The sequence below is a fragment of the Rhamphochromis longiceps genome, linkage group LG5, assembly GCF_057381845.1.
Source record: "Rhamphochromis longiceps isolate RC_006_pf linkage group LG5, R_longiceps_female_GT1.1, whole genome shotgun sequence".
In the NCBI taxonomy this organism is placed as follows: Eukaryota; Metazoa; Chordata; class Actinopteri; order Cichliformes; family Cichlidae; genus Rhamphochromis; species Rhamphochromis longiceps.
The window spans coordinates 42,454,240-42,522,844 of record NC_140561.1 but is presented as its reverse complement, the minus strand read 5'-3'; the positions used below and the strand labels follow the sequence as shown (position 1 = coordinate 42,522,844).

General features: G+C 45.1%; 8 protein-coding genes and 1 long non-coding RNA gene across 17 annotated transcripts in view; 4 read left to right on the top strand and 5 right to left on the bottom strand.

Moving 5' to 3' along the window:
* The window catches only part of ctsa (cathepsin A), a 5,593-nt gene extending 3,861 nt beyond the window's left edge, over positions 1-1,732 (bottom strand). The window contains exons 1-4 of the mRNA XM_085407758.1: positions 1,625-1,732; positions 277-443; positions 95-206; positions 1-16 (exon numbers count right to left, since the gene is read on the bottom strand). The exon at positions 1-16 is cut by the window's left edge and continues 35 nt beyond it. Coding sequence (XP_085263884.1) covers positions 1-16; positions 95-206; positions 277-443 — 295 coding nt within the window. The 5' untranslated portion in view covers positions 1,625-1,732. The remainder of the gene's footprint in view (positions 17-94; positions 207-276; positions 444-1,624) is intronic.
* Positions 1,733-25,161: 23,429 nt separating this feature from the next.
* Positions 25,162-31,756, bottom strand: snrpb (small nuclear ribonucleoprotein polypeptides B and B1). Its single transcript, XM_085407757.1, has 7 exons — positions 31,604-31,756; positions 27,986-28,137; positions 26,578-26,689; positions 26,341-26,493; positions 26,124-26,253; positions 25,393-25,524; positions 25,162-25,309 (listed from the first exon to the last, which is right to left on the bottom strand). The coding sequence occupies exons 1-7, from the start codon at positions 31,604-31,606 to the stop codon at positions 25,269-25,271; spliced, it is 723 nt and encodes a 240-aa protein (XP_085263883.1). The 5' UTR covers positions 31,607-31,756; the 3' UTR covers positions 25,162-25,268.
* Positions 31,757-34,224: 2,468 nt separating this feature from the next.
* Positions 34,225-38,358, top strand: LOC146670704 (E3 ubiquitin-protein ligase RNF182). Of its 3 annotated transcripts, none has more exons than XM_085407749.1 (9): positions 34,225-35,076; positions 35,168-35,367; positions 35,997-36,070; positions 36,168-36,291; positions 36,439-36,592; positions 36,701-36,768; positions 36,848-36,974; positions 37,298-37,536; positions 37,626-38,358. In XM_085407749.1, exons 4-9 carry the CDS (start codon positions 36,244-36,246, stop codon positions 37,806-37,808), a joined length of 819 nt encoding a protein of 272 aa, XP_085263875.1. In that variant the 5' UTR covers positions 34,225-35,076; positions 35,168-35,367; positions 35,997-36,070; positions 36,168-36,243; the 3' UTR covers positions 37,809-38,358. The 3 variants fall into 3 exon arrangements, with proteins under 3 accessions (XP_085263875.1, XP_085263874.1, XP_085263876.1); XM_085407748.1 differs by having other exon boundaries at positions 35,165-35,367; XM_085407750.1 differs by lacking the exons at positions 34,225-35,076; positions 35,168-35,367 and adding an exon at positions 35,813-35,913.
* Positions 35,920-36,807, bottom strand: LOC146670705 (uncharacterized). 2 transcript variants are annotated; one of them, XR_014911833.1, is made up of 4 exons: positions 36,679-36,807; positions 36,418-36,602; positions 36,207-36,314; positions 35,920-36,082 (listed from the first exon to the last, which is right to left on the bottom strand). It is a non-coding gene; the product is annotated as an uncharacterized LOC146670705 (long non-coding RNA). The 2 variants fall into 2 exon arrangements; XR_014911834.1 differs by having other exon boundaries at positions 36,418-36,570; positions 36,679-36,795.
* Positions 38,359-38,542: 184 nt separating the features above from the next.
* LOC146670702 (regulator of G protein signaling 9-binding protein) lies at positions 38,543-47,865 on the top strand. The gene is made up of 4 exons (XM_085407756.1): positions 38,543-38,958; positions 39,063-39,266; positions 47,179-47,321; positions 47,473-47,865. Exons 1-4 carry the CDS (start codon positions 38,760-38,762, stop codon positions 47,632-47,634), a joined length of 708 nt encoding a protein of 235 aa, XP_085263882.1. The 5' UTR covers positions 38,543-38,759; the 3' UTR covers positions 47,635-47,865.
* LOC146670703 (uncharacterized) lies at positions 42,332-47,247 on the top strand. Its single transcript, XM_085407747.1, has 2 exons — positions 42,332-44,138; positions 44,253-47,247. Exons 1-2 carry the CDS (start codon positions 43,487-43,489, stop codon positions 45,131-45,133), a joined length of 1,533 nt encoding a protein of 510 aa, XP_085263873.1. The 5' UTR covers positions 42,332-43,486; the 3' UTR covers positions 45,134-47,247.
* Positions 47,866-48,743: 878 nt separating the features above from the next.
* On the bottom strand, positions 48,744-50,962 carry LOC146670701 (ubiquitin-conjugating enzyme E2 C-like). 5 transcript variants are annotated; one of them, XM_085407752.1, is made up of 7 exons: positions 50,823-50,962; positions 50,362-50,486; positions 49,567-49,594; positions 49,373-49,459; positions 49,093-49,297; positions 48,960-49,019; positions 48,744-48,859 (listed from the first exon to the last, which is right to left on the bottom strand). In XM_085407752.1, exons 2-7 carry the CDS (start codon positions 50,466-50,468, stop codon positions 48,822-48,824), a joined length of 525 nt encoding a protein of 174 aa, XP_085263878.1. In that variant the 5' UTR covers positions 50,469-50,486; positions 50,823-50,962; the 3' UTR covers positions 48,744-48,821. The 5 variants fall into 5 exon arrangements, with proteins under 5 accessions (XP_085263878.1, XP_085263881.1, XP_085263880.1 ...); XM_085407755.1 differs by having other exon boundaries at positions 50,362-50,489; positions 50,823-50,889; XM_085407754.1 differs by having other exon boundaries at positions 50,664-50,877.
* Positions 50,963-53,097: 2,135 nt separating this feature from the next.
* Positions 53,098-54,878, top strand: polr2j (RNA polymerase II subunit J). Its single transcript, XM_085408059.1, has 3 exons — positions 53,098-53,288; positions 53,804-53,912; positions 54,694-54,878. The coding sequence occupies exons 1-3, from the start codon at positions 53,146-53,148 to the stop codon at positions 54,793-54,795; spliced, it is 354 nt and encodes a 117-aa protein (XP_085264185.1). The 5' UTR covers positions 53,098-53,145; the 3' UTR covers positions 54,796-54,878.
* A 12,640-nt stretch (positions 54,879-67,518) lies between these two features.
* Positions 67,519-68,605, bottom strand: part of LOC146670699 (deoxynucleotidyltransferase terminal-interacting protein 1-like) — a 6,497-nt gene continuing 5,410 nt past the window's right edge. For both annotated transcript variants that reach the window (XM_085407745.1, XM_085407744.1), the window contains exon 13: positions 67,519-67,780. In XM_085407745.1, coding sequence (XP_085263871.1) covers positions 67,672-67,780 — 109 coding nt within the window. In that variant the 3' untranslated portion in view covers positions 67,519-67,671. The remainder of the gene's footprint in view (positions 67,781-68,605) is intronic.

Here is a 68,605-nt window from a genome sequence, read left to right as displayed (position 1 = left end):
CACCGTCGCTCTGGATCTGAAATGACAAAAGGTCAGAGGTCAGGTGTGGAGTCACAGTATACCTGTAGGGGTCAGGTGGGCAGAGTTCACCTACCAGGAAGGGTCCATGTTCGGTCAGCAGTCCGTCCAGCGAGCTGCAGCCGGGGCCACCATTCAGCCACAGCACCAGCGGGTCCGAGGACGGTTTGTTCTGCGACTCAACGAACCTGAGAACAGAAGAAGTGGTCAGCTGACGGTCAGGTGAGGCGTGTCTTCAGGCGTGTCTCAGGTACTGACCAGTAGTGCAGGTGTTTGCCGTCAGCCACACTCAGGTATCCAGAGTACTGCTTGAAGCTCGGCTGTTTCTGCAGACCTGGCAGGTACGTGATCTCGTCGGCCGCTGGGGCCGCTTCCACGCCGAGCCATGCGGACAGGAAGTAACATGACAACAGCAGCAGCTGCATCTGATAGCAGATAGGAAGTAAAAACATCCAATAAAAATGCTCCTCCTGAGATTTCACCTTTATAATACTGAGGTAACGTCCAGCAGCTGACGTCCACGTGTTCCTTTCACTTTTGTCACACGATCACATGACACACAGCACAAATGATGTCATCTCTCCTGCAGGACGTTACTGATTAGCTCTACTGTCAGTTTTACTGACTTTGAGCAGGTTATCACGGACAGATCACCAGAAACAAAACTGATCAAATGTGATTTCACAGAGCTGTCGGAGCCCTGCCAGAAAATAAAATAAATAACCCTAAAAAATCCAAACAAAACAAAAAGAAAGTAAAACTAAATAAAAAAAAAAAAGCAGGAGGCTGTCCTCAGCATCAGCCTTTCAGAAAGGAAACAAACTAGAAATTAAACCTCAGTGATGATGTTAAAGTTTTAAAAGGGTTTTTCATCACTCAGTTTTATTACATCCAACCCTGATTTTAAGAAAGCGAACTTAAAACGCAAAGTTCAAAGTTCACCCGTTCTCTGAGGTAAACCTGTAAAACACAGCACAGCAGGATCTCACACGCACACGTTAAATTAGGCAGAAATTTAAATGAAGACTGGTGGGTTCCTCTGACGGCCACGAAACACGTGATTTCAGCAGGAAGTGAGGTTTGTGTTCGCGGACTGATCACGAGACTTTCTGATTGGGGATCGATCAGAAGTCACGTGATTACTTTCCCGCTGAATGAACGAAAAGTTACGATTTGGTTGAAAAGTTGATTCTGTTCATCTGGACGTTTTACTTTCGGACGTGACTGAGCATGCGCCAAGAAAATTTACATTTGCAGTTTTTTGAACGGAGTTTGGCAGAAACACGCAGTTCGTGTCAGAATAACTGTTCAGCGACCGGAAACGGGTTTCAGTTTCAACACGAAACGTTTTCGACTCGCAATCAGCTCGATTATCGATCAGAAAGCGATCAGTTTCTCAGAGTACTCGTTAACTGTCATGAAACAGAAGGCAGTGTGTGTGCGCGCCCTGATACTCTCTCTCTCACACACACACACACACACACACACACACACACACATTTTAAACCCGGAAACGGGGACTATCACGCGCAGCATCAACTTTAACGTCTTAAATCAGACAGAATCCAAACGGACCTCTGAATGGAGACCTTCCTCTTTCACTCACCTCTTCTCTACGCGTCCACCTGCTTCACCTGGGCTCCTGCTCTGCAAATAAATTGGACACACCACGGTGAAGGAAAACAGCAGGTCATATGACAGCGGCAGGTCACATGACCCCTCCCTCCCCTCGGTTTTTTTTCAAACTTTATTTGTAGGGTTTTTTAGGATAACCTTTTTTTAAATTAACGATTAAGAACAATACGAATACAGACTCTCGAAGAGGATAAAACAGTAGAAGAACATTCAAAACAACAGAAAGAGCACCAGAGGGGTGTTAAAAGTGCAGAATAACAACAAAAACCTTCCAAGAGTCCGTAAATCCCTGTTACAGTGTTCTAAGTCGGAAGGCGGCCTGGCCCTACCAAACTTTATGTATTATTATTGGGCTGCCAATATTGTGACAATATCCACCTAGATGCAGGCTTTTAGGGAGGGCAGAGGGCCGCCTTGGTCCACTATGGAGCTAGACGGTCATCTCACTATATCCCCTGTTGCAATAATGTGTTCAAGTCTACCAGTCAGTCACAATGTTAATTTTAAAGATCCTGTGGTTAAGAACTCTCTCAATGTCTGGTTTCAGTGTCTGCTCCCCTGTTGCATCAAATCTTTTTTACCAGCTCTGAGCGATGCAGGGTTCAAGGTTTGGTACAGCAGAGGAATTATCTGCTTCTCTGATCTGTTTGTTAAAGGGTCATTTTTATCCTTTGAAACATTATCTAAAGATTTTGGAATCCCAAAGACTCACTTCTTTAGATACTTACAAGCCCGTAGCTTTGCAATTAAACACTTCACTTCATATCCAAGTCTACCTAATGACTGTCCATTTGAGGATTGTCTGCAATTTCGACTTATTGCTAGAGGCCACATCTCTCAAATATATAGCACACTGCAGCATATAAAGGCAGACTCTGTGTCCACAGCCAGGAACGCCTGGGAGCTGGACTTAAACCTCCAGATCCCAGACGACCTATTGGACCTTAGTGTTAGCAGGATCCATGAATCCTCAATCTGTATACGGCATTGTATAATACAGTTTAAAATTCTTCACCGGGCGTACCTAACCAAAGCTAAACTAGCCAAAATATACAATACCTCTGATGATAGATGTCCGAGGTGCAAGCAATCACCCGCCACTATGAGCCATATGTTCTGGACCTGCTCTGATTTGAACTGGTTAAGTCTGGTTCTGGGAATTCGTTTTTAAAGCTCTTTCATATGTGTGTGGGAAAACAATTTATCCCAATCCGATGACAGCAGTCTTTGGTGTACTCCCAAACCAACACGGGATAACTTCTTATCAAATAAATGCAGTGGCTTTCTCATCTCTCCTGGCACGCAGGCTAATTCTTCTTAATTGGAAGGATTCAGGTCCGCCAGTGTTTGTTCAGTGGGTGAGAGAGGTGATGAGGTGCTTGCAGATAGAGCATTTGAGATACAGTTTGAGAGGGTCTCAAAGTAAATACTACAAAAGCTGGTCATCCTTTGTTGAATATGTGGAGAAGTTGTCATTTACTGAAGTATGATGTATTACTGCTTTTATCTGTGTTTGGGGGTTTTTCTCTTTCTTTCTTTAAAGCCACCTACTATCTGTAGCAAGCCGGAAAGAACTGCGCACAATGCAGCCCCCTTTTATTTATGTATTTATTTTATTCTATTTTTGTTTGTTTTGTTTTTTGGTGGGGTTTTGGTGTTTGTTTGTTTTTTTTGCCTTGTTCACATGGTAGTATTTTTTGTTTGTGCCCATAGATTATACATTTTCCTGCATCCAACTTGTTTGCCACTGCGTGGCACAACCGGTTTCACAATGGCAGTGTTTGTAATCGCAATTCGAGTTATATTTTTCTGTACTTTTCTCACATTGGAAAATCATAAATAAAGTTGACCAAAAAAAAAAGTGCAGAATAAGAAAAAGGGAGCACAGGATAAACAAACAAACACTGGAGGCAAAGATGGAAACAGTAACAGATGACAAACACATCGTCTGATTTCAGTTTCTTTAGTCACATGATGTCTAAAGTCACTAATGAACCATGTTTACTATTTCTCCACTTGCTACAATGTATATGGTATTTACCTAATGTTAGTCACAGCAGAGATACGTGGATGTAAATGATCCGTATAGAAGGTAACATCAAATATATTAAACTGTGGGATGTCATTGACTTTCAGTGATAACCAGCTGTGCAGTTCTTTTTTTTTAACTCCATTTTTATTTATTTTTAATGAGCAGTGATGGATCCCACACTTCCTCCACACAACTGTGCCCACATGTACAAGCAGACGCTCGCTCGCACAGGGCCAGTGTCCAGCTACAGCATGTTAAAGAAGGCAAGCATACATACATAGATACATAAGCACTCTTTGGCCTCATATGAGGCTAGGGTTGCCAACTCCCTGAAAAATAAATAAGGGACACCTCGTGACCAGGGCCGGGCAACCCAGTTGCCTTCACCCTTCCCAGTGTGGTAGCTCTTTTTTTGTGTGTGAAATTATTTTTTAACCATTTGACTTGAACTTGATTTAAGCAGATGCATATTCTTTGTGATATGACCATATGGGAAACAAATGATCATTTAGCCATTTATTTTTAGCTCAAAATGACAACATTAACACAGTAAAACAGGTCTCCTTCTTAAACAGAAGCCTGTCATGCTTAACTTTTGAGAATATAAGTAAATCTTTCTTTAAAAGCACTCTGTCCTGCTTAACTTAAAATAATAGAAAACAATAGAAAGAAAAATATTCTTGTAACAGTGCACATATAGTGCATTTAGTACAATTGGCTTCAACTGAGGTATTATTTCAGCTTTTCTAATGCTAATCAGCTGCTCCTGTTTGTAAACCCGCTTGTTCCCATGATTACGCATCATAACTCATCATCATTATTCATCTATGTATTACTTTTATGTATTAGTGATCTATTTGTTGTAATCATCTATCCTTGCAGTTGTTTATTACACAAAATAAATTATATTATCACACTTCTGGCCACATAGCGCTGATATTCACTGCACATGCCCATATTAACCTTAACCAGAGGGTTTAAACAACAAACCAGTGTTTACATACCATATCTGCTTCTGCCGTGGCCTGGTGGACAAGAAATTGGTTAAGGGTTCCCCGAGCTTTCACGCCCCTCGTGTTCTTCATGTGCCCACCATTAGAAGCATGCCTATGGAAAAAGTGCGCCAGCACACAGTGCAATGCGCTTTATAGTGCACTTTTCCAGCCAGGTGTTTTCCTTTTCCCATTCCTCCCTGTACTTTTGCAGCCTTTTTTTTTCTTTCTCTGAGCGAACAAACATTGCTGCTCTAATGCTGGGCTCACACTGTGCGATTTTTGGCCCATTTTGAGCCGATTTTTGAGTCGTGCGACCGATTTGGTGATCGGCCCGATTTTGGCCTTCATCGTGCATCGTGTAGTATACGTGGGGTAACGAGAAGCGATTAACACCTCACGACCAGCTCCCGATCATCAGTGTTGGGGAGTAACGGAATACATGTACCGCCGTTACGTATTTAAAATACAAAATATGAGTAACTGTATTCCGTTACAGTTACCGTTTAAAAAGGTGGTATTCAGAATACAGTTACTTTGTTGAATGGATTACACTGCGGTACTTTCCTGTTTCATTTTGTCGTCGGTCAGGACTGTTTGGGTTTGTTTGACAGCTACGTTCTGTTGTTCCAGGCGGCAGGGTTACGGTTGCCATGGTTACAGGGCAACGCTCTCTCTCTCTCTCTGCGACTGTGTGTTTCCTGGGTGAGAGAGCGCCTTTTCGTTGTTGTTGTTGTTGTTGTGCTAAGCTAACAGGCAGAATGCTACAAGCATAGCTCTAAAGAATGTAGCATCATGGGCAGTGTAGTCCGTGCTGCAGGGAGAATGGACTGCCATACACGTTATGGGTCTGTGAGCGCGAGGAGGGAGAAAAAGGGGAGTGGAAAGGTACGAGTTGTCATCGAGGAAAAACGGAAGCTGGAAGCATCTAAATATAATAATTACTTCAGCCAATAAGAGTGCCTGACGAGCCCAGTTGTAAGTAAGCTATCCGGTTGTTCAGTGATGACGCGACAAATCCTACTTCCGGGTCTAAAGTAGTCTGCGTTTAATATGGCTTTTGTGTTGTTAACATGTTTAATGTTATGTATTTTCTTCTATTTGATCTCAAAAAGCTCCTAAAACAGTCAGTGATCACTGTTGACCTCCCTCGGCTTTTATTACCGCTAATCATTTATTTAAGCTCAGTTTTTAAAACCTTAGGATGTAACTACAGCCCAGCCCATGCAGCAGTATATGAATGACTAACCTCGTATTGTGGATGGATTATCTCAGTTGTTCTCCTGGCTGAAGTTTGGTCCTTTTACAGCATCCTGCCATGCGATTACATTTGTTCCTGACCACCGAGAACACTCACATTAACTTTTATCGAGTGGAAAAAAAGTTAGCTTGTTTATATTGTAACGTTCACAAGAACCAGACGGTTGGGGTCTCAGTTTGTCCGTTTATTCGGCACATAAGCCAGCGGGTTGTTAACTCAGGGGGAAGCACTCTCGAACTACACCTCTCTTCAGCCTGGCACACACACAGAACAACCAGGTCCCCCCACCCCTTCCTGTACACCACCCTCACTACTTCCTGCAGCCCAACCAAACATGAATCTTAAAGGAACAACAACAGTGTGCAGAGAAAACCAACATGTCACTGTCCAGTAACACTTAACCATCGTTACACTGCCCCCCCAGCAATAAGTTCCTCATCCCCGAGGGAACGACACAGTCTCTGAGGCGGGGCGGTAGCCTACGTTCCCTCCTTGACCTCCTGAGCCCCTGAGGAGGACGCGGAGCTTCGGGGCTTTGGGGTGAAGAGTCCGAGGGGGGGGAACGCAGCCCCGGTCAAGGGCCCCTCTGAGCAGGGTCATGGACGCTCTGTACACGTCCCTCTGGAAAGGAGGGGAGGGACTGTCCTCTGTAGGGGGCCATCCGGTCTCTGTGCAGCGCTACTATCCTCCCCCTAGGAGGCAACTGCACCCTGTAAACAACCTCCCCCACTCGCTCTAGGACGCTGCAAGGCCCCACCCAGCTGCTATCCAGTTTAGGACACCGTCCCTTCTTCCTCTTTGGGCTGTAGACCCACACCAGCTCCCCAGCACGGAAGTGCCTCCCTTTAGTGGTGATGTCGTAATTCCTCTTTTGGCGCAGGCCTGCCTTCGCCAGCTGCTCTCGGGCGTAGGAATGTGCAGAATCCAGCCGGTCCTGCAGCTTCCTTGCGTAGTCCCGGCCCGGTGGTGCCTCTGGCGCGTCCGGGGGTTTCCCAAAAGCCAACTCTGCAGGAGTTCTCAGCTCTCTCCCTAACATGAGCAGGGCAGGCGTACATTGGGTGGAGTCCTGCACTGCCGACCTGTAGGCCATGAGGGTAAGGGGAAGATGGTAATCCCAGTCCCGTTGGTGTTCTGAGGTAAGGATGGCTAGCTGCTGGGCCAGCGTCCTGTTAAACCTTTCCACCAGCCCATCGCTTTGGGGGTGAAGTGGGGTGGTGCGGGTTTTCTTAGTCCCAAGGCGTTCACACATGGCAGCAAATACCTTGGACTCAAAGTTACGCCCCTGGTCACTGTGGAGGGTCTCTGCTGTTCCAAAGCGGCTGAACATCCCCTCCACTAATACATCAGCGACCGTCTCAGCCTCCTGATCTGGGATGGCGTATGCTTCCGGCCACTTGGTAAAATAGTCCATGGCCACAAGAACATAGCGGTTTCCTCTGTCTGTGCGAGGAAATGGGCCCATGACGTCCACAGCTACTCGCTCCATTGGGGCTCCTGCTGGTTGCTGCTGAAGCTGAGCCCGGGACTGGTCTTGTGGCCCTTTGTGTGAGGAACATGCATCACAGCTGCGGCAAAAGTCCTCCACATCCCTCCGCTGTTGACCCCAGTAATAGCCCTGGCGGAGGCGGCGAAGAGTCTTGGAGACCCCAAAGTGGCCAGAGCCAGTGCTCCCATGGCAGGCTCCCAGCACAGCTGACCTCAGCGACCTTGGCACCACAACCTGCCACCTCTCCTCCCCCGTGGCAGGATCCTTCCAGGCACGCTCCAACACCCCCTCCTTCAGCCTGAGAGCTGCAAACTTGGCCCACAGCCCCCTGGTACAGATGGAAAACCCAGTGACCTCATCCCAAAGGGGTTGCTCCCCCTTCTCCAGCCACTGCAGGACCGGCAGCAGGTCTGTGTCTTGTTCCTGCCGTGCCCTCCACTCCGCTGCATCCACCACCAGAAGAACCCTGCAGGCGAGCTGTGCTGCTCCGTCTATTGTCGTGAGTTCCCGCTCTATTTCCTCTTGCTTCTCACAGTAACGGCAGCCAGCTGCAGCACATGGGCGGCGAGAGAGGGCGTCTGCGTTAGAATGGTGCGTCCCTGCTCTGTGCTCCACGGTGAAATTGAAGGCTTGGAGCTCCTCCAGCCAGCGAGCCACCTGTCCCTCTGGCTCCCTGAAAGACATCAGCCACTGAAGGGCAGCATGATCAGTTCTGACAACAAATGCTGTGCCGCACAGGTAGTATTTAAAGTGTCTCACCCCCGCCACCACAGCCAACAGCTCTCGTCGTGTGACACAGTAGCGCCGCTCGCTCCTGTTCAGGACCCGGCTGAAGTACGCCACCACCTTCTCCCCTTCCGGTCCAACCTGCGACAACACCGCTCCCAGCCCCACATTACTTGCGTCAGTGTCCAGGACAAAAGGCAGGGCGGGGTCAGGGGGGGCAAGGACTGGGGACTCTGTCAGCGATCTGCGGAGGGTGTCGAACGCCTGCTGACAGTCCTGGGTCCAGATGAAGTCACGGTCCTTCTGCAGCAGGTGGAAGAGTGGTGCGGCTATGGAGGAAAAGCCCTTCACAAACCTCCTGTAATAAGACGCCAGTCCTAGGAAGCTTTTGAGCTGTTTCTGGTCTGCTGGTGTGGGCCACTCGGTAATGGTGTGAATTTTTTCCTCCAAAGTGCTGATGCCCTCACGACCCAGCTTGTGGCCCAGAAACTCCACCTCCCTCCTCATGAAGTGGCACTTGTCGGGATGCAGCTTCAGGCCTGCAGCCGCCACCCTCTCCAACACTTGTCTCAGGGCATCCAGGGCAGCATCAAAGGAGCTCCCGTGCACTAGAAGATCATCCAGGTAAACCAGACACCGTTCCCGTGGGACGCCAGCCAGCACACTGTCCATGAGCCTCTCGAAGGTCGCAGGAGCGTTGCAAAGGCCAAAACTCAGGACTTTGAACTGCCATAGTCCCCTGTTAGTGCAGAAGGCTGTCTTCGGTCTGGATTCCGGGGACAGTGGCACCTGCCAGTAGCCACTCCGCAGGTCCAGGGTGGAAAACCAGGAGGACCCGGCTACTAAGTCGAGGGACTCATCAATCCTGGGAAGGGGGTAAGAGTCTTTCTTCGTCACTTTGTTGAGTGGTCTGTAGTCCACACAGAAACGCATCCTAGGACTTTTTTTCTTAGGCACCATCACCACCGCGGAGGCCCACGGGCTATCAGATGGTTCTATGATGCCCGCCTTCATCATTTCACACAGCTCCCTGTCTGCAGCCTCCTGATGAGCCAGGGGCAGGCGGCGGGGGCGCACTTTAATAGGCTGGGCATCCCCGGTCTCAATGACGTGCTCTACCAAGTGTGTCAAGCCAACATCACTTTCTTTCAGGGCAAAAATGTCACTAAACTCTTTTAGTACCTGCCATAGACTCTCTTGCTGCTGTGGAGTCAGCCCCTCACAGTTCTTTGACCAGATACTCCTCACTGCTGAGAGCCTCTCCTCCTCCTCCTCCTCCGCTCGCTGTTCTGCTGGCGGGTCTGCAGGGGTCTCTGCGGTGGAGGTGGACGCCACGGCAGATGCTGTGCAGACCGGGGGAGGAATAAGCGGCACCTTCTTCCCATCAGGGAGTACGAGGAGGCCTTTGCCTAAGTCCAGTACACCACCAATGGCTCGTAAAAAATCCAGCCCAAGGATGCAGGCGTCCTGCACGTCAGCCACCCAGGCAGCACAAGACACACCGAGGTCCCCCACCTTGAACTGGAACACTCCCTTCCCTCTCATTGGGGCCAGATCACCGGTCACAGTCTTAAGTTGCACGTTAGTCGGTTGTACAGCAGCTCCAGTTGGGACAATATCGGGTCGGACCAGCGTTGCATTGGATCCCGTGTCCAGCAGGGCCGTACAGGACACCCCCACAATCGTCACTGGAACATGGCAAAAGCCGACAACCTGGGTCCAGCCCACAGTGATGGCCGCACCGGGTGGAGGTGGCGGTGGTGTGGGGATGTCGTTCTCCCAGGCCCGTGTACTCCCGCCTACACGGGCCCGTGGGCGTTTCCCTGAACCGCTGCAAGCTTGGGGCACTGCCTGATGAGGTGTCCGACTTGTCCACATCCCCAGCAGCTCTGAGGTCGGCGGTGTGGGCCAGCCCGAGGGGAAGGCGACTGCAGCGAAGCTGTCTGCACCAAACTGCACAGGCCCGCTGGCGTCTCCATCTGTTCCACAGGTGCTGACACAGCCCTCACCACGTGTGCGTCGTCAGCGCCCCCAGAGGATCCTGCAAGCATCTCCCTCTCCAACGCTAGCTCCAGGGCTGCACTGAGTGTGGCCGGCCGAGCAAGCTGAGTTTGCATGCGGAGCTCTTTAGGGCTCAGGGCCTGCAGGAACTGGTCCCGAGCTAACTCCGCCTGCACTGATGGTGGCATGCTGTCATACGCCCTCCGGCAAAGGCACTCGACTTCATGGGCCAAAATGCGGAGGGGCTCACCTGGCAATCTGCGTCTGTTGTGGAACTCCGACCTCAGCAGCACTGGTTGGTTATACTGCCCGAAGCGCCTCTGAAGTGCTCCGACCAGAGCATTATAATCTCCCCTCTGCTCCTCGGTCAGCAGCAGCAGGCATGCAGCTGCATCCTCACACAGGCACAAAGCCAATTGGAGAGCTTTATGTTCCTCAGACCAGCCAGCTGCAACAGCTAACAGCTCGAACTGTGCGATAAACACTTCCCATGGCGTCTTGCCGCTGAACTTAGGCGTTTTTATATTCGCTGCAGCTTGCTGGGCGCCGCCATGTTTGTTTACATCACGTGACGGCGCGCCAAGCGAGGTCGACTCCTTCCCGCCGGAATCGCAGCCGCTGTGCGAACAGTTCCCGAGCCTAGTCAAACCTGGAGAAAATCCAGCCTCGGCAGACAGCCGCAGCGCCGTTTCCCTCACTCCATGGGCGGGCGAGCGCGGACGAACCTCCCTCTCCTCCGTCTCCTTCTTAATCCTGCCCGGCAACATCCTCGTCTCATAACGGCAAGCGTCGCCGGCAACAGGGTCTCGGGCGTTCTGGGGTTCTTTTTTCTTTCTTCACTTCTGACACCAATGTAACGTTCACAAGAACCAGACGGTTGGGGTCTCAGTTTGTCCGTTTATTCGGCACATAAGCCAGCGGGTTGTTAACTCAGGGGGAAGCACTCTCGAACTACACCTCTCTTCATCCTGGCACACACACAGAACAACCAGGTCCCCCCACCCCTTCCTGTACACCACCCTCACTACTTCCTGCAGCCCAACCAAACATGAATCTTAAAGGAACAACAACAGTGTGCAGAGAAAACCAACATGTCACTGTCCAGTAACACTTAACCATCGTTACAATATTATGCTAACATAGCTGTGTCGCTAGCGGTCACGTAGCACATCATTATATACCAGCTAGCCCAACTTCAGTAACCCTACAAACGTCACTGCTGTTTAGTTTTCTGTCTTCATTTATGCTGGAAGTGATAGCAGAGCTGTACGTTTTAATTTGTTTCCAAAACCCCACAGTCAGGACATGCTATATTGTATTTAGATAGAAGCTAGCGAGCTAACTCCCTGCTAACTTCTAACTCCGTTAAATGTCATAAATTCCATTTTCATGGATGCCTGGATGTTAAACTCAATTGTTACACCTGGTAGAGCAGAACGCTGATCATTTTATTAAAGATGAAAGACTTTAGACAGTTTTTCAACTCTCAGTAATGCCATAGTGATCGTTTGATATATGGACCTGCAGCGGAGTTTAGACCCAGACACGGCTAGTGACGTCAGACTGAACAACCGGATTAAGAACTCGACTGTACACCGTGTTCGTGTTTTCCTCCGAAAACAATAAGTTCCGTTGGAGCAGCCTTTCAACGTCTCTCTCTGTCTCTCGCCAGAAAAGTTGACCCACACAACAAAGTAAAGCTATTTTTCGGCTACGAGCCGACAGGGACCCCGCGGTATCAGTCAGAGGTCCCTTTACTACAGTTCGGAGTCGCGGACCTTCAGTAATAGTAATAAATCACACAGCAATAGTACATTCACGTTGTTGTAAAAAGCATGATAATATATTAAGTAATCCAAAGTATTCAGAATTACAGAATACATTTTGGGGCATGTATTCTGTATTCTGTAATGGAATACATTTTAAAAGTAACCTTCCCAACACTGCCGATCATCAATCGCTCGTAAGGGTGTCACCACAGGCGCTCACATTGCTCACGCGCAAACACGTAAACGTCGGTGAAAAAGATGGAGCAGCACGGCTGTGCAGCGTGTGATCTGGACACAAGCGATGGAGGCACAACTTGTAGAACTTTGGAAAGCTCATCCGAGCCTTTTCGATGTGGCATCACAAAATTATCACGACCACAACAACCGTGAAAATAGTTGGATTTACACTGTTGCTCAATCACAGCTGCCTGATTAATGTTTTTCATTAGCAATTTAGCAAAGTTGATGGTGGTGGTGTGTCTGTGTGAGTGAAAGACAGAGAGAGAGAGCGACAGATTTTCTGTTATAACCTTCATTTTATGGAGGCACAGTGTGCCGTCCGAGACTTGCACCGCAGTGTCGGCGTTTGTTTCCCTGTTGGCCATGCTTCTTGTTGTGGTCATCTGTTGTCTTCCGGTATTTTCTTCGTAAGCGACCTTTCCTCGACCAATGAGATAAGCGGTAATCTGACTTGTCATACTCGAATTGTCATAAGTGTGCTGTCAGCTCATTGGTCACAAAGCAGGAGAGGGGCTGGGAATTATGTTTTCAAACAAAGCGTTAATTCCATTAAAAGTTATAGACTACTTTTGATTCTCACTGTATTACGGGACAAAGTGCGTCCCTTATTAGCTCAATACGGGACGTGTACTTTTGTTTCTAAATACGGGACGATTCTGTTTTTTAAGGGACGGTTGGCAACCCTATATGAGGCAGTCCTCCGGTCTCCCCGTTCCCTGTGCCATCCATAAATAAATGTGTGTGTGTGCCGAGAAAGAGAGCTCCCAACACTAGGTGGCGCTCTTCACTGTATTAACAAAGGCAGCATGGGTCCCCCGTTTCTCAAAAACAGGTCTCTGTAGTCTGAGTATGTAATGTGTTCCATCAGATAGGCACCACACACTTTCTGGATCCAGATGTTACATGTGGGAGGTTCTGGTTTTAACCACCTGATAGTTCTGGTTTTTAGGGCTGCAGTGAGTACTTTATTTAGCTGCTGAGTTTTGGCTTTGCAGTCAGTAAGTTCTGGACTCCTTCCCAACACTAGGACGTCATGGAATATTTACTTTGAAAACTGCCTCCAGTTTAGGGCAGAGCCCAAATATATGGGTATGGTTGGCAGAGTGTGTCCCACAGTTGCTCCAGCATGAACATGTGTTGGGCCCATCTGAGCGGTTCTGCTGTTCTGTAGAATCTGGTGATAATTTTCCATCTAAACTCTCTCCAGCTGACCAAAAAACAGCTGATACAGGATCAGAAAAAGAGCACAGGTCCACCTCAAATGTAAACCTCCTCAGATACTGGGTATATATTATTAATTACCTTAAAATGGGTTTGTTTAACTTTTGGGGGAACAGGCCACTTAACAAATTCCGAAAACGCTTTTTCCATGAGTGACTGATGCCCGTGAAGGCCTGCAGACGTCTACCCAAGTCAAACTCATGGAAAGGAATTGATTTGAAGTTCACACTAATAAACTTATTGTTACATTTGCTATCATTTAAATTACAGTTTCCCATTTTTAAACTTGGCAGCGCTGGTTTGACGTCAGAATATAACAATGTGTTGCATATTAGCTGCTTCAGAGCTAATGGGATAGCGTGACAAGCCTTTCTGTAATGTTTTAGTGGGCAGTCTAAATTGTTTCTCTTCAGAAAAGATACAAAATCCAATAAAGCACCATTAGAGTCCAACAAGTCAGTTACAAACAAGATGCCGCTCAAACCAGTTTCTGATCAATAATAACTTTCTGTTAGTGGTTTAAGTCTATTGCTCCACATTCTCAACATGTGGGGAGAGAAGTTGTGCAAAAATCATTTTCCAGGCGTAAAGAATCTGTTTATGGAAACTAGGTAGTTTAACAGGAATTGTACTGATCTCAGTCACATCCTAATAAAAAATCAATCCCTCGTAATTCCTTGAATGAAGATCTGAGAATACGACACCACATGGAGTCAGCATGTGGGTGACAGATTAGTTGATGAGGTACATTGTAAATAAGCACTGTAGAGCAATGATCTAATGTGATCCCAGAAAAAGGAGTAAAATTCCACCATTAGCCCATCAGTTCCTGCTGATTTGGGTATTTGTTCGACTGCCTTTTCCAGCGCTTCTGTTGCAAGTTTACCCTTCATATGATCCTTCACACTTTCGTCCAATGTTCCAATAAAGCCTCTAAGACTCTCAGGAAACACAGTACCATTCGCCGCTGAATAGTTGGACTTATAAAGGTTGCTGCAGAATTGTATAATGTTTCTTCATTTACTTTGTCTTGGTCCTCAGTCAAATCTCCTCAATATCCAGTGATTGACTCTTCTTTTCAGTGTTTCTCTAAATTAAAGACGTAGGAAAAGTTTTTCTCTCCCTCCTCCATCCATCCAGCTCTTGAACGAACATAGGCGCCGTTGGTTTTCTCTAACAACAGTTTGTCACATTGGGATTGAAAATTATTTAGTTGTAATTGTTCATCCAGTGATGAATCCTGTTTCCAGCACAGCTTGTTAATGCCCTCAATAATGGTTTGTTGCTCCTGTCTTTTCTGTTTATTGGCACATTTGCTCATTTGAACTGCCGTCTGTTTCACTTGGACTCTGAACCATTCCTATTTGCTCACTTGTGACAAATCCAGTTGGTCTATTTCCACCATTAGATTTTTCACTTCAATACAGAAGTTGTCATTATGCAGAAGGCTGTTATAAAATTTCCAAGTAAGAGATCGATGTCTCTCTTCAGTTAATGAGATGGACAAGGAAATCAAACAGTGGTCAGTAAGAGGCTGAAACTTCACACCTGGAGATGTCGTTCATCAAACTGTTAGATCTTATAAGATCTAACAGTAATCAGTCCTTGAACATTGACCATTGTTCAGTTGAACCAAGTATAATGAGATGCAGATTATTCAGCCTCCAACAGTCAGTCACACAGGCTGTGTCCCAATCCAGCGACCGCACGCTGTGGAGTACGCGCAGTTCGTGCACTACGTATGGCGCGTGCTAGGAAGTACGAGAAGTGCGGAAGTGAGAGGCTTGTGAAACAGGCCTTCGTCGCGCTGCTCAGGTTGACTAGCAACTATGATACTAACCGCGAGAAACGTTTCATACAGCTTTGTGTGACAGAAATGAAGGAGAAGTGGACTTCCGGTGGCTCGAAGCACCGCATGGCCGCATAGAGAGTGACCTCCGGCACCAACCGTGTGTTTCCCCGGACTCGAGAGCTGTATTAGGGCTACATTGCCATTTTTCGACTCAAGAATGAGTGGGGATAAATCTAAAAAGGGAGGATACGGGCTACGAAACATTCTTGACTGTGAAATGGAGAAGGACGCCGCGGCTAGTGAGGCAAGCCTCGCATCGGGACAAGATGGCGACCGAGGTGAAGGTCTGGGTTGGCTTCGGGATGCTGTGAGTAGCGTACTGGTGGCCGAAATGGCTACATTGCGAACCGAATTGAAGAGTGACTTCAAAGCATTCGGTACGGAATTTCGGGAGGATGTAAAGAAGCAAATGGCCGAACTCTCTAAGGAATTGAATCAAAGATTACACGAGATGGCGGATCAGGTGGAGGAGATGACTGGTTGGCTAAAGCACGTCGAGGACAACATGGCTGACTCGGAACGCTGGGACATTGGTGTTAGGGATACACTTGTGCAGCTGTTGGAAAATCAACGGGCGCTTCAGGAAAAGGTGTCCGATATGGAGGGCCGCGCTAGACGCAAGAACATCCGGATCTACGGCGTACCGGAAAACTCGGAGGGCTCGTCGGTGACTACCTTTGTTGAAAATCTGATCAAAGAACACCTAGGCGAAGATTTCGGCCCGGACCGTGCTCTCGGCATTGAGCGCGCACACCGCGCGTTGGGACCGAAACCACCCCCGAACGCCCCACCACGCTCAATAATAGTGCGCTTCCTCCGGTTCTCTGTTAAAGAAGAGATTCTCCGCACGGCGTGGAACAAAGGGGTACATATCCAAAACAAACGGGTGTATTTCGATCATGACTACTCCCTGGAAGTGCAGAAAAGGAGACGGGAATATATCCCAGTTAAGAAGGCTTTGAAGGACAGGGGGATCCGCTTCCAGACACTACTAAGTAAGATGCGAGTGTTTTATGCGTCAGGCAATGTCCTATATAATACCGCGAGCCAAGCTGCCGAGGATTTAAGAAAGCGGGGAATAGCCGTGGGTAAGATCACTTTGGGGAACCAAACCAACAGGATGACAGAGGACACGATAAAGCAGCTACTTCCTTGGGAAACGCAGACAGCACACTGCGGGGGCGGCTTCCAGCAGCACGTGTGGGAAAAACTCCAAGCATTCCGGAGGGAGCAAGAAAAAGTGCCAGCAGACGAGTGAACAGCTGATGGCGGGACAACGGTGAGATAGCTGGCGGTAGAGTTTTGATAATCTAACCGCAGGAACACTGACTTTCGTATCCTTCAGAATTCATATTTCTTTAGGTTGGTGCCTACGGACATGGTTAGAGAACCACCACGTTATGTCTAGTAGCGATAAGAGACTGTTTCGTTTATTTTTTGCCCTTTTTTGGCTTTTTTGTCGGTCACTCCCCTCTTGTCGGATGAGGAGCCCCACCTTGTGGCCAGTCCCCTCAATGTCAAAGGACACTCTTATATCCTTTGTATTGGAAGCTCTTGTTAATGTTTGGTGTGTTTGCTGTTCAGTGAGTTCTGGTTGTGATGTTCTGAGGTCTGGGTTGATTATGTTGTATTCCACATCTCCACTTGATGGCTTATAATTTCTATAAAATGCTGTCACTAAATGTAAATGGCCTGAATAGCCCTATTAAAAGAAGCAAATTAATTGCCAAATTGAAAAAGGAGACCGTAGATTTGGCATATTGGCAAGAAACTCATCTAGACAATGCAGAACATGAGAAATTAAAAAAGATGGGTTTCAGACATACATTCTATTCATCGTATAGGGCCGGGAAAAAACGAGGAGTAGCTATCCTTATCTCAAATAAAATAAAATTTGAACATATATCTACTATAAGTGATAAGGAAGGTCGGTTTGTTTTAGTAAAAGGTAGAATAGAGAATAAGACGGTCACACTATTAAATGTCTATGCAACCCCCGGGAAGCAACGCAAGCTTCTTTTAAGAAGATATTTGATTTGATCTCTAAGGAAACGGTGGGAACTCTTATTTGTGCAGGAGATTTTAATTTACTGTTAAATCCCAGATTAGACTCAAATAATAGGGACAGGAAAAGCACGTCTGGAGGGAAACGGGTTAAAGGAATGTTAACGGAATTAGGACTTATTGATGTGTGGCGATCTATCCATGGGTCAGCGTCAGGATTCACTTTTTACTCTGCTCGACACTCAGTGTATTCGAGGATAGATTACTGTTTTATGTTTAATAGGGATTTAGACAGGATAAAAGATTGCAGAATAGGTCCAAGAGATGTCTCTGACCACAGTGGAATTTATATAACGTTACATTTGGACGGGACACGGAAGACAACTTTGTGGAGACTAAATACCGGTATGTTAAATGACCCCGCTTTTGTGAAACAAATGACAGCCGATCTTAACTTGTACCTGCAGGACAATAATGGAGAGACAAATCACAGTATTGTGTGGGATGCAGCCAAAGCTGTCCTCAGAGGTAAAATAATTGCGTGGTCGACCATGATTAAAAAGAAAAAGTCACAAGAATTGTTACAACTGCAGGATAGATTAATGGCCTTGGAACAGTCAGGTCTAAAGGATAAAAATACTACAGTAACCCACCAGATCAGACCGATTAAGCAGGAGATAGATAAGATATTGAGCGAAGAAGTAGAGAAAAACATAAGGTTCATGAAACAGAGGTATTATGAGGCGGGGCCTAAGGCGGCGAAGCAGTTGGCGTGGCGGATTAGAAAACAGCAAGCTGAAAATAATATTTATAAGATTAGAGACCCAGTTGGTAACAATGTTGTAACTGACCTGGATAAAATTCAAAAAGCGTTTGAAAAGTATTACAAATCCTTATATAGTCAATCTACTCAGGGTGATGTAAATAAGATGACTGACTTTTTGAATTCCTTAGACCTGCCTACGATTGGTCGAGAGGCAAATAATAAGTTAACGTCCTTAATATCTCGGGAAGAAATAATTAAAGCTATCTCCAGCCTTAAATCCAATAAATCACCAGGTACCGACGGGCTCCCTGCCGAATGGTACAAAACCATGAGGGAAAGCCTTCTTCCCCTGTTGGAAACTAGTTTTAACTACATTTTGAAAGGAGGTCTGGTACCTCCCTCTTGGAAGGAGGCCTTCATATCGGTTTTGCCAAAGGGGGGACAGGATAGACTAAACTGCAAATCTTATAGGCCTATAAGTGTCCTGAACTCAGACTATAAACTATACACAACTATTTTGGTGCGAAGAATGGATGCTGTAATGCCTTCTTTGATTGATGAAGACCAAACGGGTTTCTTGAAAAATAGACAAACCCACGATAATATTAGACGAGCTTTACACATCATCGAACACATTAATAATAAGAAAACAAGCTCAGTTATTCTTAGCTTAGATGCTGAAAAAGCATATGATTCAGTGAATTGGGACTTCCTCTTCTTAGTGATGAAAAGATTTGGTTTCTGTAGCGAGTTTATAAGATGTTTCCAAGCTCTTTATTCTCTCCCTACTGCCAGAATAAAAATTAACGGTAGCCTCTCCGATACTATTTTTTTAGAACGAGGATGTAGACAGGGGTGTCCAGCAAGCCCCTTCCTCTTCAACTTGTTTATCGAACCTCTAGCCCAGGCTATACGTCAGGAAACATCGTTGAAAGGGATTGTAATAGGAGGGGACGAGTACAAGGTGTGTTTACTCCTAAACTCAAAAAGCTGTGGCTGGAAAAGAGTAAGGCGTTCAGAAGCGGAGACAGGGACTGCTACAGAGAGGCCAAGTACAGGTTCACTAAGGAAGTGGACATTGCCAAACATCAGCACTCTGAGAAGATGCAGCAGCAGATCTCAGAGAATGACTCGGCCTCTGTGTGGAAAGGTTTTAGGAATATTACAAACTACAAGCCTAAAACCCCCCACTCCACTGATGACTTGCTCTTAGCCAACACCCTTAACGACTTCTACTGCCGTTTTGACGAGCCATCAGGCAGCCTTCACACCTCCAACGACCCCAACAATAGAGGCACTTTGGACACTCATTCCCCCACCTCTCCCCCCTCCATAGAGCCATCACCACCTTCAAACTGTTCACCTGCAACACCCGCCCCCTCACCCCACACAAAAGAGGATTTCACACCACCTCCTCCGACCACAACTCTGCATATTCATGAAGCAGATGTGAGGAAGCAGTTTAGGAGTCTGAATGCTCGGAAAGCTCCCGGCCCAGACGGCGTGTCTCCTGCCACCCTCAGACACTGTGCAAACGAGCTGGCCCCAGTGTTTTCTGGCATCTTCAACTCCTCACTGCAGGCATGTCATGTGCCTGCCTGCTTCAAGTCCTCTACCATAATCCCTGTCCCCAAGAAACCTAGGATCACTGGACTAAATGACTACAGACCCGTGGCTCTGACATCTGTGGTCATGAAGTCATTTGAGCGCCTGGTTCTCTCCCATCTCAAGACCCTCACGGCCCCCCTCCTGGACCCCCTGCAGTTTGCATATAGAGCCAACAGGTCTGTAGACGACGCCATCAACATGGCCCTACACTTCATCCTGCAGCATCTGGACTCCCCAGGAACCTACGCTAGGATCCTGTTTGTGGACTTCAGCTCTGCCTTCAACACCATCCTTCCAGACCATCTCCGAGGCAAGCTTTCCCAGATGAATGTGTCTGACCCCATCTGCCGGTGGATCACTGACTTCCTGACGGACAGGAAGCAGCACGTGAGGCTGGGGAAGAATGTCTCGGACTCCCGGACCATCAGCACCGGCTCCCCTCAGGGCTGTGTTCTTTCTCCTCTGCTCTTCTCCCTGTACACCAACTGCTGCACCTCCACCCACCAGTCTGTCAAGCTAATCAAGTTTGCAGATGACACCACCGTTATTGGGCTCATCTCGGACGGGGACGAGTCTGCCTACAGGAGGGAGGTTGAACGTCTGGTGTCTTGGTGCAGCCACAACAACCTGGTGCTGAATGCCCAGAAGACAGTGGAGATTATTGTGGACTTCAGGAAGCACACAGCCCCACTCCCCCCCATCATCCTGACTGACACCCCCATCACCTCTGTGGACTCATTCCGCTTCCTGGGTACCACCATCACCCAGGACCTGAAGTGGGAGCCCACCATCACCTCCGTCATCAAGAAAGCCCAGCAGAGGATGTACTTCCTGAGGCAGCTGAAGAAATTCAACCTGCCAACACGGACGATGATGCAATTCTACACTGCAATCATCGAGTCCATCCTCACCTCCTCCATCACCGTGTGGTACGCTGGAGCCACTATCAGGGACAAACAGAGACTGCAGCGTGTTGTGCGCTCTGCTGAGAAGGTGATTGGCTGCAGACTCCCATCTCTGCAGGACCTGTACACCTCCAGGACACTGGGGCGTGCAGCCCGGATCTCAGCTGACCCTTCTCACCCTGGACACAGTCTGTTTGACCTGCTCCCCTCAGGCAGGAGGCTCCGGTCCATTCGCACCAGAACCTCTCGCCACAAGAACAGTTTCTTCCCCTCTGCTGTTGGACACATGAACAATAACCACATGACTGTCCCCGCCACTAACACATGACCCTACGCTGTGTCACTGCATCATTTCATGTTCGGCACTGATCACCACCTGCACTCATGTATATATCTTTCTACGTAGCACTCATAATTCTTATTCTCATGTATATATCTCATGTATATCTCATGCACATATCTTTCTTTCTACATAGCACTTTAATTCTTATTGTCTGCACTGAAGCACCGCAGCAATTTCCTAATGTTGTAAACCTCAACATCTGGCAATAAACCCATTCTGATTCTGATTCTGATTCTGATTCTATATGCAGATGATGTCTTGGTGACAATCACGGATCCCAGCTCAGGTATACCAGTGTTAATGGGGATGTTGGAAACATATGGCCTGTATTCAGGGTATGTCCTTAATGTCAAAAAAACTCAAGTTCTGTCATTTAATTTTTCTCCGGACCAGACACTACTGGCAAAATTCAAGTTTAATTGGGAGGCAACTGCTATCAAATATTTGGGAGTGTTTCTGCCTAGAGATCTGACACAACTGTATGATATTAATTACAGTCGTATTAATAGAGAAATATATAGCGATCTCAACATTTGGGCCTTGCTCCCTCTCGACCTTGGCAACAGGATACAGATAATTAAAATGAATATTCTCCCCAAACTACTCTATCTTTTTCTTGCTTTACCTATTCAAATTCCAGAGAAGCAATTCAGGGAATGGAATAAGCAGATTTCGAGATTCATTTGGCTTAACAAAAGACCACGGGTGAAGTTCTCTACTTTGCAGTTGCCGAAAGACAAAGGGGGCTTGGCTCTACCTTCATTAAGGAATTACTACTTATCTGCTCAGCTGAGGTCCTTGGTGTGTTGGTGTAATCCATCTTTTTGTGCGAGGTGGAAGACGATTGAGATGTCTCTCTCAGACACGCCAATCCAGTCTAGACTTGGTCACGCGGCTTCTGATTTGGACGATACCTTGACGCCCAGCCACTGGGTCACTTTTACATTAAAAATATGGAGGGGAGTGGTCAAGCAGGCGCAACTCCAGGAAGAGATAAAACTTCTGAGGTGGCCAGCGTATGACCCTGATTTTTTACCTGCTTCCCACGATAGTAGATTTAAACAATGGGTGTGGCATGGAATCACTGCTGGGTGTTTGGTTATTGTAAAATCTAAAATTATGGCTTTTGATACCCTATGCAAGACTTACGATCTCGGGAAACAAGACTTTTTTCGATACTTGCAACTCCGTGACTATATTGGCAAAAGACTGAAGAGCTGTGTCCGTGGAGACTTCTCGATTGTTAATATTTTCATTGATGCTTATGACTCTGGGAGTAACAGAGCCTTGATAAGTAAACTGTATAAATGTCTGACTAAGCTCAAAGGGCACTCAACGGTTTACATAAAGCAGAAATGGGAAAAAGAAATGGACATTGTGATTACAGAAGATGGGTGGGCACGGATCTGGGAGACACAGTTTACCACGACTAACTCCAACATGTGGCGGGACTTCTGCTGGAAGAACATTATACACTATTTCATAACGCCTAAACAGAAGTCTAAATTCAGTGCTACACCTGCGTTTTGCTGGAGGAATTGTGGGGAAGTCGTGGCTGATTACGGTCATATATTCTGGTCCTGCCCACTCATACGACCCTTCTGGACGGAAGTTATAAAGATAATTACAGAGGTGTTGGGATTCCACGTGTCTTGTACATTTACCTCATTGTATCTGGGATATTTTACAGACGATTTAGTTGCAGATGATGTTTACCTTCTGAAAGTTCTCTTGGCTTCTGCGAAGAAGGCCATAACAAAACGCTGGCTCTGTAGAGATCCTCCCACTGTAACACTTTTTACCTCTATAGTGGAAGACGTCAAATTGATGGACTGTATGACTTTCACTCTGCGACTGCAGGGAGATTTGGGAAGGAGACGGTGGAGAAAATGGCTGGACTTTACAGCTTGTGGCAGCACCCTTTGATGCATAGAATTAGTAATGCAGACTTGTTGACGTATGTATGTGTGGATGTGCAGATGTATGTACAGGTGTATGTTATCTTCCCATGACCTCATACTGTTTCTGTTTTTTCTTTTATCTTGTTGCATAAAAATGTTCCTAAACAAATAAAAAGTGTCAAAAAAAGAAATGAAGGAGAAAAGTGTTTTGTTGTTCATTCATTTTTATGACCTCACTTTGATTAGTTGAGGCTGAGGCCACAGTAAAAACATGGTTGTTGGGCTTCATTCCTGTGCTGAACAGTCGTTTAAGATTAGCTAGTAAATAACAATGAGCTGATGTTGTTCATGCGACTAAAGTCATCTCACTGTGGTAATGTAAATATAATATGGCCAATATTATAGTATTGTCAGATTATTAGTTATTACAGCAGAGCTTGAACTCTGGGTCAAAGATTCAAGTTGCAGTTATTTATATTTCCTATCACCTTAAATCTTCACTCAAAGACGAGTATCTGTGACAGTGTATATATAGATGTGTTATATATGAGTCAAATATTGTTCGTTTAATATGTTGGCATCACTAAATTTGTCTCAATGTTTACATATATGTGTAAAAAGCAAATGTACGAGCTGTGATAACTGTGTCTGATAGAATGAAGAGTAGACTGATATATGAAATATTCCTTTATTGGGTGAGAAAATCAGACCATGTCATAACTGCTGTAAGTCACACAGAACAGATATCAGAGCCTTAAACAGGCTGACGTCTGCTAAATGGGTCAAACTGGGCAGAAAGTCTACAAACACATAACATCCTTATAGAATATGATGTAACACTATAGATCAACTTAGCTCAGAATATATAAAGCATATAAACAGTTACAGCAATATGATGCAACAAACACAGCAGTGCTACTGATCCAAAATACTCAAAGCTTCATAGAACTGAAACCAACATTTATTTTAGCTCCATTCTGCTGCTGATACAGACTTTAGGTTTCTGAACATTAAACTTGTTGCTGCCTTTCATAGTGTGTAACTTGAAGGCCCTGAGTACTTTCTCTCACACTGGAAACACTGGGATGATAACATTATTTGAACATTACCTAATAAGACTGATTCAGCACAGACAGTTATGTTAAACTTTTCTAGCAGTCCTTCACAAACAGGGAACAGTCTGTCTATTCTCTCCATCTGTCAGCTGCTGCTGGCTCTTCCTCCTCCTCTTCCTCACACACTGCTGAGTTTGTCCTGGTGGATCATCAGGGCTGCAAAGCCTCACAGATGATGTGCAGCAGTGGCTCCCTCAGTCTGTCCTCACTCTGGACACTTGCAGTCGTCACACATGGAAATCAAATGTGTGATAAGCTGCAGGATTCAAACACAAGTGTGACTTATAAACACATGTTCATACTTTTATTCCACAATCAGAGAGAAAGAAACAGAGAGAGTGTGCAGGACAGACAGACAGGTGACAGTCTCAGGTGTACACACTGCTACACAACAGCACCAGAGAAGCAGGATTTAGTGTTTGTGTTATTACGAGTGTAAACAAGAAGAGTTCCAGATGGTGCAGTGGACACATGTGTGACTGCTGTGATTAAAGCATCTTTCTTTCAGCTTAACGAGTGAACCGTCAGCTCGTTCAAACACACGTTAAAGTCCGTTTGGTACTTACTTTTGAAAGTTCACTCTTCGGCCGCTCCGCTTCTGCCGTATTTTTCGGCTAAATTATCCACACCCAGCTATGAATCGTGGGATATATGGGACCAGGAAGTATACACTGGACCACACTTCAAATTTGGGGAAATGGACGGCGCATTTGGAGTACAAATAGCCGTCGTCGCTGTGACGTAATAGGTCTCAAAATGCGTACTCGAAGTGTGCGGTCGCTGGATTGGGACACAGCCATGGACTGACTTTGGAGACCGAATTAATACTTTCATCTAAAGCAGGGGTGGGCAATTCCAGGCCCCGAGGGCCAGTGTCCTGCAGGTTTTAGATCTCACCCTGGGTCAACACACCTGAATCCCATGATTAGTTCATTACCAGGCCTCTGGAGAACTTCAGGACATGTTGAGGAGCTAATTTAGCCATTTAAATCAGCTGTGTTGGTTCAAGGACACATCTAAAACCTGCAGGGACACCGGCCCTCGGGGCCTGGAGTTGCCCACCGCTGATCTAAAGGAAGCACTGAAGCTCCTTTCCTTAGTGTTTGGAACAGCTGATTATCACTGCCATGCAGATACTTTGGAGCACGTCTCTCAGTGAGAACCCTTCCTGAGCAAAAGGGATGATTGCAGTGCACTCAGACGCCACAGGCTCCGCCTTCTGCTGACACCCCCTAGGCTCTGATTGGCTTCTTGAAGTGATAACCATACAAACTACACAAACTAAGTGGAATCACACTGAAAAACTTTATTTAAAAAAAAAAAAAAAACACAAACCAGAAGTTGAAAAAAAAAAAATCTATACAACAGGTGTGTGTGAAGGGGTGGAGCCTCTTCAGGGCCGTGGGGGAGGTCTCATCCCAGGAGGAGGTGGTCCTGAAAGAGCAGAGCACAAGTCACATTGGTCTGATAAATACCACGATGTGATCCGATTGGGTGTTTCCAGAGTGAAATCTTACCTCTCATGCCCGGCGGAGGAGGCCTCATGCCTGGGGGGGGCATACCCATTGGAGCGCCGCGACCCGGACCAGGTGGCATGCCCATTGGAGGACCCATCGGTGGTCGCATGCCAGGGGGCGGTCCCATCATACCTGCAGAGAGGGGGGAGAGATTAAAATGGACCAATCATCAGGGAACAGCTGACCCTGTAAGAGAGTAAACTGATTCTTGATAATGAAGAGGATGATCACTGATCACATGATCACTGAGCAGCGCTTTGTTTAAGAGGCTCCTCCCCTTGTGCTCACAGAGGGCCACAGAGCAGAAGCCTCACACCTGGGCAGGTGATCACTCAGTCTCCAGGTGAAGAAAAGGAGAGGAGCAACGACCGCACCAACAGACTCCTCAGCTTGACGCTGCATGCCCGCCATGTTTAAACTACGAAACCTAGAGTACGGACTAACGAACCCACATCTGACTCCTCCCACTGATTTCTCCTTCTGCTGTGATTTTGTTTATGCAGGTCATATTCTGATGGTCAGCGCTACAAACTACAGGTCCAGGGTCTCCTTCTCTACAGGTGACAAAGGAACCACTGCAGCACCATGAGGAGAATGCAGGTCACATGACTGAGGAATCTGAACGCACCTGGTGCCTCACCTGTAGCTTCTTGGGATTTTATTTGTTTTTAAAGAAACATCACATCAAACTTGGTCTTGTTGCCAAGTTGTCTTACAGTGACATCACTGACCTGGAGGTGGGGCTCCTCTGCCCATGGGGGGCGGGGCTCCTCGCCCAGGTGGGTACTGGGTCGGCGCCCCAGCGATGCTGGCGCCTGCTGCTGCGGCGGCAACCGTCCCTCGACCCTGCGGCGTCATCACCTGCCCAAACACAGGAAACTGTCATCACTGAGCGTGCTCAGACACACACACACACACACTGAGACCAGCTGGCATCACCATATTTACCTGCTGCGATGGTCCGCCCACACCTCTGACCGGCCCCGCAAGGCCAGCTGGTGCCTGAGGCATCGGAGCACCAGCGGGAACGCCGCGACCTGCTGCCCGCCCCACGCCTGGCCCTCCTGCCACGCCTGCCAATGGGACACGAGCGATCCCCGTCTGTAGGAGAGGGGTCAGAGGTCAGAATTAATTCAACACAAACAAACACAGTTTCACGAAGCTCCTCGCGCAGGGGCCACTCACGTCCTTAGGGGGCGGGCCCTCCACTGTCATGGAGACCAGGTTCTCCCCCCTCAGCAGCACCAGACCCAGAACACGTTTCTCCTCACGCTCCGGCTGCTTCGAGTTCTTTGGCCTGAAAAACACCCAGAAATTAGTCACGGTGTGGTTACAAATTCATGGGCTGCATCCTCCTGAGGACCCGGCCTTCGCGGTCTACGTGGGCCGGGTCCTCAGAAGGTCGGGTACGCCGGAAGTGCGAGGCTGTGAAATGGAGCGGTCTAGCCTTCACATTAGCGTCACTGCTGACTCACAGGAGTTTAATAACCTCGCCGTCTGCTCCTTGCTTTCTGAAATATAACAGGACACTGGAGTAAACTCTCAACCGTCTCACACGTCTGTTTAATCAGTTTTCTGTTTGATGTTTATTCAGCTGTGTGAAAACCCCGGAGGAACCCACCGGGGGGATTATTAAAGTTTTATTTAAAATCTAATAACTTTGATCTCAGCCAAACTGATTTACTCAGGAACAAATAAAACAAGTTATCCAAGTGACTTATATATCATGTTTGACCTGAGTAGCGAAAGACGGCTGTGATCTGAAAACCATGTGCCGGGAGTTTGCCTGGCACATCGAGCTGGTGGGTAGCAGACGTCTCCGAAAACGTTGGAGCAGTTTTGCAAATATGTGATGTCTTGATAAACCGAGCAGATATTTGATTTTACACAGCTACTTTCTCGCCTGAAAATATCTTCAAAGTTTATTTTGTGACCCAGAAAGAGTAATAAGAGTAAAATTAAAACTTAGTAGCGGTCGCCATTGTTGGAAACTGCAATTGGCTGGGCCACGCTATGAATTCTGGGATATGGTGGGCCACAAAGGACACACCCGACCCATCCTTCAAAAAACGTCGCGTCGCTGTGACGTCCTCAGGAGGATGCAGCCCATGAATTTGGACACCCCTTGTGTCGTTCAGTTGCAAAGATGAAATCAGATCAGGGTGAATGAATGTGATTGGTTGAAAAGGTGTTCAGGTGTGTGCACTCTGTCTCTATCAAGATGTGGACAGGAAGCTTTAATGTTTCCATGGATACAGTTTAAAGCTACCCCGGTCTGATGTGCAACCATCACCTTAGAAACAAAGAACAGCACTGAGCACGCTCAGACAAATCATTCTCTGTAATTGAAATGTTTATTTTCCCGCTCTGTGCCAAAAATCACCAGTTTCTGCTGCTTCAGCTCAGACACTTATGTGACTGTATCAGATTACACTCACAGGGATCGCTGTCTGTGGAAGACACCTTATAAAACCCAGAGTTAACCCTGGCTAGTGACATGCAGCCTCTGGTTCGATTGGTTTTCTCTGTGTGACTTTTAACACCTGTAGCTCCACCCCTTAATCCAGTGTATAGGTGGAGCCAGATCACTTACTTGATCTTCCTGAACTCGTCGCAGTCACACAGGATGAGGTTCATGTGTTTGTCAAAGGCCTTGAAGGTGCCGATGAAGATCCGCCCATCCTGCAGGATGCACCTCATCCTGAAGTCGATGTGCTGCAGCATCTTTGAGCTCTTCCCCACAGTCTGACCAATCAGAAAGAGGGGCTGTGTTACATCATCATCATGACTGACCATTGGAGCCACCACATTACATTATCAATACCCTCATCAAAAACATCAATATTATCAGCATCTGACCAATCAAAGAGACACGCCAGTTCCATCATCAACATCTTCTTTTAGACTCCTCAGGAAAGTCTCCAGTTCTCAGAGCTAAGACAGGTAAGGGGTCAGAAACCAGGGGCTCCCCATCAGCATATCAGAGGTTACGTGTCTTCACCTCAAGGGCAACGTGCTTCAGTGATGAGACGCCCAATGGCATTCAGCCAGAAACAAAAACAAAGTGGGCGGTCCCAAGTTGAACTTCACAGCTTTGAGGTGAGCAACCAAACCAGCCAATGAGCGCAAGGCACAAGGCATTACAAGGCAACTGCAGCTGAGGGGACCTCCACAAGACAGACCTAACAGAACAACTTCCTTTGATGACAGAAATATGTCTGTGAAGGTTCTCAGCCATTCAGGTCATCGTAGTCTAAGGAGCTTGGAAAGAAAAGCGAAAGAGGCAGTGTATCAGAGAAACTCAGGAGTTTTCTCCAAGCACGACATCCCGGTGTATTTCAGACCCAGAAACACACTCAGACACAAAGTGGTTCGTCCCAAAGACAAAACTCCAAAACACAAACTTAACAATGTGGTGTATGCTGTACAGTGCAGCGAGGAATGCCCAGACCTCTACATTGGAGAGACCAAACAGTAGGGCTGCACGATTAATCGTTAGAAAATTGCAATCTCGATTCATACTTATGTGCGATCTCATTTCCAAATGACAACCATTTAAAAAAAAAGAAAAAAGACGACGACTGTACCGCATTTTGATCCGGGACGTACTCTGCATGAAAACAAGCGCTCACTCTTCCTGCTCAACAAATGACAAGGGCGGAGCCTTATACCACGTGATACAGAAGCTGTGCCGTGTGATGCTAAAATTAGCAGGGAAAAAACAACGGAGCAGTGTTGCCAACTTAGCGACTTTGTCGCTATATTTAGAGAGTTTTCAGACCCTTTAGCGAGTTTTTTTTTTTTTTAGAAAAAAAGTTGCTAAAAAAGACGTGAAAACGCTTATCGCTTTTACTTTCAACAAGCAGCGGGTGCTGTAACGCAGTCAGTTCTTCTTTTACTCTTATGCTGTTTTGTGGATCACAAGGTTTAAAACTACTCATAAACACACACACACAAAGTAATTCCACCAGAGTGCCTATTTCGGGTCACTTTTGCCGGTCCAAGCCCGGGTAAAGGAGCAGGGTTGGAATTGTGACATTAAAAAAACCAATAATTGCTAAAAGAAATTTAATTTGTAGTTCTAAATAAACTCTAAATGCATTTAGGACGTTTTTTACTCACTTTATGTCTCTTCCACGATGTTATTTCTCTCTCCAACAACATAGGTTACAATTAGATTAGCATGACCAATTATGCAAATTAGGCGATGACGTCATTTAGCGACTTCTAGGACAACCAATAGCGATTTTCCTTACTGAGGAGTTGGCAACACTGCAACGGAGAGCACGTCAGGGATGACGAGAAAGTGACAGGAGAAAATCCGTTCCGGTCAACCACCCAAACATCAATAACGGGAACCTTATACAGCGCTTCCCTATAAGCGGTTGCCCCATGATCGGAAGGTCAGGGGTTCGAATCCCCTGAACGGCTACCCTGAGGTACCCTTGAGCAAGGTACCATCCCCACACGCTGCTCCCCGGGCGCTGCACTGGTGGCTGCCCACTGCTTCACTGAGTGAATGGGTTAAATGCAGAGAATTTCCCTACGGGGATCAATAAAAAGTGTACATTATTTTTATTATTAGTCCCTCTTTGGGGGGGGGAAACTCCCACGGGGTTTAAATCTGGGACTCTCCACCATTTGACTCTAGAACTGAAGAAGCTTCTCGGATGAGAGGTGAAACGTCTTCAAGCAACTTAAAGAAGTCCAGGCGCTTTTCTTTCTAAGCTTCTTAGACAATGACAGAAACAAAGCTCAAACTGTGACCGGGACAGGAAGGAAAGTGGTCACTGTCCCACCGGTTCAGAATAAAACCCTGCTGAACTAACAGAGACTACAGTAAACTGAAGCTCAACTTCTGTGGGAATGCTACGTTCTAACTGATGTTACTGTACACTCCTTTTATTCCTACACCGCAACCTTCCACGCCAAGTTTATGCCAACCCAATGTGTAGTTACATTTCTCAGGAGGTGCACATCAGGTTATGGCTTAAGTTACAATGCATAACTGAAGAATAATTCACCTGTAACCTGTGTCAGCACGGGTCGATAAGGTGTTAGAGCACACAGGTGCTTTCATAATAAAGGGTCAGCACATATCAATAAAACAGTAGAACTCTAGATAGTGTCTTCCATCTAACCTGCAGGCTGATTGATAATACTTTATTCATGGAGTCTCCAAAAGTTGATTCTGTTCATCTGGACGTAGCGTTTTGTGGGAGAAACGTTTCATCACTCATCCAAGTGACTTCTTCAGTCTCAGCTGACTGCAGGTTTCAATCTTATAAACAGTACGTTTGCATGACTGAAACCAGCCCACTGAGAGAACAATGGGCTGAGTGCTCAGTTCCTTAATCATAATTATGCAAATTCTCATAACCATTGATCAACAACCACTAACCAAAACCCACTGATCAATGGCCATGAGTACCATTTACAGAGAGTTGGGGAATGGCTGCAATCACAGCATTGTAAGATGGCGAAAGATGTAACCTTAGGCCTCCTCCTCGATTCAGAGATGGTCTTTATTCATGGAGCTGGACTGGAGCAGCAGGGATCGAACCAGCAACCTTCCCATGCCCTGCTTTGTTCCTGTCAGTGCGCCCCAGGGTGGCTGTGCCTACAATGTAGCTTGCCATCACCAGTGTGTGAATGTGTGTGTGAATGGGTGGATGACTGGATATGTAAAGCGCTTTGGGGTCCTTAGGGACTAGTAAAGCGCTATATAAATACAGGCCATTTACCATTTTATTTAAGCTACAGCCACCCAATGCTGCAAGCCCCTTTCCCAATAAAAGTGCACCACTCTGACCTATGACCTGTCTGTAGCACAAGTTAAATATAGTTATTTCAATAAAGTTAGCTCGACCCTGTTAGCCGTTAGCCTCTCTGTTTGCCACCGAGTTCGCTCATCGTGTGCGCCACTCCAGCAGCTCGGGAAGATGAGGCCTACCGGCACGGAGACCAGAAGAGTGTCCCGGTAAAATCCGGACTCTGCCCCCGGAACCCCAGGTCTCGGTTACGCCCCGAGGTGGACTCGAACTCGGCATTGATGATAGAGCCGGGTCTGATCAATAACACCCCCCGCCTCCCTGACGTCTGTGCGACGTTCCCTCTCCCCGATGTAAACCGTTAAATGAGCGGTAACTGAAACGATACCGCGCTGTCCGCAGCGACAGGGACCCGAACCATCGCCGGAAACGGTACTCACCATGTTTGCGATTCCGATGGCTCTGATTCACACCGGATTAAAAAATTCTGACCCGCGGAGATCCCGTCAGGCCGCCTTTAACAGGAACTACAGGAAATGACGCACAGCCGACCGGAAACTGTGGCAACGCCGAAAAGATTCCCCCTGTGCGAGGAACAAAAAGTTCCTGCGCGAAGACTGAAATTGTTAATCACGTTAATTAACGTTAACAAGTTCAAATAAAGTTTCACGTTCACCGCTCACGGATCGTTTGCATGTACATGCTTTCTGACGTCATTAAAATAAAGAAATCTTCTGCAGTCAGCGAAGCAGCTTCACTTTGATACTGAATCACCAAACAGCTGGCTGCTGGTCTGAGATCAGCTAAATGATTTTACTGCTGCAAATTTTGGTACCCGTCTGATACCAGGTGAACCCAGGGCCAGCACTGATGTAAGGAGAGCAGTGCGTCCTGATTTATGAGATCTAAGGCACTCAGCTCGGCTGCTGTAGTTTTAAATAAGATAAGATAAGATAAGATAAGATAACCTTTATTAGTCCCACACGTGGGAAATTTGTTTTGTCACAGCAGGAAGTGGACAGTGCAAAAGTTATGAGGCAAAAATTAGAATACAATAAGAATAAATACAGTACACAACTGTACAGAATAGAATAAAATAAAATACTATATACAGTAGAATAAAATAAAATAAATATACAATAAGATAAAAATAGAATACAAATACAAATACTATATACAACTGAGTAAAAATACAAATGTTCTTTTTGTTTTATGTTCTTTTTTTCCATTCAAACCTTTATTTAAACCTTTTTTATTTTTATTTTATTGCTATGTCTGGTTTTATTACTATGTGCGTATTAGTATTGTACAGCACTTTGGTCTACCAGGTGTGTTTTTAAAGTGCTATATAAATAAATAAATAAATAACTGATGATTTAAACCTCAGTGCAATACAAAATAGAATTAAACAGTACCATATTAATGGTGTTGTACTTACAAAAAAATTGCATACCATAGACAAACAAATAAAAGAACAATTTCAGAACCTACAATATAAATATGTTAGGGGGAAAGTAACTGATCAAGCCAAAGAATAAAGTGATTGAAAGATCTTGATTTTTTCACAAACACCAATAGTTTTTATAGTTTTTGGGTTAGTGGAGTTCTTAATTGAATTAAGATACTGTTCAAGTTCAAAGGAGATACATAAAAAGAGGGATGTCTTCCTAAACACGTGGACTTGTGAATATGAAATTTAGCCATTAAAATTAACAAGTTAATCATATATCTGTTATCAAAGTTGAATTGTCTTTGGTTTTTGTGTAGACCAAATAAAACATATTTCCAAAACAGTACAAATCCTTTAAATATATTTTCTGATATAAAAACACAAATTCTGCCAAAAATCTTGCACACGGTTACAAAACCAAAAAAGATGTATCGTATATTCCTTGGAAGTTTTACAAAAGCTACAGCTTGTATCAATGTCTAATTTGAATTTGCTTTGAAGACAATCTTTAGAAGGATAAATTCTGTGTATTAATTTATAAGAAATATCTTTAATTTTGTTGGTAATTAAAAACTGATTAGGGAGTCTCCAAACTTTGTTCCACATAATACCATCTGACAGCCAGTTCCAGAAAAAAATGACATATGGTAGCGTGGTTATGCTACTCTGAAATAAAGATCTGATAGATTTATTGTTGTCTTTAGTTTGCTTAGAAAAGCAAATCTTGCCAACAAAAGTTTGTATGGGAGATCTCAACGGCCTGTGGAATGAAGTGATATTAGGTTGATTCTTAAACAGCATACAAACCCCTGATGGTATTAAGCCAAATACTTTTGTATAATCATGACGATTTATAGCTAAACTAAACAAAATTCTTCATAGGAGAAAAGCGTACCATTTGAATCAAATAATTGGTTGACTAAAATAATGTTATTCCTAAACCAACTAAGTTTTTAGAGTGTTGAGAGATTAATCTGTAATCCTCTGTTATAAATGGTAAATGGCCTGTATTTATATAGCGCTTTTCTAGTCCCTAAGGACCCCAAAGCGCTTTACATATCCAGTCATCCACACATTCACACACTGGTGATGGCAGCTACATTGTAGCCACAGCCACCCTGGGGCGCACTGACAGAGGCGAGGCTGCCGGACACTGGCGCCACCGGGCCCTCTGACCACCACCAGTAGGTAACAGGTGAAGTGTCTTGCCCAAGGACACAACGACCGAGACTGTCCAAGCTGGGGCTCGAACCGGCAACCTTCCGATTACAAGGCGAACTCCTAACTCTTGAGCCACGATCGCCCCTTAACCCCATTTATCATTATTTTGCTAATATTGTTTATGCTTGAGTGTTTCTTTTCTAAACTGAAGAAATAATGGGAATTACGCTCACCTTCTTCAAGCCATTTAGAGCTTGATCTGATAAAGGCTCCTTTTGCTTTGTCTGAGTATAAACGATCTAATTTATCTTGTAATTTAGCAAGGTTCAATTTATCCTCTTCAGTTAAAGTGTCAGTTTGTTTATTAGATATGTTTTATGTTCAGTGCATACATGAACTTACAGGACAGAAACACAGTATGAGTCCTGTCCGGATAGCATGGATCTCATGCCTCACTGCTCTCCACCACATCAGCTGCCTTAAACATACTGGCCTGGTACTTACTGTAGCGGCTCTTATACTGCCTTTACAGATTAGACAGGCTTCTTCTCTCTGTCTTTAAGTCACTTTTGTTTATTTATATTAGTTTTTATTAATTTTAATTTTATGTATTATGTGTGTTTTTTTCTGTTTTGTTTAATTCTATTGTTCTTAACTAATTTACTGTTCAGCATTTTGGTCCTGTGCTGGGTGCTTTATAAATAAAGTTGTATTGGATTGGTCTGTATTTACTTTTGATTGGGCAATCCTGAAGTTTCTGCTCTCTGATTGGTTTATTTTGGTGTTTAATATTTAAAATCACCGGGGTGTCATCCGTCCAATCCACGCTGAGCCTGTGAAGGCTGAAATGTGTGACAGGTAAATGAACCTGCGATCAGATTATCGATCAGTAGATCGATCCTGTTCGTCTCGTCCAGTTTCCCGTCATTCCGCTGCTGAACGGTTTCCATGGTAACCGTGACCGCGCCGCCGGACGCGCGCCGCCGCGATACGGAGGCGAGACGGTGAGTCACCGACAGAAAACAGCTCCGGTAACCGACGAAGCGACAACAGCAACCGACACACCGGGACGGGTTAGCACGTTAGCATGTTAGCATCCCGCTGCCGCGTGAGCCGGAGGCGCGAAACGGCTACGGACTGTCAATGAGGCTGATGACGGCAACTACCGCAGTGACATCACAGCAACAGACAGCAGCAACAGCATCGCCTACTGCAGGGCAGCGGCAACATCGCCCTACAGTCTGACTGCAGAGCAACTACACGAGAGCAACCGGAGACAGCAGCAACAAACTGACGGCAACTGTGCAGAATTAAACACGTCCTGATTTGTTTCTGCAGCAAACAGCAACTGATCCTACGCCAACATGTTGCTTAAACCTTCTGTCTTCAGCAGGGACTGCAGCAACTAAAACCTACAACATCTGCAGCAGCAGCAACTCCGGCAACCTGGAGTTTATCCAGTTGACATGTGAGCATCAACACGTTGCTTCAGCTTGGGAGACAGACAGCAACTTCATGAAGAGCAACCAGTGACAGAGCTACGATTTCACTCACAGCAACGCAGCCTACCACTACAGCAACTGCCAACAGCAGGTGAGCAACATGCGAGTGGGGGGGGGGGGGGGCGTCTGATAATCAATAATCTGATCAGAAATCAGTGAGCACAGTTGTTCGGGCAGATGTTTGAAAACTATTACAGATCCTGATGACTGATTTTTAAAGCTGCAGCTGGTGCCTACCTGTAGTCATGGTAACAGGTAGCATGTACCTGTAGTACGTGTGTTTGCAGAGCTCATCCTTAAACATCGATCCATCAGAAGATCAAAGAGAATCAATAAACCTCAGCTTAAACTATAGGTGAGTCACATGGTTAATCTCAGTCAGGCAGGACAGGAATCATCAGGTGGTGACATCATCTGGCCATCCAGGTGAGGGAAGGATAAAAAACAAACAAACAAAAAAAAAAACTTACCTGTCTGTGAGGAGGCGGAGCTTGAGCAGAACACTTCACCTGCTGTGAATACTGCTTTGTTATTGGTACAAACAAACACACCTGAGCAGCGTTCAGCACAGATAGAAACAACAGAAGCTCCGGTCCAGCTTTTATTCTGTTCATACTTTATTTTTTCACTTTGATCGGTAAATAACTAATCAATAACTGATCAATGAGAGTGACAGTCTTCGTGCTCTTATTTTAAAAGTAAACGGTTGTTTCTCTCCAGGAGGACGTCTGCTTCTGACTGGACGGATGGACGTCCTTTCAGACTGTCTCGCTGATCAGATGACCTGGACTCAGGTGTGTTTCTACCTGCAGATGAGGAACGCAGAACTGTAGCTCGGTCATAGTTACAGTACTCGACTTGTTTAGTAATCTCTTTCATTGTTTGTCTCAGTCAGGTAACAGCCTCAGTTAAGCCCCACCCAGCACCCACCTCCCCCTCACGTCAGGTGAAGACAACAGTCAGCGAGATGAGCCTGTTGAAGGAGGTGGAGCCAGGACAGGAAATGGAGGGAAAGGTGAGTCTACCCATCATGCATCCCTGCGGTGTCGCAGAGAGAGAGAAAAGATTTATTTAGTGAAGACATTTCGAATAAAGTTTGGAGAGATCGAACAGAGACCGCGATGTGTTCGGGGAGACTTACCTGTTGCTGTGCTGCATTCAGGTGCAGACCTGGGCTCAGTCTCTGGTGTACACGCTGGAGGAACTCGAGTGTAAAATCTGCTATAATCGCTACGACACGCGCAGCCGGAAGCCCAAACTGCTGGGCTGTCTGCACCGAGTCTGCGCCAAGTGTCTGAAGAAGATGGTCGACATGGGTGAGTTCACCTGGCAGGTAGACACACAGCACAGTCAGCTGCTGGATCACGCAGATGCCAGCATGACCGTTACCTGGTCACATCACCTGTTGTATCATGTGATTCCAGGAGAGTCTTCGCCGTCCATAATCAGCTGCCCATTCTGCCGCCACGAGACGTATGTCCCCGACGAAGAGGTGTGGCCTCATTTCCTCCTCTTCGACGGTCAGAGTCTGACAACCTGAACTCACACTGTCTCCTCCCCCTCTTCCTCAGGTGTGGCTGATGGAGGACGACCGGCACATCCTGGCGGTCCTGTCGTGTCAGGATCGTGCTCGGCGAGGAGGTGGAGCAGGAAGTGGCAGCGGTGGGGAGGTAGTGCTAAGTCCCAGCAGTCTGACAGGTAAAAACCTGAGAGTTAGAATGAGATAGTCAGCCAATCACAGCCAGCCGGTAGATTTATCCAATCAGGAATCTCCGCGATAAAGTGACCTGTTTGAGGTGATTGAGCGGTATTCTTCGCCGTCATTGGTCAGCGGTATCCTTTATTGGACACCTTAGATATTGATTACTGGTTGGTGTATCCATAGTTTTCACATGATGTCAGCGCTTGGGAGACACGCCCACCTGGAGGGTAAAAACAGTACTTTGCTCTCCAGCCTTCCTTAAAAAGGAAAATAACAGTGTCTGGAATTTCTCTTGGTAAAGCTCTGCGTCTGTTCCCAGGGGGCGGAGCTGCAGGCAGCGGCGAGGAAGCATCCCACCGCTCCTCGGACTGTCTCGTCATCACCATCATGGAGCTCCCAGAGGAGTCGCCATCCTCAGATTCACTGAGCATGCTCAATGTAGTGGGTCTGTACCATGCTCCCAGTCTGGACTCGCTGCCCTGCAACCTCCCAGGTCAGAAATGCCGTGCCTGGACATCCCGCAGCTTCCCACGCTGCCTGCTGGGGGCACTCTGCCTGGTAAGTACCAGTTTAACCAGTTTGAACATAACTATCTAAATCAGAACCAGTGTAACTGGTGTGTGCGGCTACTCCCCCTGTGTGTGCAGGTGTACTTTAGCTCGCTGCCATTGGGGATCTACCTGCTGATGATTGGTCAGCTATGGCTGGGCGTGGTCCTCGTCAGTCTCGTCCCGTCCACGCTGCTGCTGCTCGTCCTTTATGGCTTCTGTCAGTGTCTCTGCCACGAGCTAATGGAGGCGCTTGCTGCCCGCACGCACTCGCTACCGTGACAACAAAATGTAGCCATAGAAAAGCCTGTAGACTGAGCCATCACACTCTGACATCACTCTGACCCTGCCCTTTGTGAATACCAGCAAGTCCCCCTCACACATCCCCTTGGTGGAAATACGGCCAATCAGTGTTGAACTACGTGATGACATCATCACATATAGGAAGTGGAGACAGTCCTCTCCAGTCAGAAGACATCTGCTGACTAATCAGAGACATGTTACTGTCCTGGGCATGATCATAAAACTGTTTTACCTGCTGATTACAGAACACACCTGTACCTGTATCACCTGTTTATCCCACAGTCACATGACCTGACAGGCTGTTAGCCTAGCTTAACACTTACACTAATCACAGAGGGAAAGTGCTAGCCTAGCTTAGCATGTGTATTTAGCTTTGAAGCTGTGCTTATTCTAAGCTATGCTAACAGTCCCGATGTCCTGTCTGTAAAATGATTCATGAACCCTGTGATGATGATGAGTGTCACTTCCTGTCCGTGTAGTGGGCGGAGCCTTTGGAGAATCAACTGTTTAGTTTTGTGATGAAATAAATAAACATAAGTGACATGAAGTGTTTGAATCATTTCCTGCTGCGAGTTCCTCTCAGGTGAAAGGTTGTCACATGAGTGACACCTTTGGGACCTGTGGGTGGAGTCCCAGGAGCATTTGGGCATCAGCTTGTCGCTGCGTGTTAATTAAAAACACGCTATCCTCAGAGAGAAGAGCAAGAGTGTTTATAGAAACCTGGCAAGAGCTGCTCTCCACCACAGAGGAAGAAGCTGCAGCAGGTACAACTTCTTTCATACAGGTGTTCTATAAAGGCACATCCACAGGTGGGTCATACAGGTGATTTTACATTTACTTGTCTAAGCATCACCCAGATTTAGATATTAAGTTTTAGATGTTTGAACAGCACCTGTCCTACCTCTCTCCTCCCTCCAGGCGGTCGACATAATGAGTCGTTGGCGTCGTTCAGTGGACGAGCTGGCGGCACGGCGGCGACAGCATGAATGTGAGCGCGCTCAGGATGCACTCAGTCGGGTCACTTCATGTTTCCAGCAGCTGGTTGCGTTGGTCGGTAGCTCAGCCGACGGCAGCTTCCTGCGAGATGAGTTGGATGAGACGAGAGCTGTGGCTCACCGGATCTGCAGTGGTAACACCTGTCTGTGGTTCACCTGTCCTTCTCACCTGTGTGTTTCTCGCTGTCTCACGTGTTCACCTGACTCTCATTGCTCCATCTCCCTTATGTGTCTTCAGGGCTGTCCTGCCGGCTGCTGCGCTCGCTTTCAAACTCTGACTTTGCCCCCTCAGGTGTGCAGGACAGGCAGGTTTTGGAGCGTCTGTGGGTTCTCTTCCTGTCAGCATTGGAGCACTTCCTGTATGACCTGCGTAAGGCCTGTGACCTAATTGGGCAGTTCCCCCTGACTGAGCACAGCAACAGGCGCTCGCTGGTCAACACAGGTCAGCTGATTTTAGTTCTGATGTGAGATTGGCTAACTTTGTGTAAAAGATGTCTGTTGTGGCCGAGTCGTGAACCGGTAAATCACCTGCAAGTGTTTTTGCTTGAATGTCTAAATCGAGGAGTACTCGAGTAGGTTTAAGAACAAGTTTTTATTGCAATTCAAGTTGTTCAGTCCAATGAATAGCTTGAAAAGGTACAAAGGTAAGCGGTGAACTGCCAGAGGTTAAAGGTAAGGTTAGCTAAAACTGAAAAAATAATGCACATTTCAGAATTATACATAAAGGCCTTTTTCAAGGAAACACACAACGTGTTAAAATTTTAAAGCTGTTCTGCAGCAATGGAGGCTGGTCAAGCCTTGAAAGCTGGTGCTACTAATTCCTACAGGTGTTCCCACTTTCCTGGATTACTTCCCCCTCTGCATAAAAGCAGTGTTGGAACACACTGATGTACCCTCGTGACCATCAGCTGAACAGTAGTGTGTTGGTACAAAAACGGGGAGAAAAAGGTGATTAACAATGGAAGAGAGACGGAGCATCATAACACTTTTGTCAGTTTTGTCTTTCCAAACTGTGACAGGGAAGAGGTCTGCAGACCCAAAAACACAACTGAACCAGAAGTTTCTGAGAGTTAACAGCTTGATAGGCGGCTCACAGGACAACAGCTTCAAGCACAGAGTAATAGTGGTCGTAGTGAGCAAGTCTCAGTTTTCCCTCACCTCAGTCTCAAACTGTATATTTATTTCTTACTCTTCCTATATTTATTGTTTTTCTTTTGCACTGAATGGAACTGGAGCCTCGTTGTCTCGTCTCTCTATGTACTGTATATCGCAGAGATGACAATGAAGAGAAGACTTCGAGCTGCAGGTTTGACAGGACATCACTAAGATGTCAGAACAAGACAGAGGTTTGGCTGTGCCATGAAACACCGCCATTGTAATACTGCAGACTGGAAGAAGGTTTTATGGACTGATGAGTCATCACGCAGGATCTTTGTACGCTGCCGAGTAGGTAAAGGATGGGTCCACAGTGTGTGGCATCAACTGTCACACATGGAGGAGGACGTGTGATGGTCTGGGGCTGTTTGCTGATCCAGAGTCGGTGACTCGTACAGAGTGAGAGGCTCCCTGAACCAGAACAGCTGCCACAGCATTGTGCAGCACCATGCAGGACCCTCTGGCATGCACCTAGTTGGTCAGGGGTTCATCCTACAGCAAGATAATGACCCATAGCAAAAGTGCCAGAACTACCTCAGGAACAAAGAACAAGATGGTGAGCTTGGAAACATGGAGTGTGCAGCACAGTCTGCAGACTTAAACCCCATCGAGCTGGTTTGAACTGGACAGAAGAGCGAAAGCAAAGCAGCCTACAACGTCCACATTTATGGGAACTTCTGCTACAGATATGGGAGAATATTTGATTTCTATTGTATTCCATTGCCAAAGGAGGCTACTGACGAGTCAAAGTTTACAATACACTTTGGTCTATAAACTGATTCCATTATTTATTCATTTACTTTTTACTCCAATTGCTTATTTGTGCTGCGCTTTCACTTCAGAGTGCAATGAGACATCAAACATTTTTAATGAAAAACTGGAGAAACTTTTAGCTTGTAGTAGAGCTGGGCGATAGAACGATAACGATATGTATCGCGATATAACTTTTTCTCGATAGAAAAATTCAGCTATCGCGATAGACCTCGCCGCTCTTGTCCTCTTAAAAAAAAAAAAAAGAACAGCCAATCCAAATTACGTAGCGCAGAGCTGAACCAATCACAGCCGCGGCGTCACGTTGCGTGACTTGTTACGTACAGCACAAGTGCCAAGCCGCACATGTGTATTTGTTTGGGAAGCAGCCAGCCACCGTACCGCCCGGGTAATGGAGGAAATGAGTGTGCCGACTAGAAAAATCAACCGAGCGTGACCGAAGGTTACCGAAGAGAAAACAGATGATGGTTCCAACGCCGGAGAGATTGTCGAACGGAAGAGCCAGAGAAGTTCCGTAGTGTGAAGGTATTTCGGCTATTTCAAGTCTGACAAAAAACAGAGTAGCGTGCACTGTAAATTGTGCCGAAAGCAAGTCTGGAAATACAATAAACTGGTGCATGCGCTACGTCCACACGTACCCGGGTATTTTTGAAAACGCAGATTCTTCTATGTGTTTGCACCTTTCGTCCAAACGTAAACGGCGTTTTTGGTCACTGAAAGCGAAGATTTTTAAAAACTCAGTTTTTGCATTTAGTGTGGACTAGAAAAACGGAGAAAACGCAGCGTCAAAGGTGTGCGCATTTTTTGACGTCACACTGTGCGCCACGTTATTGTTTCGGTGAAATGAATTTCTACAATACTGTTACTGTTAATTCTACTCTCTGCAGTGTTTAAATGCTTACATATACACACAGTTACTGTCCGTCCACACATACGACTCTGTTCTGCTTCTATGCCGCAGCTTTGTTTACTTTTTCCCACCGAGGCTTCTAGACTTCTGATTGGCCAACATTTCTGCACGGTTAGGAATCTAGCGCCACCTGCTGCTTTGGCATGTTCATAGCAGCGTTTTCCTTCATTTCTCCCTTTATGTGTGGACGGGATTATTTTTTAAAACGAAAACGGAAAATCTCCGTTTTCAAAAATACCCGTGTACGTGTGGACGTAGCCTCAGTCTCTGACTGGAAGCGCTAATTCGTCATTCGGCTTTTGTCAGACTAAAGTAACTGTTACAACTGTTTGAAAAGCTCAGCTATACAACAAGGAGAGATTGAGAATTTCCTTTTAGTTCTCAGTTTCTTTGATATTGACAAAAGTTAGTCAATTTTGTCTGTTCTTCTGTAAAACAAACTAAGATTTATTTTTAGAATTAATATTTTGTTTCTAAGTGGAATTGACAATTTAGTCTGTTTCGTTTGTTCTATTTTGAAACTTAAACGCTTTAGCGGCTGCCTTTTGTGTAGTTTGCAATATTTGCCTTTATTTACCTGAAAAAGTCTCATGTTCCTTAAGTACATCTACCCTGTTGAACTTATTATGGGAAATAAATATTTAAATCAAAACAAGCTGCTGATTATTTCACATTTTACTTGTGAGCAACGGCACATTTAAATCTTACAAATATAGTTATTTGGCTGATATCGTAATAGATATCGTTATCGCCTGAAATGAAAAAAACATATCGTGATATGAAAAAATCTTATATCGCCCAGCTCTAGCTTGTAGTGTATGTGTAACCTGCGCTTTCTTGTCCAATGTAGGAACGTTACCATGGAGACCTCAGGTTTTTTTTTAATAGGCTAACGCGTGTCACAGAGGTTATTTTTCTGCTATAACCGAAAGCTTACCTAATGCTGGGCATACACTGCGATTTTTGTCCCATTTTGGCCAGAGTGTCGCCTTAATCGTGTGTCGTGCGTCGTGTAGTATACATAAGGTAACGAGAAGCGATTAACACACAATCATCAATCATATGGTTGCAAGAAAATCAAACCTGTTTGAAATCCTGTCGCCCCTCGTGAGGGCGTCCCTGCAGCCTCTGTGCACACGCGGAGCAACAGTGCAGCGTGTGATCTGGACACAAGCGATGGAGGCACAACTTGTAGAACTTTGGCTCATCTGAGCCTTTTCGATCTATCGCGACCACACCAACCATGAAAAGAGTTGGATGGAGATCGCTGCTCAATCACAGCTGCCTGATCAATGTTTTTCATTAGCAATTTAGCAAAGTTGATGGTGGTGTGTGAGTGAAAGACAGAGAGGGAGATTTTGTGTTATAAGCCGACGCACAGTGACTGGCAGTGTTGAACCATGACAAGCATTAGTTTTGATTGTCCAGGAACAACACGAGCACGGGGACATCAGATTGTGCTCTTATCGATCCGTTACTGACCCGTTATCGACCTCTTACTGATCTACTTTATGTTGCTCCTCCCCTTTTGTGAGTGTGGACGCTTCATCTCTTTGCTCTTAAATGCTTTGCTTCTTTTATTGATTTTTATGCTGATTTTTTCCCTTTTTTCCGTATGAGCTTACCTGCGATAGCTTCTGGACACTTATAGATCATTAGGACTAAAGTGTTCTTAACAGAAACAGCAACATTTTTATAGTGACCTTATCCTCAGCGCTCCGTGTGTCTGTGGCCTAGACACAGCTGAAGCCTGATTACAGCGTCTGGGCACCGAACAGCCTCAATAGCCTGGAAAGGTGCTAACCGCTAGGCTAACTAGCAACAAGATGCCTTCCCTCTCCACAGATGACTACCACAGCCTCCTGCAGAAGATTGCAGTACTGGAGACAAAAATTCATCGCTTAGAAGTAAACGTGGAGGTAAATGGACTGTGTGGAAATGAAACAACCTTGCCTTTGATTCAAAACAATGGCGATGAGCAAGCTAGTACACAGCTAAGGAGCACAGATAACATGACCAAGAAAGTAGACTCTGTGCATTATTATAAATCCTCAAGTGATAATCCCCCCTTGGACTGTCTTGGTGCAAAACCAAGACATAAATCATGTCTCCTGGAAGGGGGAGGACGTATCACAGGCAGGGCACAGCGAGCTGAAATCTCTGAAACCGACTGGCCTTCACTTCCTACGAGACAGAGAAGCTCTTCTACCCCTGTATACGGGAGGAAACAGGACTGGACAACCGTGAATAGGAAGGTTAACAACAAACCTCCAAAACAACTGAATGTGAAACTGCAGAACAGATTTGCTCCACTATCAAAGGACCCTGGATCGATATCGGACAACCATCCATCTAAAAGCAGCGAAGTAAGGTCTGAAAATCTGTTGAAAAGTAAAAGACCACAGGGAAAGCTAAAGGCTAGGCCTGAAACTCTGATTGTGGGTGACTCTGCCGTAAAGGATGTACAAAGGATGTGCGGTAAGAACACTAAAGTCCTCTGCTTTCCTAACAATATGGTCAACAACCTGAAGGAGAGAATTCTTCAAATTGCAGATGAATATCCAACTGTGACAAACATTGTTCTGCATACAGGGTCAAACGATGTGTCCAAACAACAGTCGGAGGTTCTGAAACGGGACTTTACTGGATTATTAAACACTGTAAACTCTCTGAATGCAGCTGTATTCATCAGTGGACCTGTACCGCCGGTCAGAGGAGGAGACGAGAGATTCAGCAGGTTGTTTACACTGAATAAATGGCTTATATCAGCATGTGCTGACCACTCAGTGCATTTTATCAACAACTTTAATATTTTTTGGGAACGCAGGCATCTGTTTAAAGCAAATGGATTTAATTTTAACAAGTCAGGGGTGAAACTGTTCACCTCCAACTTGTTTTATTCCATACGTCATCCATCCGTGCTTGGTGCCAAGGCTGAGATAAACGAGGAGTTATCTCATAAAGAGGAACAAACAGTACTCCAAGAACAGACAAAGCCCAGCAGAAACCTTGAGGAGGAGCTCCATCTGCCCCCACCCGGGAAGAGCCTCAGAAAGGAGAGACATCCATGGCATCTGAGGAAGAGCCTCAGAAAGGAGAGACATCTGAGGCAAGAAGAGGGGTCCCTATTTGCCTCCAACTCTCTCAACAACACCAACGACCAGGACCAGGGACCACGACCTTCCCCAGTCCCCCAAACCCCTGACAGGCCATCACCCTCCTCCCCCTCCCTTTCTCCCTCCTCCCCACACCTGAAATTCACTGAGGAGATGATGGAGCGGGTCAATGCTGGGCTCAGATCTACCCCCCGGCCCAATCCCTTTTTGTCCCCCATAAACCCCCCACCAGAGCTGCCAAAGGTTCGCCATCGAGCCCCACCCTCAACAGAGCAATCGAAGTCACATTGCCCAGCCTCGCCCCCCTTAGTTCCTCCTTACCACCTTCATGCCCTGTCTCCGCAGTCTGATGTGTGATGTGTGGAGGGTCCGGGCTGCGAGGATTATGGCAGTGGTGACTTTTCCCAGGAGAAGCTGGGACCCTGTTTACTAGAAGGTTTTAAAATCTCTGTACTTTTAGGTGACAGGAGACATGTGGCCTGGTCAAAACACAGAGAAATGCACTCTAAAAGATCTTTGAACATAGTAAACATACCTTGTGTGCCACAGACTGCTCCCAAACACGAGGGGACAAGTAATACCTCTAAAACACTTAAGCTGGCTTTATTAAACGTTAGATCTCTAGCTGGGAAAACATTTTTAATTAATATCAGGCGTGTTTCCAGAACCACTAAAAACTGCTGTAATAAAACCTATACTGAAAAAGGACAATCTTGACAAGACACAAATGAAAAACTACAGGCCGATCTCAAATCTCCCATTTTTAAGTAAGATCATTGAAAAAGCAGTTTCTCAACAGCTCAATTACTTCTTAAAACAGAATAATTGCTACGATGCCTTCCAGTCAGGTTTTAGACAGAACCACAGCACTGAAACCGCTCTGACCAAAGTGTTTAATGACATGTGTCTGAATACAGACAGTGGAAAAATGTCAGTCCTAGTTTTACTGGATCTCAGTGCAGCATTTGATACAGTTGACCACAACATATTACTCAAACGACTGGAGAACTGGACAGGTCTTTCAGGAACTGTACTAAACTGGTTCAAAACATACGTAGAAAACAGGAAATACTTTGTATCAATAGGTAACTTCACATCTGAGCAGACAAGTATCACATGTGGAGTTCCCCAAGGTTCCATCTTGGGACCCCTTCTGTTTAACATCTACATTCTCCCACTGGCACAGATTATAAAGAACAACAAAATAAACTATCACAGCTATGCAGATGACACACAAATATATATCACAATGTCACCAGGAGACCGAGGCCCTGTACAGGCTCTTGGTAAATGCATTGAGGAAATTAATGACTGGTTGTGCCACAATTTTCTCCAACTAAACAAAAACAAAACTGAAGTAATAGTCTTTGGCGCCAAAGAAAAACGATTACAGGTCACCAGAGAACTTCAATCTATACATCTAAAAACCACAAACCAGGCGAGAAATTTGGGTGTAGTGATGGATGCAGACCTAAACTTAGAAAAACACATTAAGACAATAACAAAGTCAGCTTACTATCACCTCAAGAATATATCAAGGATAAAAGATCTGATGTCTCAACAGGACCTGGAAAAACTAGTCCATGCATTCATCTTTAGTAGGCTTGATTACTGTAACAGCATCTTTACAGGTCTACCTAAAAAATCAGTCAGACAACTACAGCTCATTCAGAACTCTGCTGCTCGAGTCCTCACTAAGACCAAAAAAGTGGACCACATCAGTCCAGCTCTGAGGTCTTTACACTGGCTGCCTGTCCGTCAGAGGATAGACTTTAAAGTTCTGATGCTGGTCTATAAAGCTCTGAATGGTTTAGGACCAAAATACATCAATGACCTCCTGACCCAGTATGAACCTTCCAGATCCCTCAGGTCATCTGGATCCGGTCTTTTATCAGTTCCCAGAGTCAGAACCAGACACGGAGACGCTGCATTCAGCTTTTATGCTCCTTATATCTGGAACAAACTCCCAGAAAGCCTCAGATCAGCTGAAACACTCAGTTTATTTAAATCCAGGTTGAAGACTCACCTGTTCTCAGCTGCATTTGAATAAAGCACCAAATCCACACTTTAAGCTTAAATTTCAAAACTTACATTTAACTACTGATTTTATCTGATTTTATCTGTTTTGATTTTATATACTGTTTTGTTTGTTTGTTAATTAGTTTGTTTGTTTGTTTGTTTGTTTTAATCAATTTTAAATCATGCTTTTTATTTGTTTTTGTTTCTAATGTCTCTGTAAAGCACTTTGAATCACCTTGTTGTTGAATTGTGCTATACAAATAAACTTGCCTTGCCTTCATAAATTCCAGGACCTCAGTCACCAAGAAGCTGAACTTACCTGAGGAAGTGTTTTTCTCATCCACCTGACCATCTGTTTCTCACCTGTCCTTCTGAATTTATAGGATGTGTTGATGGCGTGGTGGGCGTGGCAGCTCGGGTGGCCTCAGTCCAGTTGCCATGGCTCACCTCGGAGGTGGAACCAAGCCCAGATCTGACCAATCACATCACAGGACTGGAAACTATGATGAGCGAGATGCAACAGAGGGTGAGGGGAAGCATATGGAACACTTCCTGTTGGACTGTGAGGTTTAACTGTTGCAGAGTCACCTGTCTGCTCTTTAGGTTGCTTTATAAACGGCTGAATTCTGTGCCGCTGCTTTGTTTTTTGTTCTGAGTGTCTCACCGTTGCTCTGCAGGTTCCCGTGGCGTTCTGGTCGGTGGAGGCGACCCAGCCGGCGTGGGCTGAAGCCCGCGGTGAGCCAGATGACCTGGTGGAGAGCCTGGAGGACCTGATGGAGGTTGAGGTCATTGCCGGTTCCAAGAAGACGGCATGCTGTGGGCTGGGCTGCGTCGGGTAGATGTAGATTTAAGTGTTTCCATTAAGATGGGAGAATCGTGTTTTAGAGGAAACAGAAGAAAACCTGGGTTCATTTGTCATTGTGATGTTTAAACAATCAATATTAAATAAGTCTAAATAAAGCTGGCAGATCAATATCTGCAGTGATTAATTATTAACATGTCACAGAAGAAAAATGCCACTGGATGGTTGAACTATCCTTTAGGAGGTGATAGACAGGTACATACTGAGATAAAATACACAATGCATGGATTCACCTGCAGCATAACTACAGGAGGATTCAGGGTCACCTGGTCCAGCCCTAACTATATGCTTTAGCAAAAAGGAAAGTTTGAAGCCTAATCTTGAAAGTAGAGAGTGTCTGTCTCCTGAATCCAAACTGGAAGCTGGTTCCACAGAAGAGGGGCCTGAAAACTGAAGGCAGTCGTCCAGCCTGGAAGTAATAAATGTATGAACTAGTTTTTCAGCGTCACTCTGAGACAGGATATTTCTAACTTTAGAGATGTTGCACAAATGGAAGAAAGCAGTCTTACATATTTGTTTAATATGTGCGTTGAAGGACATGTCCTGGTCAAACATGACTCCAAGGTTCCTCACAGTGTTACTGGAGGCCAAGGTAATGCCATCCAGAGTAAGAATCTGCTTAGAGACCATATTTCTAAGCTTTTCAGGGCCGAGTACAATAACCTCAGTTTGATCTGAATTAAGCAGAAAATGAGCGGCCGTCCAGGTCTTTGTCTTTAAGACATTCCCGCAGTTTAATTTCCATTGTCAATATTATTCAATGAAATTAAGGGCAGTGTCAAAAACACACTGAGACTGAGCTGTGATGTCATCAAGTACTGCCTTTCCAATCAAAGGATGAATTCACTTGCACTCAGGTGAACTATAAAGTGTACTTGAGTATTGATGTCATGATGCAGCAGCAAAGAAGAAAAGAAAAAAAAAAAAGAAAAAAAAAAAAGAAAAGACCCCACCCAAGGCTCCTCCTTTTCCTCCTAGTCTTTCAAAGTAAAACCAGCTTAATTTTGAAAAGAGAAGCCCAGCCTGCATGCGGTGTGTCAGGGGAGGACAGCATATTTCAGCTGCTCAGATCAATAACACACTGTGTTGAATTAAGAACTTTATTGACAAACATAAAAATATGATACAAACACGGAAGACAGACGAACATGAGGAGGCGGAGCTTCAATTTTGGAAGGTCGAGCGTAGATGAGTTCTGAAAGCTGAAAGAAAAAAAAAAAAAAAAAAAAACAACAACCATCAGTCCTGCTTCACGCAGCTGTTAACGTGTTTGCGCACAGCGGGGTGTTTACGTGGTCTCACCTTCCTGGTTGTCCCACAGTTCGGCCGCCACACCATTAAGAGGACTGTCGTTGTTCGGCTCTGAGGAGGAAGCAGAGTGACAGTGAGGTCAGAGGGCAGAGCTTGGACAGTGCTGGGGTGATGACGCATTTACCTCCCAGCAGGCTCTGGATGGACAGCAGGATTGAGCGAACGTCGTAGAGCGCTGACCATTTGTCCTTCAGGATGTCGAGGCAGATGAAGCCGTGCTCGTCTACGTTGGGGTGGAAACATGGTGTGACAAACTTTACGCGTGGGGCCTGGTACGGGTAACCGGCAGGAAACTCCAGAGAGAGGCGGTACCTGAGGCCCTCGTACACCTGAACAGGTAAGACAGAGCAGAATTTAACTTTCTGCTGAGAGCAGAGTAACCCAAATGATCCGTGTGTACATACCGTCCCCTGAGCGCCATCGATGGTTCCAACCCACTTAAACAGATTATCTGACTCTGGGAACGCAGAGATCCCCTTATCACCTGACATCTGCACCAGAGAGAGAGACTGTCACATGACTTCAGGACACATGGAGGGTGTCACATGACCTCAGGTGTTACAGGTTAGAACAGAACACTGATGAAGACTGGACTCACCATGAGCGTCATCAGCTCCTGCTGCAGCCTGCAGACACAAACAGGAAGCTCAGAATCTGCTGCACATGCTCAGTTCAGTCTTTCACTTTTGGCTCAGATTAAGGAGGAGCCTGCCTCCTTTGTTGTTCTGGTGTTTCCTCCTGAACTCAACTCAGCCCTTCATGAAACTGCAGCTCAGACAGGTGCTGTGCAGAGAGGATCAGGTAAACTTGCCCATCTGTATGACTCAGACTGAGGCAACTGTGATACTAAGTTTGCCTGTCACTCCACACCTGTAGGAGCTGCCCCCACCCATCACCTGCTGAACAGCGTCACTTTTAGCCCTTTCACACAAGTACCTACTCAGCACGACTCTAGTAGTTTTCCGTTTCTGGGGTTGTTGGTTTCCCCAGTTGCCGGGTTTTAAATATGGCGGCTTTGATTTTCGTGAAGGACACGCCTTCAGGCCCCATCGATCGACGCTACTGACTAGCCAATGGGTGGCACCCAGTCAGTTGATGTCACATTTTAGGATAGCACGTACTATTAAAAAACAAACAAAACCCCTAAAAACCGAGCCGGTACTAGTGGGACAGGGCCACTGGTGTAATCGAATGGCGGCACAGCACACGGAAACCAAGCGCATCATTGTTTACCAACAGCTGTACTAATAAAGTTTAATAAACCGTGAACAGGAAGTGTACCTGCTAACACCTGTCCGACAGGTAGAGTCAGAAATTGGCACTGAGAGCTGACACAAACACCCAATATGAAAACACACAATAGGAAAAGTCTCTCTCTCACACAAACACACACCGTTTGGACACAGAGCCTCTGGCCGCGCTGCCGCCGCTGTCGCTGCCTTTCAGAGCGGCGGTGCTGGAAGCTGCAGCCGCTGCGGGGTCCATGTTCTGGGAGGCCATGAGCGTTACCGTCCTGTTCTGCTGAATCAGACAAAGTGAGGTTAGAAGGCCCGGGTTCCTCTGCGGCTTACCTCCCGTGTTTCTCCCTCTAAGCTAACAGCAGCTAAACGCTGGCACCGGATCCAGCTCCGAGGACTCGTCTCCAGCTGTATCCGCCTCTCAGGCCACCGTTCGGGTGTTTTACTCAGACCTTACCCCGTTAACAGACGAGGCTCACCTTCACTGTGACGACGTCGTGCTAAAGGTGCTAGCTGTTAGCTCCACCGGTCGGCTAAGCGTTGGCTCTGCGGCTAGCCTGTTTATTACCCAGAGGAGACTATAAACAAACAAAAACTCTTCCCGGTACGGACTCACCGGTTGTCGGTCGGGGTTTGTCGGCCAGAGTACAGCTACTGTCTGTTGGATTCAAACGGAACACGCTCCCGCCCCCGATTTAAACCGACTGTTTCTTACACAGTCGGCCAATCAGCGCCCGACCTTTAAAAACAAGCCAGCTTTGGCTGGCCAATGGCAGGCCTGCCAAGTAAAGGGAGGTGCGTTGTGATTAGGCAGCGTGAACGACGAAATGATCCAAACGTCTTTTAATGCTGACGTCATAACAGAGCCCAACAAGTCAGAAATCGGTTTTAGTAAACAAACAAAATTACATAAATATACATTTGTGTATTCACTTACCTGTCATAATAAATATGCCTGTAAATAAATGTTTTACCTTCTGTTTATGATTACAGCTCTGTTTCAGGATAACTTAAATTAAATATCAGACTGCTGTCTCTTCAAGCCTAGCTTAGTGAAAGGTGACCACCAGATGATGTCACGCGGAGGCTCTGACAGCACAGATCCACAGTGAGAATGATGTAATAGCTCAGTTAAACTTTGGTGGGAACCACTCGGAGAGTTTCCATCAGAAAATGAAATGCTGTTAGCTCGCAGGTGATACAGCTGTCTTCATTAAAGATGAGTTCAAAACAAAGATGATAAACTGCATTAATGCTTTCTCTGGAGTATCAGGTCTGACTTTAAACATGAAAATGTGTCCTGTTCCTGTCGGAGAGGCTTGTGTCCTTACAGAAGGTTTTCCTGTCAAAGAACAGATGACTTATTTGGGAACTAACATCTGTCGAGATCAGTCTGAGAGGGTCATTTCTAATTTCCAGCATTTAAATCCAAAAATGAAAAACAGATTTGATCTGTGGCTCATGAGCGATCGATCACTGATCCTTTTATCTTAAACAGGGATATTCACACTCAGTGTATCCTGCAAAAGTAAAAATGTTCCTAAATCATTCGTAGAACAGTCGATGCTGCACTTTATTACTTTGTGTGGGAAAACAGAAATAAATCAATATTATATAAGGATCCAAAATAATATTAATGATGTGTCCCAGCTAGTGAAGGTAAAAAGGTCATTTTCTTCCATATCCTGTGTTTGTGAGGACCTGTGATGTTCCCGTATCTGTAAGAGAACACAGTACAGTGTTTCATGATGACACAAATGGACCAAATATACAGACAGCACTGAATAAAGATGTTCTCAGAGATGCCATTAATATACTGGATAAAACATATATGATTCATTGTCCTGTAACCCCTCACTGTCAGTTTTACTGGAACAGTAACTTTATGAATATTAATGAGCCATTGATATGGACTTACAATAAGAAGTATTTAATCACCAACAAGGTCGAATAACAAACCAATTTATTAAAACTATAGAAATGATCTGGATGAATCTTGTACTGTAAAACTGTCAAACAGTCAGTGAAACAATTCCACATCTTTTTGAATGATGTATTTCATTTTTTAACACATACACTACATTTAATGTTTTCTTTTTATTTTCATTGTCTGTGGAGGTTCTCAGTCATCCAGGTCATTGTAGTCTAAGGAGCTTGGAAAGAAAAGCGTCTGGACTTCTTTATGTTGCTTGAAGGCGTTTCACCTCTCATCCGAGAAGCTTCTTTAGATCTTGGGTCAAATGGTGGAGAGTCCCAGATCTCAGGCTCGTCATTGATCAGTTTACAGAGTAGCCGCTCAGAAAGCAGAGCAGATGTCCTAGCAGAGGTTCAGCAACACTTCACAGAATACACATGACGGGACTTACAGGCGTGTTTTTATGGATTCCAGCTCACTGTGGGGTCAGAGCAAATGAAATGGTAGATAGAGCTGCAAAGGAAGCCACAAAACACGGGATAGTCGACCTGGGTATTAGCTAGACAGAGATAAAGAGTATGGTAAGGCAAGAAATGAAGAAAAGATGGCAAAACAGTGGGAGGAGGAAAAGAGGGGACGTGATTGGATGAAATCCAAAGGAGGGAAGGAGAAATGAGGAGCTCAGAAAGGAGTAGGAGAGAGGAGGTGGCCATATCGAGAATAAGATTAGAACATACTGGTTTGAACACTACACTATTCATGATAGGGAAACATAATACAGGGAAATGTGACGACAGTGGAGAAGAGGAAACGATAGAACATGTTATATTCGGGTGTCAGAAATATCAGGTGGAGAGAAGACAACTGACCCAAAACGTCAGCGAATAGGGGTTTGGGTTTTTTTGAGCGACGCTCCAGTCCCCACTCCACACCAGTTGGAGGCGGTAATGCACCATTCAGTTGTTTGCCAACCGACAATAAAATTTAGAGGAAGCAGCAGCAGCAGCAGCAGCGAACAGGTAAGATGAACGCGCCTCCCGCTTTCGAGTCGTTCCTGCTGTTCGAAGGGGAGAAAAAGATCAGCATCAGCAAGGACACCAAAGTCCCGAACGCCTGCCTGTTCACCCTGAACAAGGAGGACCACACGCTGGGCAACATCATCCGAGCGTAAGGCCCTGAGACACGGCCGCAAAGGCATCACACCGCTACATCCAGGCTAACTAACAACAGCCCGCTAAAGTCATCCGAGCGTAAGGGTCCCAGACCCGGCTTCACAGCTGGCTAAGTTGAGGCTAACAGCCAGACAAACGCTAAGCAGCGGCTCAGAGACAGATGCTAGCACGCAGCCTGCAGGTGGTTCCGTCTTACAGGTAGCTAGGAGGTTTTTTCAGAAAACCAGAACATAGTCTTGTAATATTTGATCTCTGCTTGCTTTTTGTTTTTTAATAAACCATGACATGCTGCTGATGGGAAACAGGTCTTAGTGTAAGCCACCATAGGCGGCTGTCCCAGTGCCTGATCATAAAGTCAGCAAAGTTAATGAACTGATCCTCAAATATTCTTCCTGTGAGCTGCACACACATCATTCACACTAATCTGCTCATCCTTACAGTCTGTCCACCAATCAAATGACTTTCTGTGTGTGTGTGTGTGTGTGTGTGTGTGTGTGTGTGTGTGGTCAGTCAGCTGCTGAAGGACCCTCAGGTTCTGTTTGCTGGTTATAAAGTTCCTCATCCTCTGGAGCACAAGATCGTCATCAGAGTGCAGACCACACCTGACTACAGCCCACAGGTAACACGCACACACCTGTGGGATATTCCAGGAAGTATGTTCATCAGACTCTGAGTTTCCTGTTCCAGAAGGGTGATTGGTTAGTTCATTCAGCTCTGAGCGTGTTCCCACTGGGTTATGTGCATACTATTACAGACGTCTCAGCTTCTACAGGATCAGGATGTATCAGGATAGTTTTGAAAGAATGACACATTTTAAATCAGGAATGCAGATCAGAGCAGAGCTGTGAGCGGATCCAGATGGGATCAGCTGGGACATGACCAAGCAGACCTGGATCTGGGATTTATCCGATCTGAATCCCTGATCAAAAATCTGTTTGGATCCGTCCTGCTGTGCAAGTGGACTTGGTTTGCTGATCCGTCACGGAGCCCATGTTCTGGCTGATCTGGTTCTGGGTCGACCTGCCGAGGCTGACTCAGGTGATTTTCAGTGGAAAATCTGCCGAGGCTCATTTTGACTTTAAATGACCGAACCTCAATCTGATTACATTTCAATGTGAAATGTAATCAGATTACAATCAGACTGTCTGCAGTGACTTTAAACACATTTAGTTCAGCTTTAGTTTTAAAGCCATCTCAGCCTGAACTTCACTCGAATAAGATCCATTTATCCATCAGAGTGATTGATTATAATAAGTGTTACCATGGTAACTGCCTTTCTGGAACAGCAAACCCGAGTTTCCCTCATAAACTAAACTTGCTTCTTGGAACACACTTCTGATTACAGCTCTTAGTTACAGGAAGTGAAATTAAATGACAGGAAATGATGTCGTTCCTGACAGGAAGCGTTCACGAACGCTATCACTGACCTGATCAGCGAGCTGTCACTGCTGGAGGAACGCTTCAGAGTCGCCATCAAAGACAAACAGGAAGGCATAGAGTGACCCCGCCCCATCATGATGTCACTTCCAGTTACCTGTCCTCTGTTTGTCTTCTGTTTCTTTTAAATAAAGCCTGTGATGCCATATCCTGATGAGTGTGTGTGACATACCTGTAGCTCAGGCGGTGGCTGTTTGCAGCTGATTGAAGTTTAAAGTGCTGGTCAACATTTTCCTGTGTTTGCTTTAACAGATCATTAGACAGAACTGTTTGCAAACAATAACAGAAAGAAGAAATACTCTGATCATTGTCACCCTTCCAAAAACAGCTTTTCCTTCATCTACAGCACAAACCTGCTGTGCAGTGACCTGATTAGCTCAAAGCTCCAGTTCAGTTTTTTTCATATATAAGTATATTTACTTAGGAAAATGAAGACAGGTTAATTGTATTTCGGTAAGTGCAAGTACTGTGTTGTTTTCTTTTTTCAATGAAAATATTTGCAAAAAAAAAGCTCCGGTTCATACTGAGTTTACCAGTTTATAATTTATATTTGCGTTCGAGTTATGAAAATGATTAATTAAATATGTTTTCATAGAAGAAGTCCAACTCTTCCCACTCAGGTTTTATTTATTTACTTTTTAGGTCAATTGTGTTTATACTTTATGTCAAAATGAAAAAAATAACTATAAAGTGAAACATGAGGTTGTGCTGAAAAGAATGATAGCAAGGCAAGGAAAAACAGTCAAGGTGAAATCAAAGCAGTCAAAGACGGGCAGTTATTCATGCGACGCAGAGGGTGAAGAATATAATCCACCCACTGTTATCATCTTCAATGCCCTGTACCAACACAGAGCAGCTACCTGAACGCTGCTCCAACAAAGGTCGATCTTCTTGTTAATAACTTTACCTCCTCACTACGTACGACTGTGGATACTGTCGCTCCTGTGAAAACTAAGGTCTCAAATCAGAAGTACCTGACTCCGTGGTTTAATTCTCAAACACGTAGCCTAAAGCAGATGACTCGTAAGCTGGAGAGGAAATGGCGTGTCACAAATTTAGAAGATTCAGTTTTGTTTATGTAGCACCAAATCACAACAGTCGCCTCAAGGCGATATTGTAGAGACCCTGCAGAGAAAAACCCTACAATCATATGACCCCCTACGAGCAGCACTTTGGCAACAGTGGGAAGGAAAAACTCCCTTTTAACAGGAAGAAACCTCCAGCAGAACCAGGCTCAGGGAGGGGCGGGGCCATCTGCTGCGAGAGAAGGAAGACAGGATAAAGACATGCTGTGGAAGAGAGACAGAGGTTAATAATAACTATTTAATGCAAAGTGTCTGTTAGCATTTTAGCTCCTGAAATGTTCTCAGGTGTTCTCAGGTTAGTTCGAGGAGGGTTTTTGGCTCACTGGTGCAGTTATGGTGCAGTCGTTGTGTGGAAACTTTCAGACCTGAATGAGAGTCCGGATTTGTTCTTGAGGTTCCTTAGTAAGTCCAACTGATTGAGAGGAGGGATCAACCTGCAGACACAAATTTCACGAATAACAAGTGTGATTCAGCAGAGTGTGATTCAGGTCTATTAACACATAGTGAGTGAAGAAGAAACACCCAGTGCACCATGGGAATCCCCCAGCAGTCTACACCTATTGCAGCATAATTAAGGGAGGATTCAGGGTCACCTGATCCAGACATAACTACTTTAGCAAAAAATAAACCGTTTCTCTGCGGATGATCAGTTTTCCACTTCCTGTTCCTTCTGGTCAGTTCAGATCTGCTACAGTACACTCGTATGTCTGTGTGACTAAACCGAGTCTTTACAGAACAGTGTGTCTGGGTCACTTCTTTCTCCAGTCTCTATATATTTTTTGTGTTTTTAATTGTTGCTAGCATTTTTCCCAGTTGTGCATCCCAGAGTTCTAGTTTAGTGTTAGTTTTTCCATTTTAAGATGTTCTTGATGATCTCAAAGTATTGATCATTTGTTTGTGGCTCCACCTTTTCCAAGAGATTTTAAAAAAAGTATGGCATAATTTCTAGTGAAATTATTCTAAATCTTCTTTACAAACCCACACAGGACGCACATTATTGCCTGATGAAAAAAATCACAGGGACAACATTTTACTCCAAAATCCAAAACAGGAACAATTTCAACAAAGTCTGGCTGTAATAAAACTGACCCTGTTGCTCCACAATTTGACAAAAGTTCTGTTTTTAAGCCGCATTGAAAATGTCATAGAGCCCATCACATTTCATTCACTATATTTTTCCACTGTGATATTGTGGGAGGCCCAGGAGGGAGCCAGCCTTTTTGGCTGCTTCTCTCAGAAATGTAAAAAGATATTTATTTGCTAGGCCCTGCAAATTATCAGAAGTTCATAATAATATGGTGGAAAATTGGAAAGATATGTTATTTACTTAAAATATAGTGATTAAAGATTTGTGGAACTCAAGCCAAAAGGGTTTAATCTTCAGGCAGTCCCCAAATCTTTGCCAATGCTCCACATAACCTCTGACAGCTGAACGTACCTGTGTCCAGGTGGACCATTTGCTGTGGTGTTATGAAAAACTGCATCAGACATTTCCAGCTAAAGTCCTCCCATATATTGGAATTTGTACATTTCCACGAGGGCTTACATCCAACCAGTCTTCATATTGGAATGTTTCCCTCATTTCTTTAACATAGCGCGTAGAGTGAGGCTTCCTGGTCAACAACTCTTTGTGAAATGTACCCATAACTAAGTTGTTCCCATTAGCCTTCAGATAACGATCAGTATTCGATCATCTAGATCAGTTTTGGTGACAATGTTCTGCTGCAAGTAGTTCCTTAATTGCAGCTATCTAAACTAGTCTGAAGTTTTAAGCTGATAATGATGATAAAGTCCCCTTAAAGGATCAGTCTTGACAAGATGACAACGTCTTTTACTCTTTTGTTTTGTGTGAGTGAAGAAAAGGTCTTCACACTGTGTTTAAATGTGCCATCTAGGAGGTCAGGCCTAAACCCAGGGTCAAATGTGCACCATTGAAGTATCTGAATTTTACCATCTAACTTTCCTCTTTTGCTTTGTCGCATATTTTCAACTGAGTTTTGACCCGGGGGTTTTGGATCATGTTTACATGCATAGCCAAATATGTACGAGCCAGAACTGCTTGGGTTGGTGGGTCTTTCAGTGTTGAGTGTCGTTCCATCTGGCAGGACAACACGTATAAACAAGAGGCTTGATTTGAGCCGCATAAAAATACGCTTTAAGGTTTGGTAAGTCAGGGAGCGCACCAATCACAGCGACAGCTTATGCAAAGTTCACTCCCACCGCAATGATGGCTGGAAGTGGGGTCGGAGGTCACCTTGGTTACGCTTACCTCTCTTTTCTTTATAAAGTTGTAATGGTTTATATCTATGAAGCGCCTTGAGGCGACTTTTGTTGTGATTTGGCGCTATATAAATAAAACTGAATTGAATTGAATTGAGCCCCAGGTCTTCTACTTTGCCAAATAAATCTGGAAATGATTTTATCAATTGCTGAAAATCCTTCTGGGTGGTTTCCACTGGGAGCGCCTGGAACAAATAGAGATACCACAGAAGCAAGTTCATGTTCACACAATGTGGCTCAAACTGAGGAAGGAAACTGAACTCCACCTTCTTTTATCTTCTTTAATCTTATTGAGTAAGGGAGCACATTTAGCTTCTGCCAATCGAGAGATGTCTTTTGGCAAATAAATACCCAAACATTTCACTGAATGCTGATCCATTAAGTTGTTTCAGAGGTTTGTAGTTCAATGTTAAGTTGTATCTTATGCACTTTGTAACCAGAGGAAAATGTTTTATTAGGCTCACATGTATATTTTTATGTACTAAGACATCATCCGCACTCAAAGCCACTTTGTGTTCTTCTCCATTTATATGAATACCTTTAATACTTTCTCTGTATATAGAGAAGCAGAGCAGCGATGGGGGGCAGCCTTGCTTCGAACCGCGCTGCAGTGTGATGGATAGACAGATGTCCAGTCATTTTAATCCTGGAAGATGGATATTATAGAGTACGAATCAGCTGAATACAATTATGAGGTGTCCCAATTTGTTCCAGAACTTTCTATAAGAAAGCCCAGCTGACTGTATCCACACTCACCAGTAAAGCCTCTAGTTTGGTTTGTTGAATATAATGTAAGATATGTGACGAGCATTTAATGTTGTCATGAGCTTGTCTCTGCAAAACAAAGTGTATATTGTGTATAAGATGTGGGAGCATTTGTTTCGCTTGGGAAGAAACAATTTGTGATCAACGTTCGACACAGAAATCGGCCCATATGATCCACAATAGCTCGCCTTTTCTGTCTTTAGCGATGATTGAAAGGACCATTTCATTCCACGAAGGTGGCATTTTTGATTTGCACTACAGGCCTTTAGTGGGCATGGTAATAATTCATTCCAGAATACTCTGCACCGTTCTGAAGGAAAGCCTCCAGGTGTCTTTCTAGCTTTCAGCCTGGAGATGGCGCCATTTAGTTCTCTCTCTGTGATCTCAGCTATCAAAATGTTATGTTGTTCAGCTGGAGCAGGGAAGTCAGGCGCTGCAGGGGGGCGCACCTGAGCGGCATCGACAATCCTGGCTCGCCGGCTGAACTGGGTCCTGTAGTGTTGTTAGTGTGTGTGGCTGCGAGCTGCAAAGCTGCAGCCGTTTGTGCGTAGATGCTGAAAAGCGTGGAAACGTGGTCGGGTCTGTCGTGCATCTATTACAAATGCCTTTTGTGATTCCTCTTCTTTATGCAGTATCTGGGTCCTTAATGTTGTATCTTGTATTATCCAGAGACAATAGTCAATGCTTCATACGTCTACTTAGGTAATACTTAGGTCCCTTCACCTCCGGTGTCCACTGTCTGGTTCGGGAGTCACCACCACAACAGGTACCAAGTACCTCGCAGCTCCTTGCAGCAGCTTCAGCAGGTTCATTAGGACTCAATGTCCTCAGTGTCCCTCAGAATGCTGTCAAAGGTCTGATGGAGGTGTGAGCTGAAGATCTCGCAGACCGAGGCCTCTGCCAGGTGTTCCCAGCACACCCTCACCATACGTTTAGCTGCGTCTATCCAGTTTCCTCCCCCACCACCTGCACTCGAAAAACTAAAACTGACATTTACTTAAAATTTTTGAGGCAACACTTTTACACTTAAAAATATTGAGTAGATTGGAAACCAGTCAAATCTGGTCAATATACTTGATCAATTGAATAGCTAAAGCTTAAACATATTAAGTTGAAATGAATAATTGTAGTTTTACACAAACATGAAAAAATTTAGTAAATAACACTGACATGCTTGGTCAGTGTAAATGAAATATAGACGGTCAGTTAATCCAAAATTTTGTTCCATTTACTTCATATTGTAAACTGAACGTAATCAAAATTGTATTTAATATTAAATATGGTAAATGGCCTATATTTGTATAGTGCTTTACTCGTCCCTAAGGACCCCAAAGCGCTTTACACACCCAGTCATTCACACACTGCTGGCAGCTACATTGTAGCCACAGCCACCCTGGGGCGCACTGACAGAGGCGAGGCTGCCGGACACTCAATTCAATTCAATTTTATTTATATAGCGCCAAATCACAACAAAAGTCACCTCAAGGTGCTTCATAGGTACAGAGAAAAACCCAACAATCATATGACCCCCTATGAGCAAGCACTTTGGCAACAGTGGGAAGGAAAAACTCCCTTTTAACAGGAAGAAACCTCCAGCAGAACCAGGCTCAGGGAGGGGCGGGGCCATCTGCTGTGATTGGTTGGGGTGAGAGAAGGAAGACAGGATAAAGACATGCTGTGGAAGAGAGACAGAGGTTAATAACAGATATGATTCAATGTAGAGAGGTCTGTTAACACATAGTGAGTGAGGAAGGTGACTGGAAAGGAAAAACTCAATGCATCATGGGAATCCCCGGCAGCCTACGCCTATTGCAGCATAACTAAGGGAGGATTCAGGGTCACCTGGTCCAGCCCTAACTATATGCTTTAGCAAAAAGGAAAGTTTGAAGCCTGATCTTGAAAGTAGAGATAGTGTCTGTCTCCTGAATCCAAACTGGAAGCTGGTTCCACAGAAGAGGGGCCTGAAAACTGAAGGCTCTGCCTCCCATTCTACTTTTAAATACTCTAGGAACAACAAGTAGGCCTGCAGAGCGAGAGCGAAGTGCTCTAATAAGGTGATATGGTACTACAAGGTCATTAAGATAAGATGGGGCCTGATTATTTAAGACCTTGTATGTGAGGAGCAGGATTTTGAATTCTGGATTTAACAGGAAGCCACTACAGGAGAAATCTGCTCTCTCTTTCTAGTCCCTGTCTGGACTTTTGCTGCAGCATTTTGGATTAGCTGAAGGCTTTTCAGGGAGTTTTTAGGACATCCTGATAATAATGAATTACAGTCGTCCAGCCTGGAAGTAATAAATGCATGAACTAGTTTTTCAGCGTCACTCTGAGACAGGATATTTCTAACTTTAGAGATGTTGCACAAATGGAAGAAAGCAGTCTTACATATTTGTTTAATATGTGCGTTGAAGGACATGTCCTGGTCAAAAATGACTCCAAGGTTCCTCACAGCGTTACTGGAGGCCAAGGTAATGCCATCCAGAGTAAGAGTCTGCTTAGATACCATATTTCTAAGCTTTTCAGGGCCGAGTACAATAACCTCAGTTTGATCTGAATTAAGAAGCAGAAAGTTAGCGGCCATCCAGGTCTTTATGTCTTTAAGACATTCCTGCAGTTTAACTCATTGGTGTGTGTTATCTGGCTTCATGGACAGATAGAGCTGGGTGTCATCTGCATAGCAGTGTAAATGTATGCTATGTCTTCTAATGATGCTGCCTAAGGGAAGCATGTATAATGTAAACAGAATTGGTCCTAGCACTGAACCCTGTGGAACTCCATAATTAACCTCAGTGTGTGAAGAGGACTCTCCATTTACATGCACAAACTGGAGTCTATTAGATAGATATGATACAAACCACTGCAGCACAGTACCTGTAATACCTACAGCATGTTCTAATCGCTCTAATAGGATATTATGGTCGACAGTATCGAACGCTGCACTGAGGTCTAGCAGGACAAGCACAGAGATGAGTCCACTGTCAGAGGCCATAAGAAGATCATTTGTAACCTTCACTAAAGCTGTTTCTGTGCTGTGATGAGCTCTGAAACCTGACTGAAACTCTTCAAATAAGCCTCTGCAGATGATCTGTTAGCTGTTTGACAACTACTCTTTCAAGGATGTTTGATATAAAGGAAGGTTGGAGATTGGCCTATAATTAGCTAAGACTGCTGGGTCTAGAGATGCTTTTTGAGTAAAGGTTTAACTACAGCCAGCTTGAAGGCCTGTGGTACATAGCCGATTATTAGAGATAGGTTGATCATATTTAAGATCGAAGCATTAATTAATGGCAGGACTTCTTTGAGCAGTTTTGTAGGAATGGGGTCTAAAAGACACGTTGATGGTTTGGAGGAAGTAATTATTGAAGTTAACTCAGAAAGATCAATTGGAGAAAAAGAGTCTAACTTAACATCAATGGTACTAAGAGTAGCTGTAGATAATGTTACATCTGTGGGATGATTACTGGTAATTTTTTCTCTAATGCTAAAATTATTAACAAGATGATCGACCTCTGTTGGAGTAGTGTTCAGATAGCTGCTCTGCTCTGTGTTGGTACAGGGCATTGAAGATTATAACAGTGGGTGGATTATATTCTTAAACTCAGTTACAGCGCATTCAGAAAGACATCTACTGTGATAAAGTCTACTCGCCACCGGGCCCTCTGACCACCACCAGTAGGCAATCAGTAGACGACCGAGACTGTTGAAGCCGGGGCTCGAACCAGCAACCTTCCGATTGCAAAACGAACTGCCAACTCTTGAGCCACGATCGCCCCCTGACATTCAAATATGAATGTTATTGTATTTCACTGGTAGTCTAAGTCTAAAAAACCAAACAAACTAATATGTAATTGTGTGTTTCATAATACATGTATGAAAAATGACCACATGTTAACATTTTTCCAAATGAAAATTTAAGTTTTATAAACATGGCAATAAAGAAGCACTAAAAAGACAAGAGCCTCTCCCCTTTTAGCTCAAAGCCTCACATACTTGAAGGATGAATGTCAAACCAGGAGAGCAAACACAAACGCTCAGAGTATTTAAAAAACCAAATGAACAAAACAATGAAAAAGGCTCATGGTACTCAATTACTCTACGTTATCGTGTTTTACTTACACTTTTCAGTTGTAGTTGCTGACAATACATAATATTGATTTTAATAATTAATGATTTTAGTACAAGATGCTGATGAGTATAGATACCTGTTTCTCAAATGTTTTGATTCAATTTTAAACAAAAATATTAAGCACATGCAAAGAAGGTATTCTGTGAACCACATACTGAATTTATTGTCTGAGATAAATGTAAATAAATACCTTAATTCAACACAAACACATACGTTAACATTTTTAGACATTATTTCAACTTATCAAACTCAAATAATTACTAAAAGGATATTCATAGATTGTACCAGGCTCATCTAACTTATATTTATAGTGATATTTACTAAGCCTCTGAATTAGTTTTTAGAGTTTGATCAAGTTCACCACCGGGTGGAGATCAGTTAACAGCTCAGCCCTTTCTTTACCTGAGTATCAGGAGCATATGGCCATAGAGCTGATATGATTGCAAAGTCGATTATTGATCATCATCATCCTCCTGTCTTGCATTCTTTAAATCTTTGCCTCTGTCCAGTGTTCAGAAAAAAATAGTCCGCTCTTGGGTGTATTTTATGTGTTATCAAGTAAACCAGCTCTATAGCTGCTTGGTGAGGTGTTGTTGCTCTCCCAGGAGTATATATGTATTTACCAGGGTCCCTTTAACCAGTACATAGCTTCCTGCCTTGTCTTTAATTTGTTTTTCTAAAGCAGATTTTTATTGACTTTGAAAATAATTTTGAGACTTCTCTTTTCCATTCTCGTTTAGAAGAACTTCTGTTTATGGTCAGACAGCCAAAGCTCTTTGTTGATCTTTAGCAGGCTGGTGTGTTTTTCTCAGCTATACTTCAAAGCTCACTGCCTCGTTGCCTGGACCCCTCGTAAGTTAGCTGTTTTACAACCAACTCTGTCAATGGAAAATTGTACTTAGTAGTCAGTAATCTTTCAGTGATATAAGTTTGCATTTGGTAGAATACTGCATGTAATCACTTGTGTGTAGAAGTATATAGTTGGTGGCATATTGAAAGAATGTCTCATCCTAGGAGGTCTGTAACATTCTAGGGTGTTCACCCCCACGTCCTGGGAGCATGAGAGAGGTCGTACTTTGTTTTATTGTTTTAACGTAGCTATGTCTGTTTTAGTTTAAGTGCCTTCTTTACATATAGATGAACTGCTGGACTTCCTCACCATGTTATCTAGGGTGAGGGGGAGACTACCCTCTTCCTGACCAAGGATGTTTCCTTTTGTGCTTTTATGTTATATGACCCTTTGATCAGCAGAACACACACACACACACACACCCACTGAAGTATAAATAAAGACCGGGGCAGTCCTCAGTGCGAGTCTCAGTCTGGAGGCTGCCCTTGCTAGCAAGAAGTTCTGTGTGTTTCTCTTCTCTGAGTCTTTACTGAAGAAGTGTTTTAGAATATATTCCTTAACAAACTCTGTCAAGAGTTTTGAGTTCAAAAGAAGGTTGGAGACGGGCCTATCATTGGCTAAGACCGCTGGGTCAAGTGACAGTGTTTTAAGTACTTTTGGATGTACCAAATGTGTAAACATCAGTCAGAGCAGGAAGTCCAAACAGGACTCGACTGCAGCTCTCACACTTTCATTTTCACTTCTCGAAAATGACGTTGAATTTCTGGTCTTTCAGGTGTTGCTCCTGCTTTACCTGCAGCTGTTTGTCTGGTTTTGTTGGCTCTCCATTTACAGGAATCAGACGGTTTACACTCAGTGACTTTGTGCAGCAGGTGGGAGGAGTGACTAACAACGTGTGGGTAAAAAAACCAAAAACACCAGGTAATGATGGCCTCAGGTGATCAGTAGAAACTCAGCTGGGTTTCCTGGGAGCTTCCTGAGACCACTGGAGGAGGTCGTAGATGTTTCCTCTGGTTTAAACTGAAGATATTAGAAATGAATTCTTTAAACCTCTGAGTTTTTTGTCCTTCCAGCCTGTTTCATCTTTAGTTTGATAATGCACAGACTTCTCTATGTTTGTGGGAAACCATCAGAGTACTGATGGGGTACACAACTACACCCTCTCCAACACCACAGTCGTCTGGGAGGGGCCCTTTATACTTTCAGCTTCATGTGATGAAGGTTTCCTTCATTCCACCAAAACATTTCTAGGACCACGATCCTGTTCCAGGAAGCAGCTGAGGTCAGGGAAAGTTAACAGGTCTCTTTTAAATCAGACAATGACTCTCAATGGGGCTGCATGTATAAATAAAGGTTAAAAACAAAAACAAACCCCACTCTGAGGGGGTACCATAAATCAGACAGCTCATTCTTATGTATTCTCTTCCTACCGACTTTTCTTCTTCCAGAGGATACCTCCATCTGCTTCCTGCTCTCGCTCCACATCAGAGTATCGTCTGCAAACTTCCTTCTGCTCCTCACTGATCATCACAGCTGGCAAAACTACACACACTCTGTACTACAGTAGAAATGCAGATACTACTGTGAAAAACACCCCAGTAAAAGTTAAAGTACCAGCTCTAAAATGTGCTCAAAGTAAGAAAGTGAAATTAGCTCGTTTCTATTTCTGTGCACAGCTGAGTCTGTGCATCAGTAGATGGAATACAAATGTTAGTCTCTTTTTTAAGTTGTAATTATACTAAGCTTGAATCAGAAGGAAAATAAAAACGTCTCTATTTCCTGTTGCCTCCATTGTAGAGCGTGACTTTGCCTCTAAACAGAACAGTGTGCAGTCACATCACCATCAGCTGCAATGTCTCAGTGTGGGGAACGACTCACAGTCATGTCTACTGTGCAGGCTGTCATCAGCTGACCTGCTGCTCTCTGTGGATGTGCACACCTGGATTCATCCAGATGTTTCCTGAGCCGTCCTGGCTGAGTCCATCCTCCACACTGACAGCACGCTGTTTATGCTGTCTTTACTATAAAGTTGGTATGAAGGTGAAATTCAGTGAATGAGTCTCTGCTACACTAACTGTGAGCATGAACCCACAGCCGCTGTGCAGCAGTCACACACTGTTCTTTAAACCCATCACAGGGCAGCAAACCCACCCGTTCATCCTGCACAGCTGATGACAGGGCGCTCTCTGCACCGGGGCTGTGATCGACCGTGGCTGCTGGGTCCTCTCAGCCTGGCTGGGGGGCTCCTTGGCCTCCCTCCTGCTGTGTGCCCAGCCTGGAGGCTGCGGTCTGTGACCGGCTCCCGGTGCAGACGGCTCCCTGTTATAGTGTTTCCTCACTTGGCTCATGCGAACCCAGCCCAATTTTTACTCTTTAAGTGTGCGCGTGTGTGTGTGTGTGGGGGGGGGGGGGGGGGGGGGATATGTGTGTATTCACATCATTTATGTTAATGAGAGTGCGGGGAGTGAGTTGGAGGGTGGGGTGGGCTGCTTTTAACTATGTAAAGCACTTTGTGCTACATTTCTTGTATGAAAAGTGCTTTATAAATAAAGATTGATTGATTGATTAACCTGCAGCCTTCAGATAACACAGTGAGTCTGCCTCAGTGTGTTTAGCAGCAGCTTTATGAACAAACATCATGTGTCACGTACAGATTTAGAAACATGAGGACTTCCATGTGAGCTTTAAATGAGCATCCTACTTTTAAATCTAAGCTCTCTTCTTCCTCTCCTGTCCTTCTTTCTTATCTTCCTCCATGTCTGAGTGAACGTAGCTCTTTGTCTTTTCTCTGCAGTAACAAAGTATTTGTACTTTGTGCATGTTGCAGTTCTGGACGTACTGGAGCCTCTCCAGGGCTTCGGTGTAAATCCCAAACAGGACTCACTGCAGTAATCCAGGTGGCGGGAACAGTAACAAAGTATTTGTACTTAGTTACTTCTCACCTCTCCTAAACATCACCTCTCTCACTTTACCTGCCCCTGACCTCTGCCACAAGTTTCTGGACTTGTTCCTAGAAAAAAAACATCACCCCCACCCTCACAAATCTCCGTTGGGTCCTGGTTAAGTCACGCCTCCCTTCTTTCAGTGCCCCGCCCTCAGGACCTGTCTCAGATGTTGCGGCCTCAGCCAGGTGTGCGTTCTGTCCCTCACACCAGCCGCTACACCTCTGAGGACAGAACCCCACCCTCTGGAAGTCTCTCCCATACGAGCATCACACCGCCCATCACTGGAGTCCTTCAAAACTACCTCTTCAACCTGCACCTTTTTCCTGTTGTTGTTCTTTCTGACTCTATAAAGCGTCCTGGGGTAAGTTATTATTACTAAGTAAGTTATTATTACTATTATATTATTATTAATATATGGAAAGCAACTCTTTCCATATCTTCATACCATTTGATCTTAACCAGTGAAACTGCCAAATATTTAACTGTTATTCTACGTGATGAAGAAAAGCTGCTGTGACAGAGAAACATCTGTCAGCACGACTCTTTAAACTGCAAGGAGCTCGTTGACTGTCCAGCTTTTTTTTCTTGACTGAACCTGTGAAATTCCTGTTGTAGAAGGTGAAAATGTTTCTGTGTGTCGTGTGAATGCCGTACAGCATGAGGCCACACAGGCTGAGCTCAGACCTGATGAACTTCCTGTTACTTGAAACTGTTTTTAAACCGCTTAAACAGACGGATCACCTCAAAGACTCACAAACATTTTTTAATTTTTAAAAACAGTACAAATAAAAACAACTGGTCACATGATCGCCGTCCTGCACTCTGATACGGCCATCTCTTATTTAATCTGTGGTTACTACAGATGTACGGGGGTGCCAGGGGCATGAGGGTCAGGGGTCAGCATCTCTCTGAGCTTCCATGGCTCTCTGCATCTTCTCCACCATCCACTGAGGAACCGAGAACGGCTTCAGCTCGTCCATCCTGACGTCCGGACAGTCCCTGAATGCACCATGCAGACACACGCAGACACACACACACACACAGGTCAGATTTGTTACTGAATGATCGTGTCTGTTTGAAATCAGCGTGGCGCCTCTGATCAATATGTATCAGCTGATATCAGTCAGAGTGGTGTGAGTGCCAAATAACAACAACAGTCGCCATTAAGCTGTTTTATATCATAAGGTAGACCCTACAATAACACAGAGATAGCCCCAATAATCAGTTGACCCCCCAATGAGCGAGTGTTTTGGTGACAGAGGGAAGGAAAAACTCCCTTTTAACAGGAAGAAACCTCCGGCAGAACCAGGCTAAGGGAGGGGCGGGGCCATCTGCTGTGATTGGTTGGGGTGAGAGAAGGAAGACAGGATAAAGACACGCTGTGGCAGTAGGGCGGGGCCATATCATACCGTTCACAGTATAATGTTGGGCAACGATAAGAAAATGAAACATGGCGATAGAATATGGGTAAAACGCGCATGCGCAGTGCCTTTGTTTTCATACGCACATGGTGGAAAAATCATGGCGGCGACGGAGAATAAGAAGGGCGAAAGTGGATCGTTGAATGAAACGATGAACCAGAACTGGTTTGTAAAAACGCTGCAGCTTCACTGGTGTGGAACTGGTTTAGCTTTCGTCCGTCAGATACACAACAAAGCACTATTTTTGGTAGCGCATGCTAGCGGGCCGTCGTTATTACCGTGTTGTTTGGAAAATACGGCGCACTTAAAATCAATCCTTTGATTTTCTGAAAGTCGACAGAGCCCCTTATAATCCCGTGTGCCTTATGTATGAACTCTGGTTGTGTTTACTGACCTGGAAACG

Excerpts from the sequence above, each read along its gene's own strand:
- LOC146670701 (XM_085407752.1), bottom strand. The coding sequence starts at position 50,468 with ATGGCCTCCCAGAACATGGACCCCGCAGCGGCTGCAGCTTCCAGCACC. Across the intron at positions 49,460-49,566 it reads AGGAGCTGATGACGCTCATG|ATGTCAGGTGATAAGGGGAT; the intron begins GTGAGTCCAGTC and ends TCTCTGGTGCAG. Across the intron at positions 49,020-49,092 it reads CATCCAGAGCCTGCTGGGAG|AGCCGAACAACGACAGTCCT; the intron begins GTAAATGCGTCA and ends CTTCCTCCTCAG.
- LOC146670704 (XM_085407749.1), top strand. The coding sequence starts at position 36,244 with ATGAGCCTGTTGAAGGAGGTGGAGCCAGGACAGGAAATGGAGGGAAAG. Across the intron at positions 36,769-36,847 it reads CGTATGTCCCCGACGAAGAG|GTGTGGCTGATGGAGGACGA; the intron begins GTGTGGCCTCAT and ends CCTCTTCCTCAG. Across the intron at positions 36,975-37,297 it reads AAGTCCCAGCAGTCTGACAG|GGGGCGGAGCTGCAGGCAGC; the intron begins GTAAAAACCTGA and ends GTCTGTTCCCAG.
- snrpb (XM_085407757.1), bottom strand. Across the intron at positions 25,525-26,123 it reads CAGAGGAGCCCCACCTCCAG|GTATGATGGGACCGCCCCCT; the intron begins GTCAGTGATGTC and ends CCCTCTCTGCAG. Across the intron at positions 25,310-25,392 it reads TCCTCCGCCGGGCATGAGAG|GACCACCTCCTCCTGGGATG; the intron begins GTAAGATTTCAC and ends CTGCTCTTTCAG.
- polr2j (XM_085408059.1), top strand. The coding sequence starts at position 53,146 with ATGAACGCGCCTCCCGCTTTCGAGTCGTTCCTGCTGTTCGAAGGGGAG. Across the intron at positions 53,289-53,803 it reads CTGGGCAACATCATCCGAGC|TCAGCTGCTGAAGGACCCTC; the intron begins GTAAGGCCCTGA and ends GTGTGTGGTCAG. Across the intron at positions 53,913-54,693 it reads CACCTGACTACAGCCCACAG|GAAGCGTTCACGAACGCTAT; the intron begins GTAACACGCACA and ends CGTTCCTGACAG.
- LOC146670703 (XM_085407747.1), top strand. The coding sequence starts at position 43,487 with ATGCCTTCCCTCTCCACAGATGACTACCACAGCCTCCTGCAGAAGATT. Across the intron at positions 44,139-44,252 it reads GGATGTACAAAGGATGTGCG|GGTCAAACGATGTGTCCAAA; the intron begins GTAAGAACACTA and ends TTCTGCATACAG.
- LOC146670702 (XM_085407756.1), top strand. The coding sequence starts at position 38,760 with ATGAGTCGTTGGCGTCGTTCAGTGGACGAGCTGGCGGCACGGCGGCGA. Across the intron at positions 38,959-39,062 it reads GGCTCACCGGATCTGCAGTG|GGCTGTCCTGCCGGCTGCTG; the intron begins GTAACACCTGTC and ends ATGTGTCTTCAG. Across the intron at positions 47,322-47,472 it reads TGAGCGAGATGCAACAGAGG|GTTCCCGTGGCGTTCTGGTC; the intron begins GTGAGGGGAAGC and ends GTTGCTCTGCAG.